This window comes from Oryctolagus cuniculus, chromosome 9, assembly GCF_964237555.1.
Source record: "Oryctolagus cuniculus chromosome 9, mOryCun1.1, whole genome shotgun sequence".
In the NCBI taxonomy this organism is placed as follows: domain Eukaryota; kingdom Metazoa; phylum Chordata; class Mammalia; order Lagomorpha; family Leporidae; genus Oryctolagus; species Oryctolagus cuniculus.
This window is the reverse complement of record NC_091440.1, coordinates 108,878,320-108,933,793: the sequence shown is the minus strand read 5'-3', so window position 1 is coordinate 108,933,793 and position 55,474 is coordinate 108,878,320. Positions and strand designations below refer to the sequence as shown.

The following is a 55,474-nucleotide window of genomic DNA, read 5'->3' as shown; positions in this document are numbered from 1 at the left end:
GCATGGCTGGGTCCTGTGGTAGGGCTATATTCAGGTTTCTGAGGACTCTCCAAACCGTCTTCCATAGGGGCTTTACCAGTTTGCATTCCCACCAACAGTGGATTAGTGTCCCTTTTTCCCCACATCCTCGCCAGCATCTGTTTTTAGTTGATTTCTGTATGCTAGTCATTCTACCGGGGTGAGGTGAAACGTCATTGTGAGCATTTTTTCATGTGTCTGTTGGCCATTTGGAGTTCTGTTTTGAAAAATGTCTGTTAAGGTCCTTGGCCCATCTTTTTATTGGGTTGTTTGTTTTGTTGCTGTGGAGTTTCTTGATCATTTTATGTATTCTAGTTTTAATCCTTTATCAGTTGTGTAGTTTGCAAATAATATCTCCCATTCTGTCCATTGCCTCTTCACTTTCCTGACTTTCTTTTGCAGTACAGAAACTTCTCAGTTTGAGGTAATCCCATTTGTTTATTTTATCTTTGATTACCCATGCCTCTGGGGTCTTTTCCAGGAATTCTTTGCCTGTTCCAATGTCTTGAAGGGTTTCCCCTATGCTCTCAATTGATGGTGTCACAGTGTAGATTTAGATCTTTAATCCATGTTGAATGAATTTTTGTGTAAGGTGTAAGATAGGGGTCTTGTTTCATAATTCGACATGTGGACATCCAGTTTTCCCAGCACCATTTGTTGAAGAGGCTGTCCCTGTTCCAGAGGTTGGTCTTAGCTCCTTTGATGAATATGAGTTGGTTATAGATGTGTGGATTACTTTCCGGTGTTTCTATTCTGTTCCATTGGTCTATCCATCTGTTTTTGTACCAGTACCAGGCTGTTTTGATTATAACTGCCTTGTAGTATGTCTTGAAGTCTGGAATTGTGATGCTTCTGGCTTTGTTTTTATTATATAGGATTGCTTAGCTATTCACGGTCTCCTGGTCCTCCATATTGTGGGGAGCAACCGAGACTAGACTAAATTACTGGAACTGCTAGGACTAATTCTAGGCATCTGATCTCCCTCAATATGGCGCTGAGCGACAGCAAACAACTTCTACACAGCTGCCTCACCAATTTGACTGATAAGCTGCAGGAGCTGATCCTGCTCCTGATTGGAGGAGAGCAGCGTGCTCGTTGTGTGGGCAGCAGAGCATGGATTGGTGGAAGAGGACGATAAAGGAAGAGAGAGACAATATGCACCGGGCAACATCTGAGGAACATCTGAGCAGCCCCTGAGAGAGCCGGCCGGTGGTATGCCGCTCCTCCGCGGAAGCGGGGAAAGTGGCGGGGGTGCCGCCCCTCCACGGAGGCGGGGGGGCTGGCAGCTAATCCGGGACGGCGTCATTCCTCCGCGAGTGGGGGGCTGGCAGCTAACCTGGGAAGAGCCGGGGAAAGAGAACAGCGGAGGGCCCAGTGTCGTCCCTCCGCGAATGGGGGAGCGACACATATGAATTTCAGTATCATTTTTTCTAGGTCTGTGAAGAATGTCTTTGGTATTTTGATTGGTATGGTGTTTAACATGTGTATTCTTGGGTTGTTGATTTGGAGTTTCACTGCACTATGGTCTGAGAAGGTGCATGATATAGCTTCAATTTTCTTCAATTTGTTGAGGCTCCCTTTATGGCCTAGCATATGGTCAGTCCTAGAGTATGTTGCATGTACTGGGGAGAAATATGTGAACTCTGTGGCTGTGGGCTGGAAGGCTCTGTGGATATCTACTAGGTCTATTTGGTCTATAGCATCAATTAGCTCTGTTCTTTCCTTGTTGATTTTCTGTCTGATTGATTTATCCATTAGAGAGTGGGGTGTTGAAGTCCCCTGTTACTATTGTATTTGAATCTATATCTCCCTTTAAGTCCTTTAGTAATTATTTCAAGTAGCCAGGTGCCCTGTAATTAAGTGCATATGTGTTTATAATAGTAATGTCTTAATGTTGGATTGATCCTTTGATAATTATAGAATGCCCTTCTTTGTCTCTTTTAATAGTTTTTATGTTAAAATCTATTTTATCTGTTACTAGGATGGCCACACCAGCTCTTTTTTGATTTCTGTTAGCTTGGAATATCTTTTCCCATCCTTTCACTTTCAGTGTGTGTGCAACTTTGCTGGTAAGGTGTGTTTCCTGAAGGCAGCATATAGATGGATTCTCTTTTTTGATCCAGTCAGGTAGTCTGTGTCTCTTGGTAGTAGAGTTAAGGCCATTCACATTCAGTGTGACTACTGTTAAGTACTATCTTTCTTCAGTCATGTTTCCTAAAATGAGCTGTTTATGTATTTTGAGATTTGTTTGTAGCTTAGTTGGGTCATTTTCTACATTCGCTTTTTTTTTTTTTTTTTTTTTGTAATGAAGTTCTTGTTTTTGTATTTCTGTGTGCAGTACGTCTTTGAGCCAGTGTTGTAGGGTTGGATGTGAGGATACAAATTCTTTCAGTTTCTATTTGTCATGGAAGATCTTTATTTTACCTTCATTCATAAATGATAGTTTTGCAGGGTATAGTATTCTAAGTTGGCATTGTTTGTCTTTTAAAACTTGGAAAATATCATGCCATTGTCTCCTTGCCTGTAGTGTTTGCGATGAGAAGTCTGGGGTGAGTCTGATTAACTTACCCCTGAATGTGATTTGTCATTTCTCTCTGGCACATTTTAGGATTTGTTCTTTGTGTTTTACTGAACTGAATGTTGCCACATGTGTCATGGTGAATTTCTCTTGTTGTCTAACTTGTTGGGGCTCCTGAGTATTTGTTGCATTTGGTTGTTATTGTCAATTTGCCTCTGTTGGAAATTTTCTGATATTATTTCATTGAAAACACCTTCCAATCCATTCTCCCTTTCCACACCCTCAGGGACTCCTATTATCTGAACATCACTATACTTGATTGAATCTGTAGGTCTCCAACCATATTTTTTAATTTTCTAATTTCTTCTTCCTGTGTTTGATCTGACTGTATTATTTTTGGACGTTTGTCTTTGAGTTCCGATATTTGCTCTTCTATTTCATCTGTGCGATTTCTGAGGGATTCCACGGTGTTTTTTATATGGTCATTTGAGTTTTTCATTTCTAGTATTTCATTCTGGCTTCTCTTTAGGATCTCTAATACATGGGCGTGCTTTTCGTTCAGATCTTGAATATGTTTCTAATTCTTTTTTTTTTTTTTTTTTGACAGGCAGAGTGGACAGTGAGAGAGAGAGAGAGACAGAGAGAAAGGTCTTCCTTTGCCATTGGATCACCCTCCAATGGCCGCCGTGGCCAGCGTGCTGTGGCAGGCGCACTGTGCTGATCCGAAAGCAGGAGCCAGGTGCTTATCCTGGTCTCCCATGGGGTGCAGGGCCCAAGCACTTGGGCCATCCTCCACTGCACTCCCTGGCCATTGCAGAGAGCTGGCCTGGAAGAGGGGCAACTGGGACAGAATCCAGTGCCTCGACCGGGACTAGAATCCCGTGTGCCGGCGCTGCTAGGCAGAGGATTAGCCTGTTGAGCCATGGTGCTGGCCTTGTTTCTCATTATTTCTAAGTAATCTGATTATTAATTTTCTGAATTCTTTTTCTGGCATGATTTCAAATTCTTCTTCTTCAGCTTCTATTATGGATGCTTTAGCCTGCTCCATTGGTAAGTTAATAGGTTTTTCTATATTCTTATTCTGGACTTTTCCTTTGTTCTTAGACATTTCTGTTTGGCTTAATTTTCAGGTTGATTTCCCTCTGTTATGGGCTGCTATGTGTCTGTACCAATAGCCAGTATAAGCAGGCAGCTCTACCTTCTAGAGTTTGATTCTTTCTTTCTTTCTTTCTTTTTTGGTAACTTGAGTAGGCTGGTGTCAGGTCTTTGAGGTGCCAAGCTTTGCCTCTTGGGGCCGGTTTCCCTGTACCTTTGTTTGCACCAAAGTGCCTGGGCCTCATTGATCAGCTGCCGCCCACTCACTGCGGCCCCTGCGCGAGGTGTGGGGAGTAGCTCCAAACCAACCTGGTCCCGCTACTAAGAGTTCCTCCTTCAGAGGGCGAAAGCAGAGGCCGCCCTCCTTTATGCCCGAATATAAACTAACAAGATGGCTGCTCTCCGCCCACTGCAGCTCTGATTATGGGGGGGGAGGGTGGAGACACCAAGGGATCCTGGCATGTTCAATCCCTCAGCTCGTCCCCCTGGATTGAGCCCTCTTCCCGCAGGCGCTATTCACTTTGTTTTGATTTTGATTTCCTTCCTCACTCAACCATGCGTGTCTCACCTGTCCATCCCAGGGTGGGTCGCGGGCGGCGCAGTGGCAGCTGGGGTGGCGCCCCAGCCTTAATTTTAATGATTAGGTTAGTTTTCTGAAAATCCAGTCCTCGTATGAACAAAAATGGTAGACCAGAGTCTGCTTATCTCTGAAGTGCTCTAAATTCCTTATACCTTAATAGATGATGCTGCCTCTTTTATGAAATTCACTCAGGTTATCATAAAGAACAGTGGAAGAATAGAAAGACATAAAATTGAGCAATGGTAAGGTATGGGGGAAAGTGTGAATTCTTGTGAAAAGAGACTTAAGGATACATTTATTTCCTTAGAAACCTGAATAAATTATTTAGGATATTTTAGGGATTACTCTGTAACTTCCCACATTTATTATATATTCTTTTTTTCTTTTTTGACAGGCAGAGTGGACAGTGAGAGAGAGAGAGACAGGGAGAAAGGTCTTCCTTTACCATTGGTTCACCCTCCAATGGCCACTGTGGCCAGCGCGCTGCAGCCAGTGCACCGCACTGATCTGAAGTCAGGAGCCAGGTGCTTCATCTGGTCTCCCATGGGGTGCAGGGCCCAAGGACTTGGGCCATCCTCCACTGCCTTCCCAGGCCACAGCAGAGAGCTGGACTGGAAGAGGGGCAACCAGGACAGAACCTGCGGCGCCCAGAATGGGACTAGAACCCTGGGTGCCAGCGCCACAGGTGGAGGATTAGCCAACTGAGAAGCCACGCCAGTCTATTCTATATTCTTTATCCCACCAGAATTATAAGAATATCAAGAAGAAATCTGAAACTAATTTTAAACATTTCATTTTGGTGGGCCAGTTTTTGGGGTGCCTGTGTTTCTTATGGGAGTGCTTCGGTTTGAGTTTTATCTCCTGTCCCAATTCCAGCTTCCTGCTAATTCACACAGTAGGAGGTAAAAGTGATGGCTTAAGAGGTTGAGGCCCTGACACTCATGTGGGAGACCTGCATTCTGGGCTCCTGGATACAGCCCTCGCTTCTCTATCCATATGGCATTTGGGGAATAAACAGGATGAGAGATTCCTCTCTCTCTCTCTCTCTCTCTGTGTGTGTGTGTGTGTGTGTGTCAAGTAAATAAATATATAACTTAGAATTGTGTTTGAGTTGTAGAATTCAGGCAAGGTGGGGAAAAATGGGACTCTTTTCACCTAGATGTTGCCTTGTGGATGAATGAGGAACAAAATGTGCTGGAATAATCAATGCAAAGGTTATGTGGATGTTCTTGCCTTGTATTTATTACCCTCACATTTCAGACAAAACCAAATGCCAATCAGAAGTTGTATGCTATTGTATTAGATGTTGAAGACAATGTTACTGTTTCAACGTTATGTTTCCTGAAGGACATTATGTACTTATTCAGAAACAAATAGAGAAGTTTATAGGGAAGACTTGCCAGAGTAGGAAACTTCTAATCCCTTGCAGTACTACTGAAGTGATATAGGTGAGAGCCCACCTTCTCTCCCTCTACCACTTCTTCTCCTATTTCCTTCATAATTTCACTCTATTTGCTCTTTATATACACCTAGAAGATCACGTGACCTTAACTGTGCTTACAACATGAAAACATGGAGAACTAAAGAGTTTTCTTAGGTAGTTTGACTTTGGTTGTACTGAAAATGTCCAAAGATATATTTACAAAGATGCTCACTGTAGTGTGCACCAGTAACAGCAAAAACTGAAACCAGCCGAAATGTCCATTGCTTGGGTATTGGTTAAAGAAGTCATGGTACAATCATAGAATGGTATAACATACCTTTTTACAAAGTAAAACAAAGTTCAAACCAAAGAAAAAATAACTACAAAAACAGCCAGCAACAAAATCCCTACAAAATTGATATATCTCTTTGAGTTGATGTGTAAGTTTCCTAAGAAATATGTTGTTTGAAATGAGAATACTGATATGTTGATAAAATATTGTTCTGTTTGTATTAGGGATTATATGTATTTATGTGCACATAAATATTTGCAAGAGCATGTTCAAAACAGTGAATGGTTTTGGCTTCTGTGAAGGTCATTGGGAGGTATTCTGAGATATGCTTTTATATTTGGATTCATACTTTTTTGTCCATGTAGATTTTTTAGCTATCCTCAGATATTAATGTAAAAGCAAATATTTGCCAGGCTAGATAACATTTGGTAGCCTTTATATTAGGTATCATATACAATCAGCACAAGTATGTACCCTTGCATTAGACTAAAGGAGAGCTCTTAGATACCTTTGAATTCACAGAGGATGTGTCCAAGGAAAGAAAGAAAGCAAATTTGAGTTATGTTGCCAGTTACATTTTGAGGCACAACTAAATCTTGCTACATCCGAGTTTCTGAAACCTAAGTTAAAAGTAGAGCTGCCTCTCCAGTCTCAATATGCAAGTAGAGAAATACAGAGATGAGGCTGACAAAATGATAGGCCACAAGGATCCACTGAATAGTTATAGAAATGTTTATCATTCTCAGGGACAGAGCTGTGCATAGAATCATAGAGGAAAGGGGCCCAAACTCAAATGTCTTTGAGTATCTCCCCAAATTACGTAAGTCCAGAGAGGAATTCTGGGGAAAAAATTAAGCAGTTGAGGGGCTCTTAGTACGGTGGAGGAGTAAGAATCCAGACAGAATCTGCCAGAGCTTACAATTATTCTTTGGGGAAAGGAGTACCTCTAGTCATAGCCTGAAACTCTTTTTTTAAAGAAAGCTTTTATTTAATAAATATAAATTTCATAGGTACAGCTTTTGGATTATAGTGGTTCTTCCCCCCATACCTGCCCTCCCACCCCTACTCCCATCTCATCTCCTACTCCCTCTCTGATCCCATTCTTCATTAAGATTCATTATTAATTATCATTATATACAGAAGATCAACTCTGTACTAAGTAGATTTCAATAGTGTGCATCCACACAGACACACAAAGAATTAAGTACTGTTTGAAGACTAGTTTTGCCATTAATTCCCATAGTACAACTCATTAAGGACAGAGGTCCTACATGGGGAGCATGTGCACAGTGACTCCTGTTGTTGATTTAACAATTGACACTCTTATTTATGGCGGTAGTGATCACCTGAGGCTCTTGTGAAGAGCTGCCAAGGATATGGAAGCCTCTGGAGTTCACACTCAGTCAGTATTTAGACAAGGCCATAGACAAAGTGCAAGTTCTCTCCTCCCTTCAGAGAAAGGTACCTCCTTCTTAGATGGCCCCTTTTCCACTGGGATCTCACTCACAAAGATCTTTCATGTTGGTCATTTTTTGAGCTTGGATTTCTTTAAGGTACCTCATTGGCCACTCTGCGAACTCCTTCAGAAAGGGAAGTGGGAGTGCCAGGGGTGCGGCAACCATGAACTCAATGTACACAAACCTGTTTTTGTCCTCTTTAGGATCCCTCAAATTTCCTGGTAAAATTAAGTGCTCTGGGTATTTCAAAGTCCTATTTTGCTATTCTTCTTTTTTTTTTTTGAACTGTTTGTCTTTACTTAAGTGCTTTGCTTCTGCTAATATGCTTTCTCACCAGGGGAAATCAGAGGTGAGTTTTGGGAGCAATCTTGAACATACTGCTCAGAGCACATTGAAATAGTCAACATTAGCAGGTGAAATATGAGAAATTGGATCCCTGTTATTTCTTTATCTCTATGAGAGAGAGACAATTTGATGCCATGAGTCTTTAAGTCTGAAATATGACTGATGTGTGTTTGCCTCCTTTATCAGAACTGCATTCAGCCTGTCAGCATGACAGCGGTCATGCCCTATTTGGTTATGTAATATCTTCACAAATACACTTCTTTTTATTAGTCCTGCCATCTTCTGGTGCATTCTTCACAGCACAGTCAGGAAGATCTTTCCAGAATCACAAAACTTTGTCTTCTGTGGTTGAAATTCTTTAATGTGTTCCAATTATACTTGAAGTAAAGAATAAGTACATGGCTTGCAATAAGTACGCAACAGCCCTTATCCAGTCATGAGAGCTGCGCAGTCCCATCTTTCTTTGTATCACCCTTCCTCCTCCTCCCAATCTGCAATTTTCTCCAATCCCTAATGAAACTCATAGCTCCCAGTTCCTGCCCATTTTTACACACTTTCATTCATCCTCTCAACTGGGTTCAGGACCAGCAGGGCCACTGAGAACAGGATCAGCAGCATCTTGCAAGACTCTGGAGTTGCTTCTGAGTGTGTGCTGGAAGACTCAGGGCAGCTCCCTCTAGAAAGAGGAGCAGAGCAAGGGCACCTTTGAGCTCCATGCTGGGTGTACCTCCCCTTCCATATACACTAGGCTGATTTTGCTCACATCATGTCCACTGCATCCCTTACTTCTCTTTGGGACCAGAGGCCAGGAGGATGGGGTTGGGTGGAGGAGGTTAGTGTCTCATTTCTAAAAGGTTCAGTGTGTGACTTGGGCAAAGCTTTTGAAGTAACATTGTCCAGACTGGCAGCACAGCTATGAGTTTCGGTCATCATTTGATTTGCAGTCTGTTTTGTAAGTCCATTAATAGATCAGCCCTTCCTTTGCATAGCTTTTTGCATAAGGGTACACATTTGCAGTGATCCTATAGCCTGAAATGAAGATGGTCAATATTTTTTGCAGTTATAGTAGTCAACCACCATCACTCATGGTATGTGTACCTATGTGTATTGTCTTTAGATTAATTTTTGTTAATCTAAGGGTCATTTCTGTTTAACTTTGAAATGGGTGATGATAACACACTTGTGCACACTTGATAGTGATGGATGTTGATCTCCAGCCAACTGACATCCAGGATGCATTGTCTAAGAGTCCCTGGATCTTGTTCTAGTTAGGGAAATGTGGTGTTGTAGAACACCATGACTGAAAGTAATCTGTCCTAATTAATATATTTGGCGTTTTTGAAGCAAAAGTGCCCACAACATCATCCTGTGATTCTTAAGTACCTGAAATGAAGGCACCCTTCCTGGAGTGAACCAAGGAATTTCATGTATCTAAGCCTTCTTCTGAGATCCTCTTCTTGTTTAATTTGTTCAGCAAGATTCAGTTTGGGCCTTATTTATTCTAGAAAACATTTTATGCTTACCCATCCACAACTGATTATTTAATGGCTAGTGTATGTGCTTCAATAGGGAGTTTGGTATCCTCTTCAAAACACTGGCTTCCTAGTATGTAGTGGATTTCTATGCTGTCTACTTTCTCAATTGTTGTACAGTACAGAGTTTTTTTCTGCAATATTTTTATGTTCATCATTTATCTGTTGCTTATTTTGTTGCTATTTTATCTTATGAATATATTCTCATTGTGGTCTTTTCCCCTCTTTTTGGCAATGCATCTTAAGAGGATTCTTTATTTAATCCTGTCAGTCAATGTCTATGGTCTTTTTTCGTGTGTGTGTGTGTGTGTGCATGTTTTAATCATCTGAAAACAAGGTATGCTGTTTCCAAAAGTCTTTTTAGGTAACTGCCTTGGCCAATAACTTCTCCGCTGCTGATTATGCTGTTCTGCCCTGTAGTTGCCTGTTCATCTTGTCCATGGATGATGTGCATCCGTCAGCATCACCCTCTGCTCCTTTTTATTTTGGGCGTTGTGTGAGTTTTCTGTTATTGTTTGGTTTTGTACAGAGTTAGTGATGTGTAGAGGATAGTTGGAGCAGGCACGGCAGGGAGGACCATGTGCTGATCTTCTGGGTGACTGGATCTTCTGCTATACACATAGATAAGCATGTCTGTACTGCTTGTTCTGAAAGGATGTATTGATATTATAGGGAGGATTGTTAGTAAGGTGTGGTTTTCTACCTGTAGTCAATTATATATCTTTGTTGAAGGTTTTTATTTAATGAATACAGATTTCATCTGTACAGCTTTTAGGGATATAGGTCAATTATATCTCTATTGCTTTCAAAGTACTCAGTCTCAGGAATTTTGTTATTATAGCAGAAAATGCCCCAAGATATTTTAGAAGGAACTAGATGAGTAGTTGGAAACTGTGGGAAGCAGATCAGTGCTGCAAGGGCATATGGCCTCTATGGGAGGAGGCAGACTGTAGCCACATTGGTCTAGAATGTCTCATGAAATTATTAGGATGACTGTATCGGGTTTCTCAGACATAATTTGAGAAAGCAAACTGGAGATGGTATGACCTGAGAAGTGGCTTGCAATAGACTTTCAGGTAGAATAGGGAGGTCAGAGAGAAGGAGCAGAGGAGAGCTAGACAGACTTGCTCACATTGTGTTGTAGCCTGCAGACAGGGTTGTCATGGTGTAAGGCATGCTTGACCGAGGTTGATGGACACTGGAGGAAAATAGGTGATTTCTCCAAATATAACTGAGCTCATGCCCTTTCTCTAACCTTTTCCAGTGTCGGCAATTAATGAACGGGATTAGTGTATCATGGAAGAATAAATTCAGCTTTGAAGCCACCAAACATGAACAAAACAGTGGTTATGGAAGACCTGAAAGGAAAGACTCTCAAGTAAGAAGGGTGGGGCTAAAGCAATGACCATGCCATTGTCAAAAGCTTAGGAACCTTTAGCTGACTCGAAATCCAGAGCAATTCACTTGCCTTTTACTATGTGCATTAAATCTGAAACATCCCAAATAGAATTATTGATTTCTATATATGAATATCTGCTCTTCTCACCACTATATTTCTTTTTTATTTTCTTTTTTCTTTTTTTTCTCTTTTTTTTTTTTTTTTTTTGGACAGGCAGAGTGGACAGTGAGAGAGAGAGACAGAGAGAAAGGTCTTCCTTTTGCCGTTGGTTCACCCTCCAATGGCCGCCGCGGCCGGCGCGCTGCGGCCGGCGCACTGCGCTGATCCGATGGCAGGAGCCAGGAGCCAGGTGCTTTTCCTGGTCTCCCATGGGGTGCAGGGCCCAAGCACCTGGGCCATCCTCCACTGCACTCCCTGGCCACAGCAGAGGGCTGGCCTGGAAGAGGGGCAACCGGGACAGAATCCGGCGCCCCGACCGGGACTAGAACCCGGTGTGCCGGCGCCGCTAGGCGGAGGATTAGCCTAGTGAGCCTCGGCGCCGGCCTTTCTTTTTTCTTTTTTGCAGGCAGAGTTAGACAGTGAGAGAGAGAGAGAGAGAGAGACAGAGAGAAAGGTCTTCCTTTTCTGTTGGTTCACCCCCTAAGTGGCCGCTACAGCTGGAGATCTCCGGCCGATGGGCTGTGCCGATCCTAAGCCAGGAGCCAGGTGCTCCCTCCTGGTCTCGCATGCGGGTGCAGGGCCCAAGCAGTTGGGCCATCCTCCACTGCCCTCCCAGGCCACAGCAGAGAGCTAGACTGGAAGAGGAGCAACCAGGATAGAACCTGGCGCCCTAACCAAGACTAGAACCCGGGGTGCCGGTGTCGCAGGCAGAGGATTAGCCAAGTGAGCCATGGCGCCAGCCCTCACCACTATATTTCTTTGGTTGCTATTATAAAACAATGATGGGTGGCTAGCACAGGAGAAGTTTATTTTCATATAGTTCTGCAGGCTAGAAGCCCACATGCCTGGAAATCTTAAAGATACTTTCCTTGACCTATGTCATTAGGTAGTTACCAGAGTCAATTTCATCTGAGGCATCCCACCGTGGCTTCTAGGCAGTGGCCTTTGTATTGTGTCTGCACATACATGGGCTTTCTCTGGGTACGTGACTCTCAGAGATATCCTTGCAGGTCCACAGGTTTTCTTGTTAGGATAGCAGTCAGACTGGTTTAAGACCTGCTGTTACTGCATCATTTTTAACCTACTGATATCTTTAAAGATGTCTTCTACAAAGAGTAATTTTTCAAGCTACTAGCTCTGAAGGTTTCAGCTGTGAATCTTTTGGGGTAGGAACAATTCAGGTCATAGCACTTCCCTCTCTTTACTCAGCTAATGACAGTTATTTCACCAGGTTGTTACACATATATAGTGGTCACTTTTGACTTCCTACTCCTACCCCTGTGGATTGCTCATTACCAAATCCAGATGTCTGTACCTCCAAATATATCCCATATGTGACCACTTGCATCATCTCTAATGCAAGGCTCTGGCTCTGGCTATGACTCTGTGCTGCAGGATTGAGCAGCCTGAGCCTGGTCTTGGTAACATTCCTGCCTCTGACACATCTCTTGTGAGTTCTGCTTACAACTCTTCAAAAGGCAATCTTTTAAAAAGATAAATCAGGGGCCGGCGCCAAGGCTCATTTGGTTAATCCTCTGCCTGTGGTGCCGTCATCCCATATGGGTGGCATGTTCTATTCCCGGTTGCTCCTCTTCCAGTCCAGCTCTCTGCTGTGGCCTGGGAGGGCAGTGGAGGATGGCCCAAGTGGTTGGGCCCTGCACCTGCATGGGAGACCAGGAAGAATCACCTGGCTCCTGGCTTTGGATCGGCGCAGTGCAGGCCGTAGTGGCCGTAGCGGCCGTTTTGCGGGTGAACCAAGGGAAGGAATACCTTTCTCTCTGTCTCTCTCTCTCACTGTCTAACTCTATCTGTCAAATAAATAAACAAATAAGTAAAAGATAAATATGCTGCTTTCCTTGTTAAAAAACTCCCTAGGGATTGATTGCCCATTGCAATTCTATTTCCCTCTCTTTCTTGTAGTGTGATCAGTTCTCTGAGTGCTATATAGAACACAGAGCCTAGCACTAGGTTGTCTGGAGCAACAATGTAACTCTGTCTTCAGCAGGATAGATGAACATTGGCAGCATGAATAGCTTGTGCTGAGAGTGAATGTGCATTCATAAAGTATCTGGCAGTCTTCAAGGTTTTCATCACTCTACACTCACTCACTCACTGACTTACCCAGAGCATCCTTCAGTCATGTGAGTGCCAATCATGGTAATTTCCCTATACATGTGTAATATTTTAAAGTCATTTATATACATTTTTACTGTGCCATTGTATGTTCAGATAGGTTTAATACACACATGCTCACTGTTGTGTTACAGTTACTTCAGTATTATATATAGTACTTGGATGCACATATATGTAGTCTCAGTGTGATTAGCTGTACCATATTGCCTATACATTTAAATGCATTCTATTAAAAAAAAAAAAAAGAAAGGCTGGTGCCATGGTTCACTTGGCTAATCCTCCTCCTGCAGCACTGGCACCCTGGGTTCTAGTCCCGGTTGGGACGCCGGATTCTGTCCCGGTTGCTCCTCTTACAGTGCTTGGACCCTGCACCTTCATGGGAGACCAGGAGGAAGCACCTGGCTCCTGGCTTTGGATAGGAGCAGTGCGCCGGCTGTAGGAGCCATTCTGGGGGTAAACCAATGGAAAGGAAGGCCTTTTTCTCTGTCTCTCACTGTCTATATCTGTCAAAAAATGCATTCTATTGTGTTTAATAATAAAATTGCCTATTGACACAATTCTTATGATCCATCTCTGTCATTTTGTGATACATGACTGTATATGTAGGTACTTCAATAAGTTCATGGAAAGTTGAAAAGATTTTTTTTGGTAAAATTTTTGAAATTCATGTATGTAAGAAGACATCAAAAATTTCATGAAAATTCATGTTATGAGAAAAGTATGATTGGCAAAACATTTTTGTGCTGAAATAAACACATTTAAAATTTAATTTTACCATGTTTTTGTTGAAGTACCCTGAAATCTATGTGTTTTATGTGTTGTTTCACAATACATATCCTATCTTCCTAACGTTAAAACCCCTACTTTCCTTTCCCATCTCACTGTTTTAGAACTCCCTACTCTGCCTGCCCATCTGAACATAATAAACACAGATGCATTTTAAAAAATAAAAAGAATCACATTACCTCTATAATCAATTTGATAATTATTTTTATGACTTTAATGTGGTGGAACTTAGTTGCAACTTAAAAAACAATTGGCTAGTTAGTTCTCCCCAAAGAACATTGGATAATCAAATTTTGTTCAGTGATCAATGCTATAGTTATTATATATTTACTTTTCAAAATGTATGGTTATGTATTCAATGATATCCTGATCAGTCATATTTATTATCTCATTTAGTTTTTACATTAGTCTTTTGATGATTTCTTATATAGAGTTTACTTTTCAGATTGAAGGAATGAAAGCCTAATATGATTGAGCAATTTTTCCAGAGACATACACTTTATAAATCCTAGCACTGTTAAGAAATATTAGAGAAGAAGGTAGGGCAGAAGGATACAGAGAGAGATGCAGACACAGAGGGAGAGATAGGATAGAATGTTCTTATTTATTAGAAGAATTCATACTTCCTTGGATCAAATCACAGGAAATGCACAGGATTCAGTTGAAGAAAATGACCAAACTTTGATGCAGGTTACATGCTGATTTTAATGTCCATCTCTGGTTGTTAGTTCACCCTGGCATCCACCATTATGTCAATCTTTCAAAAGGGTTACCAGGCTTTCTCAGCTTCAGCCACTTTCCAGGCCATGTTAATTCTTATTTGGGTCACCTGGGGAAAGATTTTGCCCTGACTTGGCCACGGGAATGAAGGCAAGAACATCTTGTCTAGGCAACTATGTACTGTTATTCCATTTACTCCTTTTAAACTGTTGCTGATGTGTAACTGATATACAAAAATGTATGCGTTTAATGAGTCCGTCTTCATGAGTTTAGACATATGCATTTATCTTTGCAACCAAAGTACTAAGCATAACATAGCAATCGATTTCTTTTTACAAAAGTTTTAATTTCTACTTCTTTTGTAAGATTTTGTTTTTATAGTTTAATAAGTTTGAACATTTTGCCACATTCATTTCATGTCTTCATTATATATATATATGCATATATAATATTTTTCTAAAAATATATTAATATCACAAATGGAAGGATTTATGATAATGTTTATAACTTGGGGGAAAGAAAGGTGTATTATCATACACATGATATGAGTCAGTGAAGTAATATATACCTATCTACCAAATGATATGACCTGCACCATTTTTACATTCTCTGTATGTTATCTCTCACAAATAAGAATCAACATGTGATATTTGTCTTTTTGAGTCTGGCTTATTTCACTTAGATTAATGATTTCCAGTTACTCAATTTTGCATTTATTAGGATTTCATTTTTTTAAAACTTTTTTTTTTTTTATCTTTTATTTAATGAATATAAATTTCCAAAGTACGTCTCATGGGTTACAATGGCTTTCCCCCCCATACCGTCCCTCCCACCCACCACCCTCCCCTTTCCCACTCCCTCTCCCCTTCCATTCACATCAAGATTCATTTTCAATTATCTTAGTATACAGAAGATCAGCTTAGTATACCTTAAGTAAGGATTTCAACAGTTTGTTCCCACACAGAAACATAAAGTGAAAAATAATAGATGATTTTTTTTTAAATGATGATGAAATCAGATCAGACCTATTGTCATGTTTAATCCCAGTGAGAGTCAAGTTGGGAATTGATAGTTTCTTTTTTTTTTTTTTTTTTTTTTTTTAACAGAAGATCAGTTTAGTGTACATTAAGTAAAGATTTCAATCGTTTGCACCCCCATAGAAACACAAAGTGAAATATACTGTTTGAGTACTCGTTATAGCATTAAGCCTCAGTGTACAGCACATTAAGGACAGAGATCCTACATGAGGAGTAAGTGCACAGTGACTCCTGTTGTTGACTTTACAAATTGACAATTTCCAAAGCACAGCTTATGGATTACAATGCCCCGCCCCCCATAACTTCCCTCCCACCTGCAACCCTCCCCTTTCCCTCTCCCTCCCCCCTTCCATTCACATCAAGATTCATTTTCAATTCTCTTTATATACAGAAGATCAGCTTAGCATATATTAAGTAAAGATTTCAACAGTTTGCACCCACAAGAAACACAAAGTGAAAAATACTGTTTGAGTACTAGTTATAGCATTAAATCACAATGTGCAACACATTAAGGACAGAGAGGATTTCATTCTTTTTCACGGTTTAGTAATACTCCACAGTGAATGTCTACATTTTCTCTTTAAATTTTTTATTAAAATTTTTAATTTATATAAATGGGACAAATTTAGCGTATCTCATACATACAGTTTTAAGAACGTAATGATACTTCTCGCCCCATCCTCCCTCACCTTCTCTTGCCCACCCTTCCTCCTATTTTTTTTCTTATTTTTTTATTTTTGTGATAATATACTTTTTTCTTTGAGAACAAATTTCATCATTAATTGAGGAAGCACCTGAGGAGACAAGCAATGGGGTTGGGCACTTAGGCTTATCTAAAACTTATGAGCTGTAAGAATATCCTCCACTGAATACACTAAAATGAAATCTATCTTTCAGGGGAAGTTTTACTATTAACTCTCACAATACAACTCTTTGAGGACAGAGGTCCTGCATGGGAAGTTAGTGCACAGTGACTCCTGTTGCTAATTTAACATTTAACACTCTTTTGTATGACATCAGTGATCACCCAAGGCTTTTGACATGAGGCACCTAGGCTATGGAAGCTTTTTGAATCCACGAACTCCTTCACTGTTTAGACTAGACCATATACAAAGTAGAAATTCTCTCCTCCTTTCAGAGAAAAGTACATCCTTCTTTTAAGACTACTTCTTTCCACTGGGGTCTCACCACAGAGGTCCTTCATGTAGGACACTTTTTGTAACAGTGTCTTGGATTTCCATGCCTGAAATGCTCTTTTGGGCTTTTCAGCTGGACCAGAATGCCTTAACGGCTGATTCTGAGGTCAGAGTGCTACTTTAAGTGATTGTCTTTCTATGAGTCTGCTGTGTGGACTGCTGCCCATGATTCTATCTATTATTATTACCAAACACTTAATCCTATCTGTATGATTGCTTTAACACTTAATCCTATCTATATGATTACTTTGACACTTAATCCTATCCCTATGATCACTTTAACACTTGAAATGCTTTTTTACCCCCCACTTCTGGGAATTTGACATCCCATGGCAAGTTTTTAAACTGTACCTTTAGAAGTAAGTCCCTAGGAATGTATGCAGAACTATACAGTTGTACAGTTACAAGCTTCATACATTTCATAATTACAACTTTAGGAACATGATGATTTTTCCACCATGGCCGTCCTCCCACCACACTCAGACCCCTTTTCCTATTCCCTCTCTTATTCCCACTCTTATTTTGTTCAAAGATATATTTTCAATAAACTTTATATACATATGAATAATTCTGTGTTATGTAACGCGTTCAACAAATAGTATGAGGAAAAAAAAACTTGTTCCTCAACAGGTAAGACAAGTGCTTCTGATTTTCCCCCATTCACTATGATACTGACAATGTGTTTGTCATAAGTTGCCTTGATTATGTTGTAGAATGTTCCTTCTATACCCAATTTGCTTAGAGTTTCCATCATGAAAGGGTGCTATATTTTATCAAATGCTTTCTCTGCCTCTGTTGAGATAAGCATATGATTTTTGTTCTTCAGTTTGTTAACGTGATGTATCACATTGATTGATTTGCGAATGTTGAACCATCCCTGTATACCAGGGATAAATCCCCCTTGGTCCTGGTAAATGATCTTTCTGTTGTGTTGTTGGATTTCTTTATTTTTATTTTTATTTTTTTAAAATTTTTATTTAATGAATATAAATTTCCAAAGTACCGCTTATGGATTACAATGGCTTCCCCCCCATAATGTCCCTCCCACCCACAACCCTCCCCTTTCCCAATCCCTCTCCCCTTCCATTCACATCAAGATTCATTTTCGTTTCTCTTTATATACAGAAGATCAGTTTAGCATACATTAAGTAAAGATTTCAAAAGTTTGCTCCCACACAGAAACATAAAGTGAAAAATACTGTTTGAGTACTAGTTATAGCATTAAATCTCAATGTACAGCACACTAAGGACAGAGATCCTACATGAGGAGTAAGTGCACAGTGACTCCTGTTGTTGACTTAACAAATTGACACTCTTGTTTATGGCATCAGTCATCACCCTAGGCTCTTGTCATGAGCTGCCAAGGCTATGGAAGCCCCCTGAGTTCACTGACTCTGATCATTTTTAGACAAGGCCATGGTCAAAGTGGAAGTTCTCTCCTCCCTTCAGAGAAAGGTACCTCCTTCTTTGATGACCCATTCTTTCCACTGGGATCTCACTCGTGGAGATCTTTCATTTAGTTTTTTTTTTTTTTCCAGAGTGTCTTGGCTTTCCATGCCTAAAATCCTCTGATGGGCTTTTCAGCCGGATCCGCATGCCTTAAGGGCTGATTCTGAGGCCAGAGTGCTGTTTAGGACATCTGCCATTCTATGGGTCTGCTGTGTATCTCACTTCCCATGTTGGATCATTCTCTCCCTTTTTGATTCTATCAGCTAGTATTTGCAGACACTATTCTTGTTTATGTGATCCCTTTGGTTCTTAGTCCTATCATTATAATCAAGTGTTGTTGGATTTCATTAGCTAGTATTTGTTGAGGATTTTTGTGTTGATGTTCATCAGGGAAATTAGTCTATGGTTCTCTTTGTTGCATCTTTTTCAGTTTTAGGAATTAAGGTGATGCTGGCTCGATAGAATGAAGTTGTGAGGATTCCTTCCCTTTCAATTGTTTTGAATAGCTTAAGAAGAATTGGAGTTAGTTCTTTAAATGTCTGGCCAAATTCAGCAGTGAAACCATCTGGTCCTGGCTTTTTTTTTTTTTTGGGGGGGGGGAGGGTCTTTATTACTGTCTGAACTTAGGTAGGTTGTCTGTGTTCAGGAATTTATCCATTCTTCTAGGTTTCCTGGTTTGTTGTTATACATTTCTTTGTCGTAATGTAGTAATTTCTGATGATTCTTTTTATTTCTGTGGTGTCTGTTATATTTCCTTTTTCATCTCTGATTTTATTGATTTGGGTCTTCTCCCTCCTTTTTTTTGATAGTTTTGCCAATGATATATTGATTTTGTTTATGTTTTCAAAAAACCCACCTTTTTATTTCACTGAATTTTTTGGTTTCACTTTTTAAAATTTCTCCTCTATTTCTTTCCTCCTCCTAGTTTTGAGTTTGGTTTGTTGTTGATATTCTCAGTCCTTGAGATGCATTGACAGCTCATTTATTTGGTACCTTTCCAGTTTCTTCATGTAGGCACTGATTGGTACGAACTTCCCCTTTAACACTGCTTTTGCTTTTCAGAAACTTATTGGCTTTATGCAATCCCATTTGTCTATTTTTGCTAATTATTGTTTTAGGGTCCTCCTCAAGCATGCCTAGGCCAATGTCTTACAGTGTTCTATATTTTCTCCTGGCTGTTAGATGGTTTCAGGTTTTATGTTCAGATCCTTGACCTCTTTTGAAATTATTTTATTGTAGGGTGTACAATAGAGGTCTTGTTGTAAACCTATGCAAGAAGAAATCCAACTTCCCAAATCGTTTGTTGAAGAGACTTTCGTTTATCCAGGAAATGATTTTTAGCTCATTTTTCATTTTTTAAAGATTTATTTTGGCAGGTGTCATGGCTCACTAGGCTAATCCTCTGCCTGCAGCGCTGGCACCCCAGGTTCTAGTCCCGGTTGGGGTGCCAGATTCTGTCCCGGTTGCTCCTCTTACAATCCAGCTCTTTGCTGTGGCCTGGGAGTGCAGTGGAGGATGGCCCAGGTCCTTGGGCCCTGCACCCACCTGGGAGACTGGGACGAGGCACTTGGCTCCTGGTTTCGGATCAGTGCAGCGCGTCGGCCGCAACGCGCCGACCGTAGTGGCCACTTTGGGGGTGAACCAACGGAAAAAGGAAGACCTTTCTCTCTGTCTCTCTCTCTCACTGTCTAACTCTGCCTGTACAAAAAAAAAGATTTATTTTATTTATTCGAGAGGCAGAGTTACAGACAGAGAGAGGGAAAGACAGAGAGGGAGGTCTTCCTTCCATTGGTTCACTCCAGAGTGACTGCAACAGCCCTATCTGATCCTATCCAAAACCAGGAGTCAGGAGCTTCTTCTAGGTCTCCCATGTTTGTGCAGGAGCCCTAGCACTTGGGCCATTTTCTACTGATCTCCCAGGAATATTAACAGGGAGTTGGATCAGAAGTGGAGCAGCTGGGACTCAATCTATATGGGATGTAGGCACCACAGGTGGAGGCTTAACCCACTATGCCACAGTGCCCACCCCTTAGGTCATTTTTCATATAGTAGTTGATTCTAGATGTATGAGTTAATTTAAGTAGGTTCTGTTGTGTTCCGTTGGCCTACATGTCTTACATTTATGACAGTATTAAGTTGTTTTGATTATAGTAGTCCTTCACTATTTCTTGAAATTGGATATTGTAATCTTCTAGCTGTTTTGTTTCTATATAAGAAAGCTTTGGCTCTTCAGATTCTTTTGTGTTCCCATATTAATTTGACAATTCTTTTTCCTAGTTTGTGAAGAATATCTTTGCAATTTTGATTGGGATTGCATTGAGTTTGCAAGTTGCTTTGGGTAATATGGACTGGTTTTTTGTTTGTTTGTTTTTTTATTTACTTGAAAGAGTTACAGAGAGGCAGATGAGAGAGAGAGAGAGAGAGAGAGACTGAGAGAGAGAGAGACAGAGAGTGAGAGTGAGAGAGAGAGACAGAGAGAGAGAAAGTCTTTCATTTGCTCATTCACTTCCCAAATGGCCACAACATCCGGAGCTGAACTGATCCAAAGCCAGGGGCTACAAGCTTCTTACAGATCTTCCTTTTGAGTGCAGGGGCCCAAGGACTTTGGCTGTATTCTACTGCTTTCCCAGACTATAGCAGAGAGCTGTCTTTGAAGTGGAGCAGATGAAATTTGAAGCAGCGGCTATGTGGGTTGCCAGCACTGTAGGCGGCAACTTTACCCACTAGTGCTGGCCCCTAGTATGGACATTTTGCATTTGATCTTAGCCAAAAGGCTGAGAAGTGATAGTATGAACATTTTGATGACATAATTATTTCATTCTGTGAACATGGAAGATTTTCTCATGTCTTCAAGGTCTTCTATTTCTTTTCTTGATGTTTTATAATTTTCATTGTAGAGATCTTTGATGTCCTTGGTGAAGTTTATTCCAAATGGCTGCAACAGCTGGAGAGCTTGGTTGATCTGAAGCCAGGAGCCAGGAGCTTCTTCTGGATCTCCCACACATGTTCAGGGGCCCAAGGACTTGGGCCATCTTCCCCTGCCTTCCCAGGCTGTAGCAAAGAGCTGGATCAGAAGTGGTGCAGCTGGGACTTGAACTGATAGCGTTATGAAATGCTGGCCCTGCAGGCGGCAGTTTTACCTGCTACGCCACAGCACTGGACCCTACTTCTCTTTTTTTTATTGTATTTTTTTGTGGTTTTAGAATAGGTAATGCTGGCATCATCAAATGAATTTGGAAGGGTTCCCTCTCTATTGGTTCTTTTAAGTAGTTTGAGAAGAACTAGTATTCTTTAAGTTTGGTAGATTCAGCAGTGAAGCCATCCATTCCTAGACTTTTCTTTCTTGGGAGGCTCTTTATTACTGATCTAGTCCCAGCCCTTGCTATTGGTCTATTGAGGTTTTCTATGTCTTCGTGCCTCAACTTTGGCCAGTTATATGTGTCCAGACATCTGCATTTCATATAAATCTTTCAAGTTTTGGCATGTATATGTTCATAACAATTTCTAATGATCCTTTGTATTTCTTTGATTATCTGTTTTAACAGCATCTTTTTCAGCTTGGATTTTATTAATTTGACTGTTCTCCCTTTTTTCTTGCTTAGTTGGGCCACTGGTTTTCAAAAACCTAATTGTATTCTCTAAGTTTTATTATTTCCACTTACTAATTTTGGGTGTGGTTCTTTTTTTGTAAGGTCTTGGAGATGCATTGTTAAATTAGGTATTTGATACCTCTCCAACTGTTTTTTTTTTTTTTTTTTTAAAGAGCCAGAGTTATAGACAAAGAGAGAGAGAAACAGAGAAAAAGGTCGTCCATCCCTTGGTTCACTCTCAAAGGGACCAGAAATTTCTCTCAATCAGTATCTGGAATATGTGGTCCTTCCTTTGTTTTTCTGTTATCATTCTGTGGCTGAAGTCAGTATGGCTTCTTCCTGTTCTGCCATTTTGGATTTCTCTGACCACTGTTTCTCTCTATTTGCCTTTAAGAAATTTTGTCCCTTTGTTATGGTTTTACATAGTGATCCCGTTCAATTATTTATAACCTTTTTAACCTTTTGGTTTAAACTTTTAAAAAATTAATTAATTTTTTTATTAGATAGCAAGAACAAGAAAGCTCCCACCTGCTACATTTGCTGTTTCTCTTCCCAAATGCACTCAAAAACCAAAGATGTGCTATGGTGAAGCCAAGAGCAGGGAATTCTATCTAGGTCCCCTACATGGATGGCAGAGACCTAACTATTTGAGCTGTCACCCTGATTTACAGGGTATGTATTGATAGGCAGCTGGAATTGGGAACTGGGGCTGAGTATTGAATCCCCAGGCACTCTGATAAGAGATGTAGGTCCCTTAACTAGCGTCTTAACCCCAGGGTCAAGTGTTTACTCCCCCCACCCCCGCTTTATGTGTTAGTCTCTCAAAGAAAAATTCTGTTTTTGATAAGGTTTATTTATTTATTTAAAGGTAGAGTTAGAGATATCTTCCATTAGCTGCTTAACTCCACAAATGGCTGCAATGCAGGGTCTGGAACAAGCCAAAGCTAGGGGCCTAGAACTCCATCTGGTTCTCCCATGTGGGTATCAGGACCCAAGTATTTGTGCCATCCTTTGCTACTTTTCTAGGCACATTAGCAAGGAACTGGATAGGAAGCAGAGCAGACAGGATGCTGGCATTGCAGTGGCATTGCAGGCATTGGCTTCCTCCTCAGTGCCACAATGCTGTATCCTCAAAATGAATTTCTAAATGGAGTATTCTTGACCTTAAAATGTTTGTGATAGCTTTCAGTAGGCTCCTAGAATATCTCCAAGACACTTCTCTCCTCATGAAAAGAAAGATGCTACACTAATTAGACTTACTTGGTATGTTAGCTTGTGTGAAGAAGAAGAAATGATGCTTAAACTTCTTTAAACAAAATTTCCAATTGATTTGTTTGTACATATTTGAAAGGCAGAGAGGCAAAGATACACATAGAGAGATCTTCTATCTATTGGTTCACTTCCCAAATGACTGTGACAGCTGGAGCTAGGCCATGAAGCCACATTTCAATCCAGATCTTTCTGTGAGTGGTAGAGACCCAAGAACTTGAGCCATCACCTTCTGCCTCCTAGAATGCACATTAACAGGGCTGGGAGCAGAGGTGGACTCAAGCCTAGTCATTCCACTATGGGATGCTGACAGCTCAAGTGGAATCCTGACTGCTACATCAACCACCCAGCTGTAAACTTCTTTGAATTCCTCAGGCACATGTTATTTAGATGTGTCTAAGAAATTGTCTAGACTACGTAAAAATCTAGTGTGTATTGTTACTATATTATCTTCATAATTTTGGTGATTATGTTGTCTTACTGAGAGCGCAGATCTAGTAAGAAAAAAAAAGGTAGACCTTATTTTATCTCTGAAGGGCTCTAAATTCCTTACACACGTGATGCTGCCTGTATTATGAAATTTACTCAGGTTTTCATAAAAAACTGTGGAGGAAATAGGGAGAGGTGAAGTTGAGCACTGATAAAATAGGGAGAAGCATGAATGAGCTCTAGCCAGAAGAGACCGTAAAACATTAATTTCCTTAGAAATAAGGATTAATTATTTAGGATATATTAGGGATTGCCTAGTCTCTGTATCTTCCTCACATTTTAAAACTATTTTCTTCTTTCTTCGATAATCACAAGAATATCAAGAAAAAATCTGAAACTAATTTTAACTCTTTCATTTCTTGGGGCAGTTTTTTGGTCTCGCAGTTAAATCACTATCTGTGATGCCTATGTCCCATTTGGGGTGCTTGGGTTTGAGTATCATCTCCACTCCCATTTCTAGCTTCCTTCTAAGGCACACTCTGGGTGGTAGCAAGTAACAGCTTAAGTTAAGTAGTTGAGTCCCTGCCCCTTGTGGGGGAGACCTGTTTCTGACCCTCCCCTGAGCTGGCCAAGTGGCACTCAGGGAGTGAACCAGAAGTTGGGAGCTCTCCCTCTGTGTGTGTGTCTGCCTGTCTCTCACATAAATAAATAAACACATATCTTTAAGAATTGTATTTGTATTGTGGATTACATGGAAGATGGGGAATAAGGGAACTCTTTTGCCTAGAAGTTGCCTTTGGTGATAATGAGGAGGAAAATGTGCTGGTCTAATCAATGTGAATGGGGTCCTAGGTGCGCTTACAGTTTGTTCACAGCCTTCAAGCTTAAAGTTCACAACCACTCAAAGCAGAGACATAGAAAACCACAAACTGCATGCTAGTTATTTTATTGGTACTTGGAAGACAGAATTATGCCAACATTGTTCCAATGTTCTGAAGGAAGTCTTCTTGTTATCATCTTATTCACTTTCTGAAAGAGACAAACAAACAAGATGTTCATAGGGAGGATTCATCTTGGCAGAAAATTGTGGATCCCTGTTGGTTTTAATGAAGTAAATACAGAAACCACCATCCCTGCACATTCTACTTCACCGTCCCCCTTTTCTGTCTTCATACCTCCTTGTTCACTCTAACATGCACCTAGCAGATCACATCTTGCAAATTGTGTTTTACAAATGAAAAAAAGTAGACTCATCTTAGATTGCTTATCTTTTAGTTGATATTGAAAATGTTCAAGGATATATTTACAGTGATGCTTACTGCAACATATCCCGTAATAATGAAAAACTTAAGCCAGCCTAAGTGTCCATTGATAGGGTGTTTGTTAAAGAAAACATAACACAGTCCTATGATGCAATAGTATACAACTGTAAACACAAACAAAAAGAACCAATGAGCAACAGCGGGGTCGGTGTTGTGGTACAGTGGGTATTTAAGCCTTAGTCTGAGATGCTGGCATCCCATCTGAGCACTGGTATGAGTCCTAGCTGCTGCACTTCTGATCCAGCTCTGTGCTAATGTACCTGGAAAGCAGTGGAAGATGGCTAAAGTGCTAAAACCCACGTGGGAGGGCCCAGATGGAGTTCCAGGCTCCTGGCGGCAGTCTCACCCCCAACTGTTGCAGCCATTTGGGGAGCACATCAGATTTCTCTCTCTTTCTCTTTCTCACCTGCCTCTATCCCCTTGTACCTCTGTCTTTCTAATAAATAAGTCAAACTTAAAAAAATGAACATCAGCAAGAAATCATGGAAAAGATCTATTAATTGATATGGAGCCTTAGCCTGTTGAGCCGCGGTGCTGGCCTTTCTCTCTTATTTTTAACAGGGATAAATTTTCAGCTGAATTTAGACTCCTAAGAACAATTGTGTGTTAGCCAGCGCCGTGGCTCACTAGGCTAATCCTCCGCCTTGCGGCGCTGGCACCCCGGGTTCTAGTCCCGGTTGGGGTGCTGGATTCTGTCCCGGTTGCCCCTCTTCCAGACCAGCTCTTTGCTGTGGCCAGGGAGTGCAGTGGAGGATGGCCCAAGTACTTGGCCCTGCACCCGCATGGGAGACCAGGATAAGTACCTGGCTCCTGCCATCCGATCAGCGTGGTGTGCCGGCCACAGCGCGCTGGCCGCGACGGCCGTTGGAGGGTGAACCAACAGCAAAGGAAGACCTTTCTCTCTGTCTCTCTCTCTCACTGTCCACTCTGCCTGTCAAAAAAAAAAAAAAGAATAATTGTGTGTTAATTAAAGAGTTCAACCAATGGTATTAAGTAGAACAAGAAAATACTAAAAAGATAAATAGTAAGCTGTTCCTTAACAGTCAGGACAAAGACTGATCAAGTCATTGTTTCTTATAGTGTCTGTTTTACCTCTACATGTTTCCTTTTAGGTGCTCAGTTAGTTGTCACAGATCAGGGAAGACATATATTTGTCCCTTTAGGACTGGCTTATTTCACTCAGCATGATGTTTTCCAGATTCATCCATTTTGTTGCAAGTGACTGGATTTCATTGTTCTTTATGGCTCTATAGTATTCCATACAGCACATATCCCATAATTTCTTTATCCAGCCTTCTGTTTATGAGCATTTAGGTTGATTCCATGTCTTCGCTATTGTGAATTGAGCTGCAATAAGCATTGAGGTGCAGATAGCTCTTTTATTTGCCAGTTTAATTTCCTTTATGTAATTCTGAGGAATGGGATGGCTGGGTCATGTAGTAGGGCTATATTCAGGTTTCTGAGAATCTCCAAACTGTCTTCCATAGTGGCTTTACCAGTTTGCATTCCCACCAACAGTGAGTTAGTGTCCCTTTTTCCCCACATCCTCGCCAGCATCTGTTGTTGGTAGATTTCTGTATGTGAGCCATTCTAACCGGGGTGAGGTGAAACTTCATTGTGGTTTTGATTTGCATTTCCCTGATGGCTAGTGATCCTGAGCATTTTTTCATGTGCCTGTTGGCCATTTGGATTTCCTCTTTTGAAAAATGTCTACTGAGGTCCTTGGCCCATCTCTTAAGTGGGTTGTTTGTTTTGTTGTTGCAGAGTCTTGGTCTCTTTTAGATTCTGGTTATTAATCCTTGCTCAGTTGAATAATTTGCCAATATTTTTCCCATTCTATCTGTTGCCTCTTCACTTTCCTGACTGTTTCCTTTGTTGTACAGAAACTTCTCAATTTGATGTAATCCCAATAGTTAATTTTGGCTTTGACTGCCTGTGCCTCTGGGGTCTTTTCCAAGAAGTCTTTGTGCCTATATCTTGCATGGTTTCTCCAATGTTCCCTAATAATTTGATGATGTCGGGTCATAGTTTTAGATCTTTAATTCTGCCTCCTTCATAAAACCTAGCCACTGCACCCACAATTTGTTTAAGAATGGTGGGGATGCATATAGAGAGAATAGAATAATATTTAGGAAGCAATGGGGCAGGGTGTGTTCTAGGAAGATGAGGCCCAGATCCAAATTAATTGCTGCAGGACCCAGGATCTATTATTTTGGGAACGATAGGGATTTCTTTAGTTCAGCATCTTCCTCCATTCCATTATATTCTCCCTGTTTCCCTAAAATTACTGAAATGTGAAAATGATGAGAATTTTCGTTTGTGATGGTGTAGAATCCAGGGAAGGGGAGAAACAAGAGAATTATTTCATTTGAGAGTTGATTTGATTCCATAAAGGAGAAACTAACTTTGCTGGAAACATCAATGGGAAGGGGTCCTGAATGCTCTCCCATTGTGTTCATGTCCTGTAAGTGAGAGATTCACATATAACCAAAATCAGAGACGAGGGCCATGAGAAATTGCATGCTGATTATTTTATTGGTACTTGGAACATAGGGTTGTCACATCATGGTTCCAAAGTCATGGATCTTAAAGGACATTATCTTCTTATTCACTTTCTGAAACAAAGAAACAAAGAAGAAAGTTTGTTGAGGGGACTTGAGAGGGGAAGAAGATGAGGATCCCTAATTAGCTTTACTGAAACGAGGTAGGTGAGGGCCTGCCTTCTCTCCCTTTCAAACTTAGGTCCATTCTGTTGACAGTAGTCTGCATTTACTCTTTCTGTGCACCTAACAGCTCAGGTGTTCTAAATTATCCTTTACAAGATGAAGAAAGAGATTTTTTTTACTGTTATCATTTGATTGGTGTTGAAAAGTTTAGGAAATTTTACAAACATGGTCAGTGCAACATATTATATCATCTGAAAGGGAGAAAACCAGTGCAGTACACTGACATGATGTTCCTTAAGGAAATTCTGGTATAGCATACAATGGGAAAATATGCTATGTGAAAAAAAAGGCCCAACAGAACAATCACATCAGAAAACTGCCCATATCTATATACATCTACATACATCTGTGAACAGATATTTACATTGTATAATAAATATATTATTGGACATGAGAAAAGCACAACTTGGTATATTTGGTATAATACTGCTTGTGAAGAACGATCGCTTTTTGTTTATATGGAAATATATATATCCATAAGGATATTTAAAAATGTTATTTTTTGTGTTCTTTGGCTTGTGATATGTGTAAGTAGAATGATATATGCTTTTAAGATAAATGACTTAAGATCATGCCTTTATGCTGAATTTTTAAACCTAGAATAGAGATTAACTTAGTAGTAGAATAAAAATCTAGATAACTTTTAATGGCATTCAGAGAAGATGTTATTTATCTGCAATAATGGACCTGATAGTTCTCATATGGAACAGGCAAGAACATAGTGTGCTCTAGTAGACCTTTGAAGGGAAGTCATTGAGTCTGAGCCCAGGAGGCAGAAGACCAAAGGAAGAATTCTACTGTATGTCCACATTAGCAACATAATCTCAGAAAAATATTCATTGTTATAAAAGAAAATTTTGTGGCAACCATTCTCAAATTCAGAATCCCTGGAGATCTTATTAAATAACAGCATCTTGCCATGCTATTTTAGAATATCTGAGTAGAAATCTTAAAAGTAGAGCCCAGGATTAAATCATTTCAATACACTTCAGGTAGATTCATGGCATACTTTAGTTAGAGAAGGAAAAAACATTAGGGTTTGATGGAGAATGAACTTGACTCTTACGTGTCATTGACTTATATAATGATTGGGGTGCTTATCTAGGGGAAGGCTTTGCTCTAGTTCCTTGAAAAGGTGATTGTGTTCCTCTTTGGCCTCCTTGTTGGGGTGCTCACTGTTGGGCTGCTCCCTGTGCCCACCCCTACCACGGTGGGTTGCTCCCTGTGGGCATTTTTTGGATACTCCCTTTTTGCTTCTTTTTAGGGTGACCCCTTTTGATTCTTTATTGGAGTTGGCCCCCATGTTCAGTTGTTTTTTTGCTTTCTAGAGGTATCTGGACAGCCTTTCCCGAAGGTCATTATGGCTAACCTTCTTCCTTTTCTGGAGGAGGGGGTTTAGTGCCCTTCGGTGGAGGTCGTGTGCCCTTCTGTGGAGGTGGTGGTCGGTGGTGGTTTCCATGATGAGGTGGGCGAGTTTGGTTGTGGTGGCCTCCTGGACGTGGTGGTCTGTGCTGTGGACGATCTTCTTGGCTGTCATCATCGTTCTGTGTTGCAGCTAGGCTCTCGTCTAGGTTCTCATACTCTGCATGGGTCATACAGGAATAGAAGAGTTTAGTGACTGAAGATTGCCGTTCATTGTCACCCCCTGAGCTGTTCACATGTCACTTACTCTGCAAACTTGTATCCCCCGCCACATTCCCTCATCCACATTGCTTCCTTGTGAACCACTCCTCTTAGGAACACACTGAGGTCATGGAAGGCTCATTTCTTTGCTTCTCACAAAAGTATGTTGTTTAACATTAGGGCCACCGGGGAGCACTGGGATACCTTAGAATCATCGAGAGTAACTCCATGTATAGCTGGTAGCAAACATCATTTATATTGCAGTTTTTACTATGAGCTATTTGTACAACTTGAGAGATTTTCCTCCTAGTTTGAGTTCTTGAGTCCTGTGTTGAAAATAGGGTTTGTTTCTCAGGTCTCAGACACATGTTGAGAAATAGGAAGAGAGAGAAGAGAAAGACAGCGTGATGTGCCAGACAGGATTCACTGAATTGCTTTTTAAAGTTGCTTCAGCTGGGGGACCCCACGGACTGCACAACCAGGGGAAATGGGACTGAGTCACTGCTTTCTTTGTGTTTCTCCTGGAAGCCAGGTGCCTTCGAGGGAAACACTGGAGGAAGGGAAACTAACTGGGACTCAGAGAAATGGAGGAAGAGCGATTGTACAGGACTCAGTAGTCTGTTAGCTGTCAGCAGGTATGCTAGGCCTGGCTGAACTGGTTTAGAGCTGCTGTACCTGAGTCTGAAGTCACTGGTATTCTACTTGGTGGCCTGTGGGGCCCACCATCTCCTTGTGCAGCTTTTTGTGTCCTCCCAGTTGGTTTGCTCCTTGTGGGCCCCCCTTGTTGGATCCTCTTCCTTTCTGCCTCCTTTTTAGGGTGAACCTGACTGGCCTCCTTTTTGGGGTACATGCTGTTGGCCTCCTAGTTCAGGTTGTTCTTATTGCTCCCCAGAGGTCCTGGGCTATTCCCCTCCTGAAGATCTGTCCTAAGTCTGACCTTCGTCCTTTTCTGGAGGAGGGGGTTTAGTGCCCTTCTGTGGAGGTGGTGGTCGCTGGTGGTTTCCATGAGGAGGTGGGCGAGTTTGGTTGTGGTGGCCTCCTGGATGTGGTGGTCTGTGCTGTGGACGATCTTCTTGGCTGTCATCATCGTTCTGTGTTGCAGCTAGGCTCTCGTCTAGGTTCTCATACTCTGCATGGGTCATACAGGAATAGAAGAGTTTAGTGACTGAAGATTGCCGTTCATTGTCACCCCCTGAGCTGTTCACATGTCACTTACTCTGCAAACTTGTATCCCCCTGCCACATTCCCTCATCCACACTGCTTCCTTGTGAACCACTCCTCTTAGGAACACACTGAGGTCATGGAAGGCTCATTTCTTTGCTTCTCACAAAAGTATGTTGTTTAACATTAGGGCCACCGGGGAGCACTGGGATACCTTAGAATCATCGAGAGTAACTCCATGTATAGCTGGTAGCAAACATCATTTATATTGCAGTTTTTACTATGAGCTATTTGTACAACTTGAGAGATTTTCCTCCTAGTTTGAGTTCTTGAGTCCTGTGTTGAAAATAGGGTTTGTTTCTCAGGTCTCAGACACATGTGGAGAAATAGGAAGAGAGAGAAGAGAAAGACGGCGTGATGTGCAGACAGGATTCACTGAATTGCTTTTTAAAGTTGCTTCAGCTGGGGGACCCCACGGACTGCACAACCAGGGGAAATGGGACTGAGTCACTGCTTTCTTTGTGTTTCTCCTGGAAGCCAGGTGCCTTCGAGGGAAACACTGGAGGAAGGGAAACTAACTGGGACTCAGAGAAATGGAGGAAGAGAGATTGTACAGGACTGAGTAGTCTGTTAGCTGTCAGCAGGTATGCTAGGCCTGGCTGAACTGGTTTAGAGCTGCTGTACCTGAGTCTGAAGTCACTGGTATTCTACTTGGTGGCCTGTGGGGCCCACCATCTCCTTGTGCAGCTTTTTGTGTCCTCCCAGTTGGTTTGCTCCTTGTGGGCCCCCCTTGTTGGATCCTCTTCCTTTCTGCCTCCTTTTTAGGGTGAACCTGACTGGCCTCCTTTTTGGGGTACATGCTGTTGGCCTCCTAGTTCAGGTTGTTCTTATTGCTCCCCAGAGGTCCTGGGCTATTCCCCTCCTGAAGATCTGTCCTAAGTCTGACCTTCGTCCTTTTCTGGAGGAGGGGGTTTAGTGCCCTTCTGTGGAGGTGGTGGTCGCTGGTGGTTTCCATGAGGAGGTGGGCGAGTTTGGTTGTGGTGGCCTCCTGGATGTGGTGGTCTGTGCTGTGGACGATCTTCTTGGCTGTCATCATCGTTCTGTGTTGCAGCTAGGCTCTCGTCTAGGTTCTCATACTCTGCATGGGTCATACAGGAATAGAAGAGTTTAGTGACTGAAGATTGCCGTTCATTGTCACCCCCTGAGCTGTTCACATGTCACTTACTCTGCAAACTTGTATCCCCCGCCACATTCCCTCATCCACATTGCTTCCTTGTGAACCACTCCTCTTAGGAACACACTGAGGTCATGGAAGGCTCATTTCTTTGCTTCTCACAAAAGTATGTTGTTTAACATTAGGGCCACCGGGGAGCACTGGGATACCTTAGAATCATCGAGAGTAACTCCATGTATAGCTGGTAGCAAACATCATTTATATTGCAGTTTTTACTATGAGCTATTTGTACAACTTGAGAGATTTTCCTCCTAGTTTGAGTTCTTGAGTCCTGTGTTGAAAATAGGGTTTGTTTCTCAGGTCTCAGACACATGTTGAGAAATAGGAAGAGAGAGAAGAGAAAGACAGCGTGATGTGCCAGACAGGATTCACTGAATTGCTTTTTAAAGTTGCTTCAGCTGGGGGACCCCACGGACTGCACAACCAGGGGAAATGGGACTGAGTCATTGCTTTCTTTGTGTTTCTCCTGGAAGCCAGGTGCCTTCGAGGGAAACACTGGAGGAAGGGAAACTAACTGGGACTCAGAGAAATGGAGGAAGAGCGATTGTACAGGACTCAGTAGTCTGTTAGCTGTCAGCAGGTATGCTAGGCCTGGCTGAACTGGTTTAGAGCTGCTGTACCTGAGTCTGAAGTCACTGGTATTCTACTTGGTGGCCTGTGGGGCCCACCATCTCCTTGTGCAGCTTTTTGTGTCCTCCCAGTTGGTTTGCTCCTTGTGGGCCCCCCTTGTTGGATCCTCTTCCTTTCTGCCTCCTTTTTAGGGTGAACCTGACTGGCCTCCTTTTTGGGGTACATGCTGTTGGCCTCCTAGTTCAGGTTGTTCTTATTGCTCCCCAGAGGTCCTGGGCTATTCCCCTCCTGAAGATCTGTCCTAAGTCTGACCTTCGTCCTTTTCTGGAGGAGGGGGTTTAGTGCCCTTCTGTGGAGGTGGTGGTCGCTGGTGGTTTCCATGAGGAGGTGGGCGAGTTTGGTTGTGGTGGCCTCCTGGATGTGGTGGTCTGTGCTGTGGACGATCTTCTTGGCTGTCATCATCGTTCTGTGTTGCAGCTAGGCTCTCGTCTAGGTTCTCATACTCTGCATGGGTCATACAGGAATAGAAGAGTTTAGTGACTGAAGATTGCCGTTCATTGTCACCCCCTGAGCTGTTCACATGTCACTTACTCTGCAAACTTGTATCCCCCTGCCACATTCCCTCATCCACACTGCTTCCTTGTGAACCACTCCTCTTAGGAACACACTGAGGTCATGGAAGGCTCATTTCTTTGCTTCTCACAAAAGTATGTTGTTTAACATTAGGGCCACCGGGGAGCACTGGGATACCTTAGAATCATCGAGAGTAACTCCATGTATAGCTGGTAGCAAACATCATTTATATTGCAGTTTTTACTATGAGCTATTTGTACAACTTGAGAGATTTTCCTCCTAGTTTGAGTTCTTGAGTCCTGTGTTGAAAATAGGGTTTGTTTCTCAGGTCTCAGACACATGTGGAGAAATAGGAAGAGAGAGAAGAGAAAGACGGCGTGATGTGCAGACAGGATTCACTGAATTGCTTTTTAAAGTTGCTTCAGCTGGGGGACCCCACGGACTGCACAACCAGGGGAAATGGGACTGAGTCACTGCTTTCTTTGTGTTTCTCCTGGAAGCCAGGTGCCTTCGAGGGAAACACTGGAGGAAGGGAAACTAACTGGGACTCAGAGAAATGGAGGAAGAGCGATTGTACAGGACTCAGTAGTCTGTTAGCTGTCAGGAGGTATGCTGGGCCTGGCTGAACTGGTTAAGAGCTGCTGTAACAGAGTCTGAAATCACTGGTATTCTACTTGGTGGCCTTGTTCATTGTCCTGAATCAAGTTTGTGGATGGCTTGCATATAAATTTAGGCCTTGTAAATCCATTAAGTCATATAAAAATTGATGTTATGAAGTCAGTGGCAAATAAATATTACTGGTGAAAAATGTTATTTGAATATTCAATAGGAATTGATTGTGTGCTTTACCTGAATTTATGCTGAGATAATCTTCATAACTGTCATGTAGTTGGAGAAACACACAAGAAAGTCTGGTTAAGTCTAGATCTCTGATGGCTGGCCATTGTGCTATATGAGCCGGTCCCTCTTACCAAAGCTTGAACATCCCTTAGGATTCATCTCTACCCACTCTCTGTTCTGCTGTTGCAAAGGGGCAGGTAGTGGCAGGGCTGTTTCTTGGGTGAGGATTAACTAGGACCTGCTGATGCAAAAGCTCTGTTTTGTCTTCCCTGTTATCTCTCATCCTCACTGCTATTTTAGGCAATATATTCTGGGATATTCAACTAATGTCCTCACTGAGTTCGTTCATTCGTTCTTTCTTTCTTTCTTTCATTTTTTTTTTTTTTTTGGAGAGGCAGAGTTAGACAGTGAGAGAGAGAGAGACGGAGCGAAAGGTCTTCTTTCCATTGGTTCACCGCCCAAAAGGCCACTACGGCCAGCATGCTGCGCTAATCCAAAGTCAGGAGCCAGGTGCTTCCTCCTGGTCTCCCATGTGGGTGCCGGGCCCAAGCACTTGGGCCATCCTCCACTGCCTTCCCGGGCCACAACAGAGAGCTAGATTAGAAGAGGAGCAACTGGGACAGAATCTGGCGCCCCAACCAGGACTAGAACCCAGGGTGCTGGCGCCGCAGGCGGAGCATTAGCCTAGTGAGCTGCAGCGCTGGCCACTCAGTACTTTCTTTAACAATGTTTGTCACCAGGGATAATCAGGGATAGCATTTGACTACTGTCATTGAGATGGCATTCAGAGTGTGATGAAATATTCAGTTGGTTGAAAAAATATCAGAAGACTGAGTACTGATCCTTGTGTTTAGTATGTGTAGAGAGCCACATGTAGAATCTGGTTCTTTCTTAATGAAATAGCTCTGTTGTGTGCGTAGTTCATTAATAGGACAGATCCACTCTACTGCAAGTGTACTGTCATTTACTGTCTGTTGATTGCTAGAATATCTTCAAGAGTGTAAGTGCTTGTGCTGTACCAGTCTTGCTATCCTCTTGCTTATCCTTCACAGCACAGTCAGGGAGATCTTTTAACAGATGAAAAACTTACTTTTTCAGTTTTGGGGTTGAATTCTTTAGTGTGTTCCGATTTTACTCTACGTAAAGTATAGGTCTTTATCATGCAATGAGGATGCAAGAGCACTTATATCAAAGTGACAAGTGTGAAAACCTATTCTTCTTTTCATCACACACCCCTTTCTCTTCCTTTCCGTCTGCACTGTTCCCCTAAGCACCAAGCAGAGTCACAGCACCCCTTCCCCTCTGTTTTTCCATACCTGCACTTATGCTCTGAATTGAGCTCAGGGCCAGCAGGGCCACTGCGAGCAGGGTCAGCAGCATCTTGGAGGAGTCTCTGGAGCGGCTCCCAAGTGTGTGCTGGGAGACTTGGGGCAGCTCCCTTTATACAGAGGAGCAGAACAAGGGCATCTTTGAGCTCCACACTGGGTGCACCTCCCCTCCCGACGTAACAGGCTAACTCTGCTCACATCCCGTCATCCATATCCCTTACTTCTCTTTTGGATCAGAGCCCAGCAGGATGGGGTTGGGTGGAGGATGTCAGTGTTTAAGGTTTAAAAGGTACAACTTGTGACCTGGGCAAAGTTTTTCAGACACAGGGTCCAAACACTCAGCATCCAGATTACAACTGAACTTTGGTCATCATTTGATGTTCAGTATGTTCTGTGAGACCGTGACACTGTCTTTCCTTTGTTTTGTGTATGTGCCTCTTGGTACATGTTGGCAGGAATTCTACAGGCAGAAGGAAAGTGATCGATACTTTCGGCTATTGTCATAATTCTGTCACTGAGGAAATGTGTGTCATATTTAGCTAATTTTAGGTCATTTTTATTTTATTCTGCAATGTCTGAGGACAAGGCTGTTGGGCACACATGGTGATAATTTGTTTTTAAGATGTTATTTATTTATTTTTGGGAGGTAGAGTTACAGACAGTGAGAGGGAGAGATAGAGAGGTCTTCCATCTGCTGGTTCACTCCCGAAAAGGCCACAATGGCCAGAGCTGCGCTGATCGGAAGCCAGGAGTCAGGATCCAGGAGCACTTCTGGGTGTCCCATGTGGTTGCAGGGTTCTAAGCACTTGGGCCATGTTCTGGTGTCTTCGCAGGCATAGCAGAGAGCTAGATTGGAGAGGAGCAGCCAGGACTAGAACTAGTATCCTTATGAGATGCTGGTGCCAAAGGTGTGGATCAACCTACTGTGCCACAGCACTGGCCCCAGTGACAGGTTTTCATGATTCTGTGGTTCTATCCCTGTGTATGGAACGTGGGTATTGCAGAACTCAGGAGGCCTAGAACATTTTGTTGTTCTTAACATATATAAGGTTTATTAAAGCAAAAGGGGCACTGAAACACTGGGATGTCTTCAGTAGCCTGAAATGAAAGCAGGATTCCTCGCTTGAACTGTGGTATTTCATGTTCCTTGTACATATTTGATGCTGCTCCTTTTTTAGAATCCTGTGTAATCATGGGTTGGGTCTTATGTCTTCTTGAGAATAGGTTTCTCTCTCACTGATAGCTTTCATGTCCTCCAGATGCTTAATTTTATTAGACTCCCCTATTTTCCTGTCCTCTTTTTCCTAAGGACTCCTGAATCCGTACTGTTTTCTCTGTCATACACTAATGGTCATTATTAGTCTTATTTTTTTTTTACAGATTTTATTTATTTATTTGAGAGGTAGAGTTACAGATGGTGAGAGAGAGAGAGAGAGAGAGAGAGAGGGAGAAGATAGAAAGTCCTTCCTTCCATTGGTTCACTGCCCAGATGGCCACAACAGCTGGTGCTGCACCAATCTGAAGCTAGGAGCCAGGTGCTTCTTCCCGATCTCCCATGAGGATTCAGGGTCCCAAGCTCTTGGGCCATCTTCTGCTGCTTTCCCAGGCCATAATAGAGGGCTGGATTGGAAGAGGGGCAGCAGGGACTAGAACCGGCACCTGTATGGGATGCCGGCACCCCAGGTGGAGGATTAACCTACTGTGCCCTGGCGCCAGCCCCAATGGTCATTACTCTTCATGTTCCTGAAACTTATTGATTATTATATTCTGTTCAGAGCAATTCTCTCCATTTTTATTTTTCCTGGTTCCAGCTTTTGAGTTTTCACATTCTTTTGGTGTAATTCCCTCATTTAATCCTCTAAAGTAGAAACTATCTGCCTCTTCATAATCCTTTTGCCATTTTTTAAAAAATGTTTTAAATTTTATTTATTTGAAAGACAGAGTTACAGTGAGAGGTAGAGACAGAGAGAGAGAGAGATCTTCCATCTGCTGGTTCACTCACCAGAAGGTCGCAATGGACGGAGCTGTGCCAAACCGAAGCCAGGAGCCGGTAGCTTCTTCCAGGTCTCCCACGCGGGTGCAGGGGCCCAAGGACTTGGGCCACCTTCTACTGTTATTCCAGGCCACAGTAGAGAGCTGGATTGGAAGAGGAGCAGCCAAGACTAGAACTGGAGCCCATAGGGGATGCTGGTGCTTCAGGCCAGGGCATTAACCCACTGCAGCACAACGCTGGCCCCTACCATTTTTGTTTTTTAAAACCATTGGCAATGGGGTGTTAGGTTTCTCAGCAACTTTTTCCTCGTATTTGCATTGGTTGCTGCTCTCAGCTGCTAATTTTCTGTGATGTGTAATTTTTGTCTATTCACGCTGGTTATCACTGGTCTATAGGAGTCAGTATCACCAGCTACCACTGAGCATTTTTGACTTTGTAAAGTTCTGTGTCCTTGTTAAGTTGTTTGTGCAAATAAGTGGATGTGTTAGGATTGTGTTTTTCTAAGTATGGCAGCATAGTCATGAGGCTGGAAATCCTAGGGATCAGTTCTTAGACCAGTAGGGCCGCTGGGATCTTATGCTGTATATAGGACAGTGGGGTCTGCCTAATTATCTGAACTAGTGTAGAGAATATTACAGGATGGTCTTCTGATACAATGTGGCTGACTGTGGACACCTTTAATCCTAGAATGTGATGAGATAGAAAAATGGCATTTTCTCAGGCATGGTTACTGATGTTCTCTGATGTTGGCCAATTTCCCTTTAATTGGTGTGTGGAAATCAACACAATTTTGGGCCAAAGGACTTGATGGGCAGAAGAGGGCAATTTTATTGGCCTGCCAGTTCTGCTGTTTTGTTTCAATGACTGGCACTTTTTATTTTATTTATTTTTTTGCTGACTCTATTTGAGAAGGAAACTGGAGATGAGTTGACCTAAGCAGAGTGAAGAGCCAGGTGGGAACCAGTGTTAATAGCAGACCTGGTCAAAGACAACCTTGACCTTAGCTTTGTGTGTTCTGAAAACAGAATGGCTGATTCCTCCAAATATCACTCAGCTGAGGTCCTTTCCCTATCCTTGTCCAGTTTCAAAATGCATGACGAAGATTTGCATGAAATGAAAGAACACATGAGACCCAATGAAAACAGTGCTGTGAACAGCTGAAGGGAAGACTGTCAGGCAGAGTTGGGTGAGAGCCATGAACAAGACTTTCAGCAGCACATCAGGTATATTCAGGTGAAAGGAAGTCCTAAACCACCTGCTTAGATTTTCATATGCTGCTTATGTTTTCTTTTTTTTTTGTAACAAACTGAGATTCTCCTTTCCATTTCAAAATCCTCTTGTTTCCCAGAAAACTCTATATCTGCCCTAGACAAATAACCAGTCATTTGGGGAGTGAACCAGCAGATGGAAGACCTTTCTCTCTGTCTCTCCCTCTCTCTGTCTGTAACACTACCTCTCAAAAAAAAAAAAAAAAAAAACACTAAAATCTTAAGAAGAGTCTGATGTGATAGATATGTCAACTACCCTGGTCCAGTCATTGGTCATTATATATATGAATTAATGTCACACTGTATGCCACACAAATGTACAATTTCTATGTGTCAAATAAAAATCAATGAAAATTCCAATAACTACTGAAAAAGAATGATGAATGGCATGTGGATTCCTTTTGTGCATGTTATTGTCCTTCTGTAACACTGGTTTCTCCAAACTTTTTTTAATCTCTGGAACATTTCATTTCATTTTTCAAGCTGGCTAAAGCAGGGAGGAAGCAGAGAAGTCATCGTCAAAAATATATCCATGATGGAGAAGTTATTTTTCAAGGTTATTGATAAGCAGAAACATATCTCTTTAAGATGACATCACTGTGGGGCCAGCTTGGTGTTACAGCCAGTTAAGCCAATACTTGTCATGATCCTATTCCATATTGGCGCTCCATATTCAATCCCACCTGTTCCTTTTTAAATGGAAATCCAGCCAAGGTGTCTGGGAAGGCCGAAAATAGCTCAAGCACCTGGGTCCTGCGACCCTCATTGGAGACTCACATGAATTTCTAGGCTTCTGTCTTTAACCTGGCCCATCCCTGGTTGTTTGGACCATTTGTGGAGTGAACCAATGGATGGAATCTCTCTTTCTCTCTCTCATTGTTTTTTTTTTTTTTTTAAAGATAAAGATTAATTTATGGAGCTGGTGCTGTAGCTTAGCAGGTAAGGCCTACGACTGCAGTGCCGGCATCCCATATGGGCGCCTGTTCGAGACCCAGCTGCTCCACTTATGATCCAGCTCTTTGCTATGGCCCAGGTCCTTGGACCTCTGCACCCACATGGGAAGACTAAGAAGAAGCTCCTGGCTTTGGATTGGCACAGCTTCAGCCACTGTGGCCAGTTGGGGAGTGAACCAGCGGATGGAAGACTTCTCTCTGCCTCTCCTTCTCTCTCTATGTAACTGACTTTCAAATAAATAAATAAATCTTAAAAAAATTTATTTGAAAGGCAGGGTGGCAGAGAGAGAGGGAGTGACAGAGAGGTCTTTGATTCACAGTTAGCTCTTCAAATGGCCGTAATGGCTGTGGGTGGGCCGGGATGAAACAAGGACCCAGGAGTTTCTTCTATGTAGGCCTCCTATGTAGGTAGCAGGGGACCATGTACTTAGGCAATCTTCTGCTGCTTTCCCAGGCACATTAGCAGGGAGCTGTATCTGAAGAGTAGCAGCCAGGACTCAGTTCACTCCCATATGGGATACTGGCGTGGCAGGTGGTGGCTTAACCTGCTGCATTACAATGGTGATGGAGTTCTCTATTTTTCTGTGTATTTGCCACCGCCCCCAAGCCTCCCTCCCTGTCTCTCTGCCTTTCAATAAATAAATAAATGTTTAAAATAATTTTGTATAGTTCTCCTGGAATATTAGTCTGAAAACATGGTTTTTCCTTATCTTTTAAATAATTGGACCAGAAAACAGATTATGTTTACCAATACAATGCCTCAACTTGTCTTTGAATGGTCCTTTTTGACTTCAGAAATATGCCTTCTGAATACTAAATGAGCCAAGTTTCTTTGAACTCTGTTATCTTTATATAAAAATGTATTTGAACAGCAGTGATAGAACAGACACACACACACACACACACACACACACACTTACACAGACAGGGAAACAAAGAGATCTTCTACCCTTTAGTTCACTCCCCCAAACTCATAACAGCCTGAACTGGGTCTGGCCTAATCCAGTAGCCAAATACCCAATCTGGGTCTCCTAGATAGATGGCAATGATCCAAGTATTTGAGTCATCATCTTCTGCCTCCCATTGCACGCATTAGCAGGAATCTGGTATCAGAAGTGGAACTGGGACTGAACTGTCACATTGATACGGGGTGCAGGTGTCCACAGTCGTGTGTTTGTTAAGAACTATGTCACACACATTCCCAACATTGTAATAATCCTTATTTGCCTTTGGAATTTTTTCCCATTGTAGTATTAGTGTCACTTGAGATGCTTTTTTTTTTTTTAAATATTTATTATTTTATTTATTTGAAAGAGTAACAGAGAGACTTAGAGCCAGAGAGAGAGGCAGAAGTCTTCCAACCGCTGGTTCACTCCCCAGTTGGCCATGATGGCCGGAGCTGTGCCCATCCGAAGCCAGGAGCCAGGAGCTTCTTCCTGGTCTCCTAGTGGGTGCAGGGATCCAAGGACTTGGGCCCTCTTCTACTGCTTTCCCAGGCCATAGCAAAGAGCTCAATCGGAAGTAGAGCATCTGGGACTTAAACCAGCACCCAAGTGGGATGCCAGCACTGCAGGTAGCGGCCTTACCTGCTATGCCACAGCGGTGGCTCCACAAATAAATCTTTTTTTTTTTTTAAAGAAAAAGAGAGGGGCTGGCGCCATGGCTCACTTCGTAAATCCTCTGCCTGCAGCTCCGGTATCCTATATGGGCACGAGATTCTCTCCTGGTTGCTCCTCTTCCAGTCCAGCTCTCTGCTGTGACCCCGTAGTGCGGTGGAGGATGGTCAATGCTTGGGCCCTGCACCCGCTTGGGAGACCAGGAGGATGCACTCGGCTCCTGGCTTCCGGTGGGCACAGCGCCGGCCGTGGCGGCAATTTGGGGGTGAAACAACGGAATGAAGACCTTTCTTTCTGTTTCTGTCTCTCACTAACTCTATCTGTCAAATAAATTAAAAAAAAAAAAAAAAGAGAGAGTCTATTCACCGGTTCAGATGAAAATGTTCCCCTTAAACTAGTGACTGAAGGTCTGTAAATTCCATAGGGCCTGAAGTACATTCTGCTGCCTCCTTCATGAAACCCACTCAGGTTTTCAAGATTTGTGAGGACACCGAGGAAAGCGAGCCAGGGTAAATGAGGGAAAGAAGTAAGTGTATGGCCTGTTCCAGTTAGGTACACACAGAAATTTTCATTTTCTTACCTTCCAGGTCAGGTTCTAGCGTGGGCGCCCGCGGCTCTCGGGAGAACTTGACGGGAGCCCCCAGCTCAAGTCCAAAGTCGCCGGCGTTTGCGTCATCCTGCGCGCTGCTCCTGCTGCCCCTCAAGCCCCTCAGAGAAACCGCCGGGGCCGCCACACCAGACAGGAGAGGAGTTAGGACGGCCCGTGCCACAGAAGAAAGATAACAGAGGTGAAACCTGGCGCAGAGGTGACAGCGAGAATGAATGTGAACCGAGAGAGCTGGTATTCAGAGGCCGGACGAGAATATGCTCACGTAATCAAAATGTTGGGAAATGGACGCCTGGAAGCTTCCTGTTGGATGGTGTGGAGAGGTTGTGTCACATCAGAGGGGAATTGAGAATAAAGGTTTGGATAAATACCTCGGACGTTATATTGGGTGGTCCCGAGACTATCAGGCTAACAACGCTGCCGTCATGTACAAATACAGCGCACGTGAAGCTGGAAGTCTGAAGGCCTGTGGTGAGCTTCCCCAGCAAGCGGAAGTCAATGAAACGGATCCGTTTGGTCCTGGAGGACGTGGTGAAATCCAGTTGGATGACATTGGACTTGATGATGAAGACGCTGATGCTCTCTAAGTGGAACTGAACATCTGACATTACAGTTTTTCTGAAGATTGTCCTGCAGTTTGGATTTTGGCCACGACCCTTAAAGAAGATCCAAGTTTCGTTTGCACAGGGGCGGCCTCGTGGCCTACCTGGTAAGTCCTCTGCCTCGGACGCAGGCATCCCATGTGGACGTGGATTCGAGTCCTGGCCGCTCCACTTCGGGTTCAGCTTCCTGCTAATGTGCCTGGGAAAAGAGTGGAAGATGAATGCAGTGTTTGGGACCTGCTTCCCACCTGGGAGACCTGGTATGATACACATTCTTTTCATGATCTTAATTTACCATAAATGTATCTATAAAAAGTATTTCTAAAATGTTTTTAGAAACTATTTTAATAAATTTGCATTTGTAAATTAGTAGTTCAGAAAATGAACACTAGGTGGCAGACAGTTATTATTGAAAATATCGATGTAATTGTTGACTCTTTTTTTTTTTTTTTTTTTTAAAGACAGGCAGAGTGGACAGTGAGAGAGAGAGAGAAAGAAAGGTCTGCCTTTGCCGTTGGTTCACCCTCCAATGGCCGCCGCGGCCGGCGCACCGCGCTGATCCAATTGCAGGAGCCAGGTGCTTGTCCTGGTCTCCCATGGGGTGTAAGGCCCAAGGACTTGGGCCATCCTCCACTGCTCTCCCTGGCCACAGCAGAGAGCTGGCCTGGAAGAAGGGCAACCGGGACAGAATCCGGCCGGGACTAGAACCCGTTGTGCTGGCGACGCAAGGCGGAGGATTAGCCTAGTGAGCCGCGGCGCCGGCTTTGTTGACTCTATTTTAGAAACTTCACTATGGGTAGGAAATTTCCCGAAAGAAAAAATTGATTGTGTGTATGCATGTAGAATACTTTTACAAAACAGAAAATTCTGTTAAACCTGTTATTTTCATAAGTTGCTAGAAATTTGAGTGCTTGATAAGCAAAGTATGTATAAATGAGATTTTAATTTAACGACAACTTGTACAAATTAGACCTTTTTCAACCTATCCTAAGCTAGGGAAAAAAAGGAAATAATAAAAGAGATAGTCTCCAGTTTCTGAATGAAAGAGAAATACAGTAAAATATTATGCTGCAGAATATATTGTACCCTTCTTTGTGTTAAGGATACATTTTATTTGGACAGATTTTTTTCCCCCTTGTATTGAGAATTTAGGTTTAATCATCCTTCTTTATTATTAGATATCAACTTGAATAAAAGGAAGTTAGGGTTGGGCTAATTAGACCTTACCAGCCACACTGAAAACTCGTACAACCTTCAAAACAGACCTATGTTGTGTTTATTGTGGAATTGTTCGTCTCTTGATTTCCAGAGAACTTTTCAGTAATGAAATGTAATACCCAAGGCCATAAACACACACATGGCTTCAAGAAAAACAGGCAAATCTCTGATCCCTACTTTTGCTCTGATTTCTTGTTTGTGGACTCTGGATTCAAAATGTGAGGTCCTCTAGAACATTAAGTGAAAGAATGGAAATTTGAAAAGAATAGAGCGCATGGTTGTAGCTCCTGTTTCCTTTTCTCTGGGAATGTCTGAACAGTTATCTAGGTGGAATTCTTCTGAGTGCAAGGGCTGGTTTTTAATATTCATAGATAATCAACTTTGAAGAATTTATTTAGCAATTGTCTTCATTGGTAACCTAAACCTAGGATATTTATGTTCCTGTACATTAAATTATTTTGCTAAATTTATGGTCTATATAGATCCTTCCGATTTATTTTATCAAGAGTATTTGACCTCTGCATATGTGATACAGTTCCTGTTTAGGATAGTGTAACTTTGAGTTTGAGAACTCAAAGTTTGAGAACAGTTGAGAAAACTGTAAGTTCTCTACTTAACTCCTTTATTAAGTATGGCTTGTCTGAAGAATTTTTAAAATTAGGCCTATGCCCCTAATTCATGTATTTGCTGTTGATGTATTTAATTTTTTTGCCTAGATAATTACCACGCAGTCTAATCCTGCTACATCCTGGAAAGTCTCAAATCATAATGATTTGAATAGTTCAGGTAAAATTGTTGCAATGAAGGTTGGAGGAATTGTTTTACCAGCTTGTTTTTGATGGGGAAATTGTATAGTTTTGTTTGTTTGATTTTAATTCAAGTAAAGAATGAAAGTGGTCCTCAAACATTTGTTTTTAACTTTTTTTGGTTATACTGATTACTATGACCCAATAAGCAATGCTTAGAAAGAGAATAAAATATTTGAGAAATCAAAAAATATTGAGAAGTAGAAAGAGAGAGAAAGTGAGAGTAAGCGTTCCCGCATGCATTGAGTCACTCCCTAAAAGCCTCTGAAGGTAAGAGCTAGCCTGGATTGGAGCCAGGTCATCCACTTTTGTGGCGACAGCCCTATTATTTGAGCTATCACTGCGACTTCCCAGAGTTAACACTGGTTGGAAGCTAGAGTCAGACCCAGAACAGGGAATTGTACCCACATTCTGATCTGGGACACAGGATTCTTTAACTGCAAGACAAAAAGCCCACTTCTTAAATTCAGTTCTTTTCAAAATTTTGCGCATTCCATGGCCTCTGCAACTTCCTTGCATTTGTTCTCTTTTTCTTGCTCCTCTAAAATTATGAGAATATCAGGGAGAGTTCTTAAAATAATGGAAAAATTTGCATTTGTTACAGAATCCAGAGGAGGGGACAAACAATAGAATTCTTCTACATGGAAGCCGTCTGGCAAATAAATGAGGAACTGGTGCTGAAAGTGTCAAGGAGATTGTGTTCACAGCTCTCAAAATTCAGACCCACAAGGCACCCAGGAAAACAGGTGACAATCAGAAATTGCATGCTGCCTAGATTATATGTATGTTGAATACATTGTTATGACTGCATTGTTCCAATGTAAGATTGCTATCTTCTTTTCCTTTTAATTTTCCTTTTTTTTTTTTTTATTTGAAGAGAGAGAAAGAAATCCCTCTGCTGCTTTATTCTCTACATGGCCACAATTGTAGGGCTTGGCCATGTGAAAGCACAGAACCCTTAACTCATTCTGGGTCTCCCACATGAGTGGCAAGGAGAGAACCCTTGAATTATTACCTGCTGTCTTTCAGGGTGCCCATCAGCAGGAAGGTGGATTAGACACAGTTGTGGATTTGAACCCAGGCTCTCTGATACGTCATGTGGGCGTTTCAGGTGGCGTCTTATGCTGTGCCAAAAGGCCATTCCAACATCATCTTCTTACTCCTTTTCTGAAACTAACAAAACAAAGTGTGTAGGGCCACTCTGACATGGCAGGGAAGTTCTAATTCCCTGCTGTGATTACTGAGGGTGCAGAGAGCCTGTCTTTTCCCTTCAGATTGTTACTTCCTCTTTTCCTTTCTAATTTCTCTTTGTGTATTCTTTCCATGCACATAGCAGACCATGCAAACCAAATGGCTGACAAAAGGAGAAAACCAGTTATTCCTCAATTCTCTTTTGGCTGCTATTCAAAATGTTCAAGGATCTATTTGCAAAGATGTTTATTTACTACATTATATCCTATAGTAGTGAACACCTGAAAGCCCAAGTGTCCATTAATAGGATAACAGTTGAGGGAAATTACAGCACAGCTAGATGATAGAATGGTGTAGAATCACGTATAAAAAGATCCTTGGTGTCTGGCATTGTGACACAGTGTGTTAAGCTGCTGCCCGTGACACTGGCCTCCCATATGAGTGCCTGATTCAAGTCCGGGCTACTCTGCTTCCGATACAGCTCCCTGCTAATGTGTCTGGGAATTTAGTGGAGGATTGCTTGAGAACTTGAGCTCTAACCACCCACGTGAGAGACCTGGTTGTAGTTCCAGGCTCCTGGCTTCAGCCTGGCCCAGTCCTGGCTGTTACAGTCATTTGGGTTCTAGTCCCAGTCAGGGAGTCGGATTCTGTCCCAGTTGCTTCTCTTCCAGGCCAGCTCTCTGCTGTGGCCCGGGAAGGCAATGGAGGATGGCCCAAGTGCTTGGGTCCTGCACCTGCATGGGAGACGAGGAGGAAGCACTTGGCCTCTTGCTTCGGATCGGCACATTGCGCCAGCCGTTGCGGCCATTTTGGGGGTGAACCAATGGAAGGAAGACCTTTCTCTCTGTCTCTCTCTTTGACTGTCTAACTCTGCCGGCCAAAAAAAAAAAAAAAAAAGTACTATGAACAGTTGTCCTTAATAAAATAAATTGGGTGATCTGGATGAAATGGATTGATTCAAAAGAACACATAAACCATCAAGTGTAAATAAGTTGGGAGTACCTCCCATATTTTTTGTTGTGTGCTTTTGCTTTTTTTGTTGTAAAACCGTGGTGATTTATTGATATTGTGATGAAACATTACAACACCATGAAGGGCAGTGTTTTACTAAGATTGATCTTTGAAAAACATGTTACTTCCATTTACTTCTTGTTGAAAACAGTTTCGCTAGTATTCCTTCCTTAAAAGAAGTATTCTATAAATTTCATAAAGTTGTGAACTCACCTAAGTGATAATGTAGATCTCTCCCTGATACTCCTGTCAAGCTGTGGTCTTTCTTGTTTCTTCCCTTGTTGAATATTCTGGTTAGTGGTGCATTAACCCGTGATTATAGAGTGGACTGCAATTATGTTTTTGCAAAAGTCAAAGGAAAAAAAAGAAAGGAAGGGAGGATGGGGATTGAGGGAGGAAAAGAAGGAGTGAGGGAAGATTGGTTATCTTAGAATTGTACCTATGAAATATGTGAACTCTGTACTCTTTATATTAATAAAGATTATTTTAAAAATGATATTTCTTCTGTTAATACTATTCTAAATTTTAAGATATTGCTTTGTTATCAATGAAAGTAATGCTGATATTGAGAAGTTCAAGTCAAACACATTCTGCTTCTTGGCAGACATGTTTTTTTCTTCCCTGGATGTTTTGCCTTGGTATTTTAAAAATTTCTCCATAATTTGTCTTGGTGTGATTGTTCTTTAGCTGATTTGAGTTGAAATCTGCATATGCTTTCACATTGAAGTCTTGTTTTTATTTTTTAATTTTAATGTTATTATCTTTTTTTGTTCCTCATTTGAAATTCCTGTGTATCAATTCTTCAGCTCTTCCCTTCTCTCTGGGTTCCTATTTGTTTCCCACAGGAATGCCTGCTAATTAGATGGTGATGACCTTCTCCTGTCCATATGTCTCTTAATATTTTTAAGATATTTCTGACTGTTCTTTCCTCTCACCTTCTTGGTGAATGGGTGTTCCAGCTCACTAATTTCTTCTTCAACCACATGCATCGTTATTTTTTTTTTCCATTTTTGTCTTTTTGATTTCTCAGCTTAGTAATGTTGTATATCCCTCGTATTTTTATTACAACTGTTGTCCTGTGAGACAACCACTGTCAAAGATTTCTGCATCTTATAATTCACAGTCTTGTATGTGTCCCACCACATTACATCAGGATTAGTCTATGTGACCAACAGAGTAAGGTAGAAATGGTGATATGTCAAATCCAGGTTAAGTGATAATAAAACAAAGTCGTTCTTTTAGAATCTCCTTCTTTAGTGCCACAAAGGAAATTCAAACAGCACAGAAGTGATAGCAAAGACTTCTTCCCCCTCCAGTCTTTTACTGCCTGCTTGAACAGGAGACAGTTTGTAGACAACTCTGTTAACACATTCCTGATCTCCTTGAACTAGATGAAGATTTTACTTTAAGAAAGCCAGTTGTCATGAACAAAGTTTCTATCAGGTGCTACAGGATACCCAACAAATTTAGTAGATGGTTACTTTAAGAGGAACAGTTATGAGACTTTAAAAACTGATTAGAATGGTAGAGGTAAAAGATCAAAAACATAGAAAAAATAGTGCTTTTTAACCTTCTGGAGTGAACATCGTCAGAGATTATTGTATTTAGAGATTTTGACAAAGCCATAAGAAAATTTTTAATCGGGGATCCTTGAATTCCTTCCAAATTGTTGTCTATTCTTCTTCCCTAAATAATAGGAAGTGGTGGGGGGCAGCATTGTCTTGCAGTGGGTTAGCTGGTGCAGGTTTGTATCCCAGCTGTTCTACTTTGTGTCCAAGTCCCTGTAATGTGTTTGTGAAATTAGTAGAGGATGGCACAAATATATGAACTCTTGCCACCCACGTGTGAGACCCCGACTGTGTTCCTAGCCTTTAGCTTTAGCCTTGTCCAACCATAGCTGTTGCATCCATCTGGGGAGTTAACCTAATTGGATGGACTGTTTGTCTCTTTCTGTCTTTGATGCTATAATTCTGCCTTTCAAGAAAATAAATATTTTAATGAAATTATAGGAAGGCAATTTATATTTTAATGTTTTCTTTCAACTGCACCCATTAATGTAGTATTATTTTTAAAAGATTTATTACTTATTTGAAAAGTAATGTTAGAGAGAGAGAGAGAGGGAGGGAAAAAGAGTGAGAGAAAAGAGAGATTTTCTATCCACTGGTTTACTTCTCAATTGTCCCAGTGGGCCAGGCCAAACACAGGAACCAGGAATTCCATCCTGGTGTCCTGCATGAGTGGCAGGGACTCAAGTACTTGTGCCATCTTCTGCCTTCTTCTCAGCTGGCTCAGAGGTGTAGCAGGCTAGCGTGCAAGTGCACCCTATATGGGGTGCGTGCATTGCAAGTTTTGGCTTAACCTGCTTTGCCACATGCCTACTTGGAAGATAACTTTTCCTGTAAGTCTTCTTTTATCTGAAGGTAACTGAAACTCTGAGAGCTTTCAGTAGCTTATGATGTGTCCAGAGTCAGTAAGAATGAGAGTTAAAAAGAAACATGAAGGATGCCGAAATCCATGTCCCCTAAAATGCAATATGTTGTCTCCTTTAAAAAATCCACCCAGTTTTTGTTAAAAAAATAGTGGGTCCATAAGAAAAGTTAGGATAGAGAGAGCAATCAAAAAGAAGAAATGGGGCAGGGTGGGTTCTAGGCTGATGAGGCCTAGAAACACATTAATGCCTGGATCCTATGAGCTATTATTTTGGGAATGTTAAAGATAGCCTCATCCTGTGCATCTTCCTCACTTCCATTATACTGTTCCCCTCCAATTACTGGAACCTGAAAATGATGAAACAATTTTCATTTGTGCAGTGGATTCCAGGGAAGAGGAGTAACAGTGGAACTCTTTCACTTGGGAGTTGGTTTGATTCCATTCAGGAGGAGGAAATTTTGCTGGAGACATTGTTGAGAAGGGGTACTAAATGCTCTTCTGTTGTGTTCACATCCCATAAATGATAGTTTCACATACAGCAAAAATCAGAGATGAGGACAATCAGAAAGTGCATGCTGATTATTTTATTGGCATATGGAAAATAGGGTTATGACATTGTTGTTCTAGTGTCTTGGATACTTCAGGGACATTGTGTTTTATTCACTTTCTGAAAGAAAGAAAAAAAGAAGAAAGTTTATTGAAAGGGCTTGAGAGGGCAAGAAGATCAAGCTCCATTACTGGTTTCTCTGAAATAAGAACATCTTTTCTGGTCATGTCTGTTAGTAGTTCTGTGTACTTTCTGTACTTGGAGGTCCCTTTCTTTCCCCAAATTGGGAAGTTTTCTGTAATTATTTCACTAAATAGGCCTTCTAATCCATTCTCTCTTTCCATTCTTTCAGGAACTCCTAAGACCTGTATGTTGGGTCATTTGATAGTATCCCATAAATCTCCAACACTGTTTTTAATTTTTCTACTTTCTTATTTTTGTTGGTCTGACTGAAAAATTTCCAAAGATTTGTCTTGTAGCTCAGATATTCTTTCTTGAGCCTCACCAAGTCTGTGGTTAACGCTTTCCACTGCATTTCTTACTTGATCTATTGAATTCGTTATTGCTCATTTTTTCATTTTTAGTTCTCTTTAAAGTCTCAATTTCATGGGAAAAGTTTTCATTCATGTCATGCATGGATATCTTTAATTTATGGATTTGCTTCTCCTTGCTTCTGAGTAATCCTATAATTATGTTGGAGAACTTAACTAAAATGATGGCATCTTGCCACTGTATCTCAAAATAACTGAGTAGAAATCTTTAAAAGTAGGGTTGAGGACTATATAGTTTCAACATCTTTCAGGTTCATTCATGGCACACCATAGTTAGAGAAGCTTAGGCAGTAGGACTTGATAGAGAATGAACTGGACTCTTACCTGTGATTGACTGTGGATTATTGTGGTGGTTGTCCTTGGGGAGGGCCTTGTGGTCTGTTTCCTTGAAAACGTGATTGTGGACCCTGCTGCGGGCCTCCCTGCTGGGGTCCTCCCTGTGGGCCTCCCTGCTGGGGTCCTCCCTGTGGTCCTCTCTGCTGGGGTCCTTCCTGTGGCCCTCTCTGTTGGGGTCCACCCTGTGGGCCTCCCTGTTGAGGTCCTCCCTGTGGTCCTCCCTGCTGGGGTCCTCCCTGTGGGCCTCCCTGCTGGGGTCCTCCCTGTGGGCCTCCTTGTTGCCGTCCTTCCTGTGGGCCTCCCTGTTGCCTTCCTCCCTGCTGGGGTCCACCCTGTGGGCCTCCCTGCTGGGGTCCTCCTTGTGGGCCTCCCCTCTGTGGTACTTCCTGTTGTTGTCCTCCCTGCTGGGGTCCTTGCTGTGGGCCTCCCTGCTGGGGTCCTCCCTGTTGTGGTCCTCTCTGCTGGGGTCTACCCTGTGGTCCTCCCTGCTGGGGTCTTCCCCGTGGGCCTCCCTGCTGGGATCCTCCCTGTTGTCGTCCTCCCTGCTGGGGTCCTCCCTGTGGGCCTCCCTGCGGTGGACCTCCCTGTTGGGGTCCTCCCTGTTGTCGTCCTCCCTGTTGTCGTCCTCCCTGTGTGCCTCCCTGCTGGGGTCCTCTCTGTGGGCCTCCCTGTTGGGATCCTCCCTGTTGTGTTCCTCCCTGCTGAGATCCTCCCTGTTGGGATCTTCCCTGTTGTTGTCCTCCCTGTGGACCTCCCTGTTGGTTTCCTTGGCTAGTGTTGTTCTGTTGGCCTCCGTGTTGAGGTGGTCGCTGCTGGTTTCCAGGGTGAGGTGGGCGAGTAGAATTCTGCTGGCCCCCCTGTGGTGGGCCACCTTGGTTTCCAGGGAAAGGTGGGCGGGTCTGGTTATGTTGGCCTCCTGGGCCCGGTGGTTTGTTCTGATGACGAGTTTCTTGGCTATCATCATCACTTTGACTTGTTGCAGAGGTCTGGCCTAGGTTTCCATACTCTTCATGAGGCATCACAAGAATAGATGAGTTTAGTGACTGAGAGTCTCTATTGTTAGCTCCTAACCTGATCACATGTTACTTACTCTGTCAACCTGTCTCCTGCTGCGACATTCCCCCATCCACATTTCTTTCTTAAGTACTACTCCTATTAAAAATGTATTGATATTGTAGAGAGCTTCATTCTTTGTTCTTGTGAAAAGTATTTTTGTTCTAATTTGACCTAAGAGGAGCTCTTGGATACCTTAGAATTGTGCTAAGTATCTCCAAGTACAGGACGGTACAAATGTCTCTTAGATTTTTATTTTTTATTGTGAACTACTCTAAAAAGTTGCAAAGTTTGTCCATGTTTGAGCTCTTGAGCCCTATGTTGAAAATAATGCTAATGCTAGGTTTTTTTTTTTTTTTTTGTCCCAGACACATGTAGAGGAATACTGACAGAGTGCCGAGGCAGACAGCATGATGGACCACTCAGTTTACTCAATAATGTGTTAAGCTTTCATCAGCTATGGGATACCTCTGTCTGCCCAGTCACAGGGTAATGGGACTGATACACTTGTTTCTTTGTGTTTTTTTTTTGGAATCCACTTAACTATAGAGGGAAACACTGAAGAAAAGGCAGCTATTTGAGGGACTTTGAGAAAAATGGAAGAATGAGAATTTGGACGGTTCCCATTAGTCTGCACATGTCAACAGTCATTTCTGGTCTGGGTGAACAGGCAAACAGCTGTTGCCACTGAATTCTGAAATCACTTGTATTCTATTGTATAACCCAATTGTTTACGGTCCCCTGAGTCAATATGAGGAAGTTTGGCTGTATTTTTATCCCTTTGAACATTCATTATGTCGTATAAAATGTGATGATAAAAAGTTATCACAGATCTATTACTGGTGAAAAAAAGGGAAGAGAAAGTTCAATGGGGGATTCTTGAGTTTTTACCTGATGTGAGGATGGAATAGTCTTCATAGTCGACTTCTAGGAGGAGAAGCATAGGAGAAAAGAAAGGTCAAGTCAGGATCCACCAAGGCTGGCAAGTGTTCTATGTGGAGCAGGGGCCTCCTGGACATTCCTTAAGATTCCTCTGCAGCCCCTTTCTGTAAGGCTTTTGGAGAGGGAGAAGGTAGTGACAGGGCTGTTTCTTGGATGAGGATCAACCAGGACCTCAACATACAAAAGCCCACTTCTTCTTTCCTATGATCTGTCACCCATACTGCTAGTTTTGGGGGAAATGCTGTGGGCTGTTCTTCTATCCTCTTTCTTCATTAAGGACTTTCCTTCTTTAACATTCTTTGTTGGTAGAGGAAATCAGGGGTTGCATTTCACAAGTGTCAAAGAGATGCTTTTCAGAGCACCATGAAATATTCAGTTGGTGCAAAAAAATTCAGAATCCTGAGCCCTGATAATTCCATTTATTGTGTGGAGAGATCCACATGTATCATCCTGTTCTCTGTTTTTGAAGTAGCTCTGTATGTTCTTAGTTCATCGGACAGCGTTCACTCTACAGCAAGTTGTTGATTGCTATAGTATCTCTGTGCCTGTTAGTCTCTGTATCAGTCTTATCAATCTTGCTATATTCTTGTGAATCCTTCACAGCACTGTCAGGGAGACTTTGAACAAATGCAAAGCTTACTTTGTTGATCTGTGGTTGAAAGTCTGTACTATGTTCCAGTTGTACTCTTGCTTTCAAGATTTTGGCATTCAATGAGAATGCAACATGTCCTAAGTTGTCATAAGAACTGCACAGTGCATTCTTCTTTTCATCCCCTACCCCTTTCTCTTAAACCCTCTTTTTCTCTATAGGGTCTCCTATGCCCCAAGTAGTCACAGAGCCCTACTCTCCCCCGTTTTTTATGCATACCTCCATTTTCACTCTGAGTTGAGCTCAGGGCCAGCAGGACCACAGACAGCAGGATCAGCAGCATCGTGGAGGAGGCTCTGGAGCTGCTCCCAAGTCTGTGCTGGGAGACTCTGGGCAGCTCCCTTTATAAATAGGAGCAGAACAAGGGCACCTTTGAGGTCCACATTGGGTGCACCTCCCCTGTTGTAGCATTAGTCTGGCTGTGTTGACATCATGTCAACCGCATCCCTTACTTCTCTTTGGGACCAGCGCCCAGCAGGATAGTATTGGGTGGAGGGTGTTAGTGTGTTTTTCTGAAAGTTTCAGTGTGTGAGTTAAGGAAAGTTTTTGAAATAATGGTGTCCAAAACTTGGCACACATATCAAAATTGAATTTTGTTCATAATTTGATGTTCAGTCTGTTTTGTGAGGTTATAACTCTCATTTACAGTGTTCATGTGTGTGTATATATATGTGAGTATTTGTGTGTTAGCTGTGATTGTCATCTAAAAGTGAAAATGCTAAATCTGTGACCATTATTACACCTGCAACTGCATCTTCCATGGTATATGTACTTTTGTATGACTTGCGCCTACATTTTTCATGATATGCAGTAATTTTTGTTTGATATGGAAGTTGGTGAGAACAACTGTTTTGGGTATACTTGGTTACGGTTGTCAACCCTCAGCCTTCTCAGACCCACAACAATGTCCCAAATTCTCTGCCTCTGGCTCTAATCAGGGAAATTCTGGTGTTGTGGTACACAGGTAACCAAAAGCATTGTCTTTTTTTTTTATTTAAACAATTTTTTTTGACAGGCAGAGTGGACAGTGAGAGGGAGAGACAGAGAGAAAGGTCTTCCTTTTTGCGGTTGGTTCACCCTCCAATGGCCGCCGCGGCCGGCTTGTGGCCAGCATACCACGCTGATCTGATGGCAGGAGCCAGGTGCTTCTCCTGGTCTCCCATGGGGTGCAGGGCCCAAGCACTTGGGCCTTCCTCCACTGCACTCCCTGGCCACAGCAGAGAACTGGCCTTGAAGAGGGGCAACCGGGACAGAATCCGGTGCCCCGACCGGGCGTAGAACCCAGTGTGCCAGCGCCGCAAGGCGGAGGATTAGCCTAGTGAACTGCAGCGCTGGCCAGCATTGTCTTATAATAAATGTCTTCTCTTTTTTTTTTCTTTTACAGAGGATCAGTTTAGTATGCATTAAGTAAAGATTTCAACAGTTTGCACCCCCATAGAAACAGAAAGTGAAATATATTGTTTGAGTACTCGTTATAGCATTAAATCTCAATGCACAGCACATTAAGGATAGAGATCCTACATGAGGAGTAAGTGCACAGTGACTCCTGTTGTTGACTTTACCAATTGACACTCCTGTCTATGGCATCAGTAATCTCCCTATGCTCCAGTCATGAATTTCCAAGGCTATGGAAGCCCTCTGAGTTCTCCGACTCTTATCTTGTTTAGACAAGGTCATAGTCAAAGTGGAGGTTCTCTCCTCCCTTCAGAGAAAGGTACCTCCTTCTTTGATGACCTGTTCTTTCCACTGGCATCTCACTCGCAGAGATCTTTTGCCAGAGTGTCTTAGCTTTCCATGCCTGAAATACTCTCATGAGCTCTTCAGCCAGCTCCGAATGCCTTTAGGGCTGATTCTGAGGCCAGAGTGCTATTTAGGACATCTGCCATTCTATGAGTCTGCTGAGTATCTCACTTCCCATGTTGGATCACTCTCCCCTTTATTTACTCCATCAGTTAGCGTTAGCAGGTACTAGACTTGTCTGTGTGCTCCCTTTGACTCGCAGTCCCTTCACCATGACCAACTGTGAACTGAAACTGATCACCTGGAATAGTGAGATGGCATTGGTACATGCCACCTTGATGGGATTGAATTGGAATCCCCTGGTATGCTTCCAACTCCACCACTTGGGGCAAGTCAGCCTGAGCATGTCCCAAATTATACATCTCTTCCCTCTCCCATTCCCACCACCATGTTCAACAGGGATCACATTTCAGTTAATTTTCAACACTTAAGAATAACTGTGTGATAATTACAGAATTAAACCAGTCATATTAAGTAGAACAGATAAAAAAAACTACTAAGAGGGATAATGTATTTAGTTGTTCATTAACAGTCAGGGCTATGCTGATCAAGCCACCATTTCCCATAGTGTCCACCTCACTCCAACAGGTTTCCCTCTTGGTGTTCAGTCAGTCGTCACCGATCAGGGAGAACATATGGTATTTGTCCCTTTGGGACTGGCTTATTTCACTCAGCATGATGTGTTCCAGATTCCTCCATTTTGTTGCAAATGACTGGATTTCGTTGTTTCTTACTGCGGTATAGTATTCTAAAGAGTACATATCCCATAATTTCTTTATCCAGTCTACCGTTGATGGGCATTTAGGTTGGTTCCAGGTCTTAGCTATTGTGAATTGAGCTGCAATAAACATTAGGGTGCAGACCTCTTTTTTGTTTGCCAATTTAAATTCCTTTGGGTAAATTCCAAGGAGTGGGATGGCTGGGTCGAACGGTAGGGTTATCTTCAGGTTTCTGAGGAATCTCCAGACTGACTTCCATAGTGGCTTGACCAGTTTGCATTCCCACCAACAGTGGGTTAGTGTCCCTTTTTCCCCACATCCTCGCCAACATCTGTTGTTGGTAGATTTCTGCATGTGAGCCATTCTAACCGGGGTGAG

The 55,474-nt window shown here is 42.3% G+C and overlaps 2 protein-coding genes across 2 annotated transcripts; both read right to left on the bottom strand.

Moving 5' to 3' along the window:
• Positions 1–3,872: 3,872 nt before the first annotated feature.
• Positions 3,873–34,856, bottom strand: LOC138843656 (acidic proline-rich protein HP43A-like). The gene is made up of 6 exons (XM_070048354.1): positions 34,793–34,856; positions 32,376–32,567; positions 31,206–31,397; positions 30,036–30,227; positions 28,845–29,057; positions 3,873–4,048 (listed from the first exon to the last, which is right to left on the bottom strand). The coding sequence occupies exons 1-6, from the start codon at positions 34,854–34,856 to the stop codon at positions 3,873–3,875; spliced, it is 1,029 nt and encodes a 342-aa protein (XP_069904455.1).
• A 14,212-nt stretch (positions 34,857–49,068) lies between these two features.
• Positions 49,069–50,894, bottom strand: LOC138843655 (high mobility group nucleosome-binding domain-containing protein 5-like). The gene is made up of 2 exons (XM_070048353.1): positions 49,922–50,894; positions 49,069–49,166 (listed from the first exon to the last, which is right to left on the bottom strand). The coding sequence occupies exons 1-2, from the start codon at positions 50,892–50,894 to the stop codon at positions 49,156–49,158; spliced, it is 984 nt and encodes a 327-aa protein (XP_069904454.1). The 3' UTR covers positions 49,069–49,155.
• Between the last annotated feature and the right edge of the window lie 4,580 nt (positions 50,895–55,474).

Bases quoted from the DNA above. Each gene is read 5' to 3' on its own strand.
- LOC138843656 (XM_070048354.1), bottom strand. From the start codon at position 34,856: ATGCTGCTGACCCTGCTCGCAGTGGCCCTGCTGGCCCTGAGCTCAATT. The intron at 31,398-32,375 runs GTCAGACTTAGG...TGACCCATGCAG, and splicing joins TCCTCCAGAAAAGGACGAAG to AGTATGAGAACCTAGACGAG. The intron at 30,228-31,205 runs GTCAGACTTAGG...TGACCCATGCAG, and splicing joins TCCTCCAGAAAAGGACGAAG to AGTATGAGAACCTAGACGAG.
- LOC138843655 (XM_070048353.1), bottom strand. From the start codon at position 50,894: ATGATAGCCAAGAAACTCGTCATCAGAACAAACCACCGGGCCCAGGAG.